The sequence below is a fragment of the Gossypium raimondii genome, chromosome 8, assembly GCF_025698545.1.
Source record: "Gossypium raimondii isolate GPD5lz chromosome 8, ASM2569854v1, whole genome shotgun sequence".
Lineage (NCBI taxonomy): Eukaryota > Viridiplantae > Streptophyta > Magnoliopsida > Malvales > Malvaceae > Gossypium > Gossypium raimondii.
In genome coordinates, this window is record NC_068572.1 from 40,877,862 (window position 1) to 40,949,950 (window position 72,089).

General features: G+C 33.3%; 4 protein-coding genes and 1 pseudogene across 5 annotated transcripts in view; 2 read left to right on the forward strand and 3 right to left on the reverse strand.

Annotated features, from left to right (window-relative positions):
- Positions 1-7,810: 7,810 nt before the first annotated feature.
- Positions 7,811-9,000, reverse strand: LOC105791460 (universal stress protein A-like protein). Of its 2 annotated transcripts, none has more exons than XM_052634356.1 (4): positions 8,667-9,000; positions 8,486-8,595; positions 8,285-8,403; positions 7,811-8,132 (listed from the first exon to the last, which is right to left on the reverse strand). In XM_052634356.1, exons 1-4 carry the CDS (start codon positions 8,848-8,850, stop codon positions 8,120-8,122), a joined length of 426 nt encoding a protein of 141 aa, XP_052490316.1. In that variant the 5' UTR covers positions 8,851-9,000; the 3' UTR covers positions 7,811-8,119. The 2 variants fall into 2 exon arrangements, with proteins under 2 accessions (XP_052490316.1, XP_012474983.1); XM_012619529.2 differs by having other exon boundaries at positions 7,811-8,143; positions 8,667-8,996.
- A 5,440-nt stretch (positions 9,001-14,440) lies between these two features.
- Positions 14,441-20,824, reverse strand: LOC105793319 (DNA replication licensing factor MCM7-like; annotated as a pseudogene).
- A 19,225-nt stretch (positions 20,825-40,049) lies between these two features.
- LOC105791461 (cytochrome c oxidase subunit 5C) lies at positions 40,050-42,997 on the reverse strand. Its single transcript, XM_012619532.2, has 2 exons — positions 42,837-42,997; positions 40,050-40,520 (listed from the first exon to the last, which is right to left on the reverse strand). Exon 2 carries the CDS (start codon positions 40,499-40,501, stop codon positions 40,310-40,312), a length of 192 nt encoding a protein of 63 aa, XP_012474986.1. The 5' UTR covers positions 40,502-40,520; positions 42,837-42,997; the 3' UTR covers positions 40,050-40,309.
- A 4,550-nt stretch (positions 42,998-47,547) lies between these two features.
- On the forward strand, positions 47,548-50,381 carry LOC105791462 (uncharacterized). The gene is made up of 2 exons (XM_012619533.2): positions 47,548-48,210; positions 49,678-50,381. Exons 1-2 carry the CDS (start codon positions 47,766-47,768, stop codon positions 50,217-50,219), a joined length of 987 nt encoding a protein of 328 aa, XP_012474987.1. The 5' UTR covers positions 47,548-47,765; the 3' UTR covers positions 50,220-50,381.
- Positions 50,382-69,998: 19,617 nt separating this feature from the next.
- LOC105791463 (pentatricopeptide repeat-containing protein At1g02370, mitochondrial) overlaps positions 69,999-72,089 on the forward strand; it is a 2,158-nt gene continuing 67 nt past the window's right edge. The window contains exons 1-2 of the mRNA XM_012619534.2: positions 69,999-70,342; positions 70,489-72,089. The exon at positions 70,489-72,089 is cut by the window's right edge and continues 67 nt beyond it. Coding sequence (XP_012474988.1) covers positions 70,067-70,342; positions 70,489-71,721 — 1,509 coding nt within the window. The 5' untranslated portion in view covers positions 69,999-70,066 and the 3' untranslated portion in view covers positions 71,722-72,089. The remainder of the gene's footprint in view (positions 70,343-70,488) is intronic.

The window sequence follows — 72,089 nt, forward strand, 5'->3', positions numbered from 1 at the left end:
AACGAAAAATTTATTCGGTAAAATCTGGTAATGCCTCATACCCTATTTCGACGACGAATACGGGTAGGGGGTATTACATAGTCTTTAGAGTAGGATATTTAATTTTCTTACAAACTCATCTTTTTCATGAATTGTCATACTATAAAATCGTATTAGAAGCCGCTTAGACTCTATTATGTATGTTAGTTATTGCTCACTCGTCTCTTTCTTTGGGTTCAACCCCTTGGAATACTTCGTGTTCCATTGGAACTATAAATATTACAACTAACACTGTACGCTTGTAGTAAAACCGAGCTTTCAAAATTGTTATATAAATTCATTATTTTAACGCATATGCGTACATCCAGTCAAGCTATTAGCACCGTTGCAGGGGAAAATGGAGTAAGATTGAGTAATTTTTAGTGTACACTTTTAAGTAAAGATGAGTAGCCACAATAGGATTTATAGATACGACCTTATTTTCTATTTGTTTTTATTTTGTATTCAAGGTTAATTAATTTTCTTCAATCTCTTGTGGTTGTAGGAATGTTCTATGAGTCGAATCATTAACGGTGTCTTATCATTTGAGTTATTAAACACAACTACAACATGTGGTAATTAAGTTACAACAATATCTAAATTGAAACCCTATTCTATAACACCCTTAACCTTAATACATCTCAATACAATAATTAAACATTACTTAAGTAAATCACATTAAAATATAATAAAAAATAAGCATTTTGTCCCTAAATCAAGCCTTTGAGGTCCTAAAAATAGTTTAGAAGCATCTTGGGACTGATTTGAAACAAAAACAGAAGACTTGGGAAAAAATTGGAAAAAAATTGGAAAACAGGGGTCACGCAGCTGTGTGACTAGGCAGTGTGACATAGCCCAGGCCGTGTAACGTTCGAACAAAAAGACACACGGCCGTGCCCCAGCCCAAGTCCTCGCTCATGTAACTCACTGAGCAGGGTCACACGGTCGTGTGTCAGGCCGTGTATCTCACTGACTTGAAACACTAATAAAATTTCAAATGACACACGGTTGTGTCGCCAGGCCGTGTGACAGCCCGTGTCTCAGGCCGTGTGATACATAATTTAACCCTAAATTCAAGCCATTTCAAGTCAAATTCATACCTAACCATTCATACCATTTGGGCATACATTCAAGGGATCTAAACATCATTCAAACACATCTAAACATGCCATTTCAAACATCCTAATTCATCTAACCAATATGTCATTCAAAGTCATCACAATTGTATCAAACATTATTGTAAAAAAACCACACATTTACAACCTATTTTTATCAACTAACCTAAACACCAACAAAATCAAAATCCCAACTATTTCAAATATTATATATATGCATCACTTATCATATTTACAAGCATAAACACCAAAATATCAAACCTATCCTACAAACATCAAAGTGACCATTTATAACATATAATTCCATCACAAAATATTATAGTACTACAAGACTCTTCTTATTACATGCCAGTTTTAACCAACATAAAAACAAGTACAAATTGACTACCAAGGTATAGATGATAGTGTGTAAGCTTCCAAGTTGATCCAATCGATGCTACGATTCCAAGAGTCTTACAAAATCAAATTTAAACGAGTAGGCACAAAAAAGCTTAGTAAGTTCGATAAGTCAACTCATTTATTATCAATTAGCAAATTTCAAAAGGACGTTAACATTTACTACATCAGCTCAAAGCCTGCTAAGCACTAAGTCTGATTAACACCGGCATCAAGCTTGCTAGGCACTAAGCCTGAATAACACCGGAACTAATCCTGCTAGGCACTAAGCCTGAATAACACTAACACTAAGCCTGCTAGGCACTTAGCCGGAATAGCACCAGCACTAAGCCTGAATAATACCCCATTTGAATATCCAGTACGATTCAACATTTAAGTAACAATACAAAATATAACTAAAAAATTAAACCATTAACAAGGAATTAAATATAACCATGCATATATATAAAACGAACTTACAGAACTAGTATGAAGTAATCACAAAAGCACAGGAACTACTCCGAAATATTTTCTTTTCTATGACTGCCAACACGCTCGTGATCTAAAAAAATAGTTTCATTCAATTAAATACTTCTAGAATTCAATTTAATCTATAATTCAAATCTATACAAAATTACAAAATTGCACCTAAAATTTTAATTTTTCATAATTTAGTTCTTAAGCTCATAACTTGAAATTTAACCATTTTAACTAAAATCTGATTTAACCAACGTTACAAGGGACCTTGAAGTAGCCCATTATTACCAACATTTCACAACAAAACCCATGGATCTATATTTTTAACAATTTAATCATTATTTCAAAATTCATCAAAAATCATTTAACAAAACATGTTTATTTAACAACCAAGATTACTAATCTATCAAATAACTTCAAAACACATTAAAAAATATCCATGGAAAGTCCCTCAATCTTTAAAATTTTTGCAAATTAACCCCCGGGCTAGCTAGATTAAGCTAAAACGAACTAAAAAATATAAAAATAATTAAAAACGGGTTGAAACACACATACCATGCACTAAAATAAGCTTAGTAGAACCAAACACTCATCAATGGGGTTCTCCTCCTCTTTTCAATCGGTTAAAAACCAAAATTAAAAGATGAAACATGTTTATTTTGTTTTGTTTTAATTTACTTGCTAAAGTACCATTTTAACCATGGTTATTAAGTTAAAAATTAACTAAATCTTACCCATATATATCCAATAACATTAAGAATGGCATATTTACTGCCTTAGTCCATTAGTTTAAGGTTTCATAGTCATTTGACACCTTTAACTAATAGAACTCAACTTTACACCTTCTACAATTTAGTCCTTTTACTTAATTAACCATTTAAACATCAAAATTTCTTAACAAAACTTTAATACGATCTTAATATAATCATGTAGACATTAAATAAATATTAAAATAATAAATCACTCATTGAAATTGTGATCTTGAAACTTCTGTTTCTGACACCATTAAAAACGGGTTATTACATATTTCATTATAAATACCCCAAGGTAGGGACTTTTGTCTGACCATTCATACCTTGAACACGCCTCCAAACTCACTTTGTATGCATAATAACCCAATATGCGACTTCCTGGTTTAATCCTGGCATTGTCCTTCCCAGTGCAAACCCACATCAATTTACCTGTAACATAACACACAGATAAATTCGTAAGAACTTTGTGAGGAAAACGTCATTTACCTGAGTCATATTTGCAGATGGAAGCAGTAATTTATATAGACAATCTCATCATTCTTGACCTTTAACTTTATCTCTAACGAATACTTCTTCAAGTTCTATTCCGTTATACTTGTCCAATACTATACCTTACTTTTCAACCATTTCCTTTTCTTAACAAATGTCTTCAATGTGTCACTTAAATCCTTCAATCCCTGAGTCATCACCTCATCACGATTCCAGAAGATACACATACGTAGATCACAGCTACTTCCTTTGATCATACAAATTCATGCCCCTAGTCAAAATACATTTTCAATGCTAACACATTACATCTATATTTCTCATAGATTCATTATTTTCGACCGAGTCTTAGTCTTATATAATACTTTACCATGTAGTCCATAGATACACATTTTCCTTACTAAATCCAATGATTACGTTTAAGAGCCATATAAAACGCGCCACTAGGAAAATTAATTAGAATACACCATGAAGGCCTTATTGTGACACGCTACAAAGAACATCCCTCAGCTCTTCATTAAGAGTCCTATTAAGACACACCACAGGTAGTCCATCTGGAGTATTCCATAAAGGCTATCCTTGCAGGGTTTGCCATAGAAGCTATCCCTTCATAATTTACCATATAGGCTATCCCTTCATAATTCGCCATAAAGTCTTTTCTTTCATGATTCGCCACAAAGGTTTTTCTTTCATATCTTGCCACAAAGACTTTTGTTTCATATTTTGCCATAAATTTTTTCTTTCATGATTCGCCACAAAGGTTTTCCTTTCGTATTTCGCCATAAAATTTTTCCTTTTGTATTTCGCCACAAAGGCTTTTCTTTCATGATTCGCCACAAAGGCTTTTCTTTCATGATTCACCACAAAGGCTTTTCTTTCTTGACGTATTTGCAATATAGATTTGCCTAAAATCACATTATGTGAGGTTTACCCATCGTCGTATTGGAACACGCAGAGAACCCCATTAGGTAATCACTATCCTTTGGTTCTTTCAAAATGTGTCATAGCCATAGAATTTTCCTTTCAAATTTCATGTTTAAAGTCCCGACGAACCCCTTTAGACAATATCGTAGAGACAGACATTGACTCTTAATAGAACATACTACATAGCATACATCTGAGACACACATACACGATCATACTTCCCATCACATTACTTGAACTCATCAGATCCATACCAAATGTATCTATCATCCTTAACAAATAAACACACAATTATAGATATCCTTAAATAATCTCTTATATAGTCACATACATATCATACTATAGCTTTCAATATATCGACATCACTATTTTAACTAGTTTTCTACAGATCTTCTGGTAAAGATAGTACACAAACAAGAGTCATCACAAAGACTCACTTGACAACCACAGATAACAGCTTAAACTCTAAATCCAACAAGGAACTATAACAACCACTGCTTATAAAATAGAAGAACACCATTAAAACTCATTTGTAACATTTACCATCCTCACCAATCTAGATAACTCTTATATAAAGTCTTACTTCTTCATATTACTATTCATGTACTTTTTCAGACTTAATCTTTTATAACTTTAACATATGGAGCCACAATACTTACCTTAACATGGAGTAGTCACTAACAAAGATCTCAATTTGCAACTCCAATATAGAGAGAAGGTAATACTTTAGGTTTTTCTTAATATTTAGATAGTAGTGCTTCTTGAAGAAGAAAGAAGAAAACTCCCCCTTTCTTTAACCTAATTATCCATTAATATAATCTAAGTCCTTATTAGAACTTGATAAGTGTCACATTCCTATTGAATTATATTTTTCAAAGATTTACCACTTTCTGAGAAACCTAATTGAGTACCCCTTATTCTAACCATCTAGATGTATATTCAGTTGGTTTTTAACCTTACCTTGCAACTCAACTTGCACAGTGCTACAAAAAAAAGAGCACATATCCTCTTCTCGGGCATGAACTTAAACCATAAAACCTTTTTATTTATCTGACACCCTACTCCAGTCAACATAGGAATTCTGATATTAGACTACCATTAACTTACACACGTAAGGGATACACCCACTCTATAAGCCAAAAAATGTTCATGGACGGATACCACTCCATCAATTAAACTATTTCAAGCTGCACACCAAACCATGTACTCACTAGAATCGGTGTGTTATATGTTTTGCCTCTGGTAGGACAGGTATATTGCTAACCAAACAGGCAGATCACTGTGAAAATAGAGATTTATTGTGTAGTCTCCGGTAGGGCAGGCATATTGCTAACCGGACTAACAGATCACAAAATAAATTTGTGAAAAGTTCATGGCCATGACATCATATGATAATACGCCAAGATGGCGTGAAGGCATAAGACTATGTGGGAGAAGCCCCATGGCATCCACAAAGATGGTCCGTCGAGACAATAAACACGAATTTCTAAAAAGTCTTTGTGGCGAATTATCTAAAACGGCTTTGTTGCGAATTATCTGAAAAGACTTTATGGCGAATTCTCTGAAAAACCTTTGTGGTAAATTCTCTAGAACATCTTTGTGGTAAATCCTCTAGAAAGCCTTTATGGTGAATTCTCAGGAAAGCCTTTGCGGCTAATTCTCTAGAAAATTCATATAGTGAATTATGTAATGACTAAGTGGTGAGGTGTTAGTCCGCCTTGAGTGAGATCTGAGTATGCCTGTGAGACATTTTCTAATAGTATTCTCGACAAAGTAGCCAATTGATGAATCTGTCTTAGTGATCTTGTAACACCCAGATTGACGGGTCTTGAGTTTGATGGGCAAACCGAAAAGAACTCTTATTGGTGCAGTCCTATTCGCTCAATGGATACTCTTGATAAGTACATCGGGTTCATAGTCAATATTAGAGTATTAGATAAGGATTTTTATATGGATGAATGGTGATGCAAAGAAGAAGAGAACTGGTAAGAGTATTGAGGGCTTTTGGATGACGAGTAGCATGTAATTCCTTGTAATTAACACCCCTTGTACAATGATCATGATTACCTATTGTTTATTCATTTGCAATTTAGTTGAAAGATTCTTTTAAGCCAAGTTGTAATTGTTGTAAATATTTGCGAGTAAAGTTAGCATAAGTCTATTTTTGCGTTGTAACACCTGAGATCTAGATCGAGCTGAAGGCGTTACAAATCTGCCTTGATAGGGAACTTGGGACATTCGGAATAATGGTAGTGCAAGTGTCCGCCAAACCTAGAAATTTCTTGGGTCCTACATTAATGTTATCTAGAATTCTATTGAATGTATTGAAATGTTGTGTTCTTCTAAGCAAGTATGACTGTTTGGACTGATTTGAAGATACAATGTAACTGGTGCTCTGGCAATCGATGAGTTCTGTAAAGGAATCTGCCAAGAGTAGTATCTGAGAAGTGTACCTAATTACAAATAGCAAAGAAATCATGTAATGAGATTCGAAATATTGTGTAATGTCTGATATCCGTCGGTTGGGTGTAAGGAGTATAAGACAGTTAAGTGTAGAGATTGATGTATGGTTATTCGCCAACCAAGAATCAGAAATGTATCTGCCAATGTCTGAAAGGGAACTCAAACCCTTGAGTCGATAAAATCTACATCTTCGTGAAAAGGTAAATATGAGTAAGGCTCACTAAGTTTCTTGGAAACTTATATGCGTGTTTTGGTTTGCAGGTCCATGAGTTGAACCTGTATGTCAAGAAGGACCAAGCCAGGAATGCGCTATGACAGTAGGCCGAGGCAATATTATGCATACAGAGGGATATTATGGAAACATGTTTTTCAAATGATAAATAGTAATACCCATTACAGAAACGTTTGTCTATTTAAGCAATTTGTTGTAAGGTTTTATTTTACCTTTAAAAATTTTGCAATAAACGATAAATGTATTATCCAAACCTATTGTCTTAGAAATGATTTCAAATAAATAAGAGGTACATTCAGTATGACTTTCGTTGATTGAAAACTTTAGCTAAGTATTGTGACGTCTTAAACTTGAATCCGATAAAACGGGTCGGGTATAGGGTGTTACAAAATTAAATTGTTTTCATGTGATCCCTAGGCAGGTTTATGTTGCAGATTGAAATTAGTATTATGATATAATTTAATTTAGGAAATAAGTACCTCCAACTTTATAAAAAAAAATTTATTTTAGCTTTTTATTTAACTTTTCGTCTCTTGTAACCCTTAAATTTTCATTATGTCAATTCACCTTAAAATAGATAAAAAAGTTAAGGCTTGTTAACTTTGCTGACGTGACATCCACGTACATATCACCATCAATAATTAATTAACTTTTTAAAAATTTTAAAAAATTCAAAAAAAATTAAATATTTTTAAATATTTTTAAAATTAATTAATGGCTAACGTGGCATATACATGGACTGCCACGTGGATGCCACAACAAAGTTAATAAACGTCTTTTCATCCATCTTAGGATGATTTGACATACAATGTACTAAAAGAGACGAAAAATTAAATAAAGAGCTACAATAACTTTTTTTTTTTAATTGGAAGGCCAAAATAGATCATTATGCCTTTTGATATATCACCCAATGTCTTATTGTATTGTTGGGGGGCAATTGGGTATTCTCGGTGAGCTGCAAGCTGCCATTTAATCTTTAAACCACGTTGCTTCAGTCCTCTTTTATGGGCTATTTTTAATTATTTCAGAAAGTCTACTTTTTGGTGAACATATATACATGAACTGATAAACCCCATCTCTTCCTTTGAGGAACACATACTTTTAGATAAGAAAAATCATAGGATCCTCATTAACCATCAGGAACTTCGAATTAACAAAGCACTATACTGGTGTACATGGTAGTAGAAGCCATATCTCCGACAATGAAGAATAAGCTTTATATCTTCTCTGGATGTTTCACGATCACCACTGGACATTTAACATGTTTGGCACAATGATCACTCACGCTTCCTAATATCGCCCTAAAATACATCAGTTATTATTATTATTATTATTATTAAAAAAAGGGGGGAAAATCCATCTTCTTTCATGTTACCTTTGCCTGCAAATAAATTTCATAAGCCAAGTTCGGAAATTGTTACAAATTAAAGATACTTTCATACCTTTTGAAGAAACCGTAACCATGGCTTCCCATCACCAACGTATCTGCTTTGATTTTATCCACTATATTACATATAACGTCCCTTGCATCTCCACTTCCAACAATTCGGTCCACTTTTATCTACTCAGACATAAAACGAGCCTTCAAAATCTTTATCATATTCGTTTATTTAACTTTATAATTAAACAAACAAAAATCTTACATTGCTGCTAAATTTGCCACATATATCTTCAGCTCGACCCATCACTGAATTCACCAGGTCATTGCCATAGGCCTCCAAGGCTCGGATCATATCGCCGGAAAATATATACCCTGAAACCATACATACTGATATATGAATACCAATTGTGTTTTTGAAAATAAAGAAAATAACCATAGCTAACCTGCAACATCCAAGGAAGAGTAGACAGGAGGCGGAGGCTTGACATAAAGAAGAACAAGGGTGTTGATTGTGGCTTGAGAAATCAAATTAGAAAGGCACCATGAAAGTGCATACATGCTCTCTGCACTCTCATCTACTGCCACGACAATTTTGCACTGCTTTTTCTTGAGGTTCACTGCTTCCATTGCTATGGATTGTGTTTTGTTTGATTTTTAACACTGTAATATAAGGAGGGTCTGAGATATTATAGGCCTTAGAGTGTAGATAAGAAAGCGAAGTGGGAAGCTCAAAACATTCAAGGGTGGTAGTTGCCGTGGTTTTTGTAGTAACCTAACGTGTTTTTTTGAGTTCGATGGTGTTGTGTTATATTTTTATTACTTTGGTCCTGCTTTTTTAAGCGAAAGCCGTCGTATTGTGGGGGAATGTATGGATATTTTGTGTTTTGGTCTGGATAATTTATTTTTCTTTTTATTATGTCAGACTGGATAATTAAGATCAAAAATAAAATATTAAAAAATGACGTATGTAATTGTTACTTAACAGTCAAGTGGGGATGAAGATCTGTAATTTTGACTGAATATAGAATCTACTAGCTATTGCCAAATAAATACTAGCATCCGCATTAACTGGTTTTTTTTTTCCATCATTACTATATGAGTTTATATTTGAATAATGAATTTACATCTGACTATATAATAAAACCTTAAGAAAAGAACATAACATTGAACCCATTTGCCAAAAGTGTTCATCTCAACTCGAAATAAATGTAAGGTCGATTCAAACAAAAAAGAACACGATACAAGTTAATACTTTTCATGACCTCGTTAATGATGTGATATACAAAGAATCTTTAAATTCCAATTCAGTCTAAGGTCGTGATTGGCTGGAAGAAAGATAGGTGTCCCTTTTTATACTTTATAGTCAAAAACAAAATCAGTTACTTTTAGGTGTGCAAGTTGAGAAAAAAGGTAGCCAACTTTGTCTACAAAAAGTCAAGAAAAGACAGACTTTAAAAAAGAACAAATTAATATTAAATATCTGTGTATGAGATTCAAAAACTACAGATTTTTCTTCTTTTAGACGTGGTCTAAACATAGTCGCGAATATATGTTGTGCTACTTCGTTTTTTGTGTGAGACCATAGAAACTAGAAAGGGAAGTGATTTCCTAGCACAAACCGGCTAAACACACCGACACTTTTATGAAAAGGTACAATTGAGCGGTTTAATATTGTGTTGTGAATCACCAAAGTAGGCCTGGGACAAGTTGAAAGAGGAGTTTCAAGGGACAGAGAGGACAAGGCAGCAACAATTGTTGAACTTGAGGAGAGACTTTGAGAATTTGAAGATGAAGGAAGAAGAAACTATCAAGCAGTACTTTGACAGGATTATGGCAGTGGTGAACAACATAAGGCTCCTTGGTGAGCAGTTCAGTGAAGCAAGGATAGTGGAGAAGGTGATTTCAACCTTACCAGAGAGGTATGAGGCAAAAATCTCATCTCTCGAAGACTCAAGGGATTTGACCAGCATTCCCTTGACAGAGCTCATTAATGCTCTCTATGCACAGGGGCAGAGAAGAGCTAGCAGATTGGAGGAGCACCAAGAAGGTGCCTCTCAGGCAAAGACCAATACTGCCTACAAAGGCAAGAAGACCTGGAAAAATAGGCCTAAGTCTGAAGCTGCAAGGAGCAATGATCAACCTTGCAGGCATTGCAAGAGGCCTGGACATCCAGAAGAAAAATGTTGGTTTAGACCAGATTGCTGTGTGTCAACACTGCAAGAAGAAGGGTCATATTGAGAGAGTCTGCAAAAGCAAGGGCAAACCAAGGCAGAATCAGTTTCAACAGATGAAAGCTGAGGCTCGAGTAGCCAAGGAGGACAGTGACCAAGAGGAGCAAGTCTTTGCTGTGTCATGCTCACCTGCACAGGAAAGGCTCTCATTTGGTTGGCTCCTAGACAGTGGATGCACCAATCACATGACACCTGATGCTGCAATCTTCAAGTCTTTAGACAGAAGCTGCAGAACCAAAGTCAAAATAGGTAATGGCCACTTTATAAAAGCTGAAGGTAAGGGTGATGTGCTAATATGCACTCCCACAGGTGCCAAAGTCATTTCAAATGTGCTCTTGGTGCCTGAAATTGACAGGAACCTATTCAGCATAGCTCAATTGCTAGAGAAGGGGTATTCTGTGGTGTTCAAGGACAATCAATGCCAGATCAGTGATCCAAGTGGATCCAAGCTAATGGCAGTCCCTATGGCTGATAAAAGCTTTGTGATTGACTGGACAAAGGAGTCAGATATTGCCTACATGGCTACAACAAATGAATCCAAGCTTTGGCATCAAAGACTTGGTCATGCCAACTACAAATCGATGGAGCATATGTGCAGGAGTGGCTTGGCTGAAAATTTCATAAGCTCAGTTTTAAACCAGGAAGTATGTGAAGTATGTCAGCTAGGCAAGCAGGCCAGACTTCCATTTCCCTCGAATCAAGCCTGGAGAGCCTCTGAAAGACTACAACTGGTGCACACTGATGTATGTGGCCCCATGAAGACTGAGTCACTAAGTGGAAACAGGTATTTCATATTGTTCATTGATGATTTCTCAAGATATTGTTGGCTTTACTTCTTAAAACAAAAATCAGAAGTAACCTCTGTATTATGGAAGTTCAAGACTGCTGTTGAGACTGAAACAGGCTGTAACCTGAAGACCATAAGGTCTGATAATAGGACTGAGTACACCTCAGCTCAGTTCCAAGACTTCTGTGATAAGGCAAGCATCAAACATCAGCTTACCAACACTTATACACCTCAGCAAAATGGTGTAAGTGAAAGAAAGAACAGGAGCTTGATGGATATGGCTAGGTGTCTGATGATTCAGAAGAATCTGCCTAAAGCTCTATGGGCAGAAGCAGTTAACACTGCAACCTACATTCATAACAGGCTTCCAACCAAGGCTTTGGACCAGAAGACTCTATTTGAGGCCTGGTTTGGATTCAAGCCATCACTGGCTCATCTGAAAGTCTTTGGATGGATTTGTTATGCATATGTACCTACTGTAAAAAGGGACAAGTTGTCTGAAAGGGCTCGACCTGGTGTTCTGGTGGGCTACAGCACTGTCAAGAAGGGGTATAGGATCTTGGATCCTTCAACAAACAAAGTATCAGTCAGCAGGGATGTTGTGTTTGATGAGAAGGTATGCTAGAACTGGGAAAGGAATCAACCTGAGGCAGTTTCTGAAGAACTTGCAACTGATCAAGTTGAAATAGAGAAAAATGGTCCTGAAATGGACATTGATGATGAACCAATCAGGGGCACTAGACCATTGGCTGAGATTTATGAAAGGGCTCATGTAGCCACAACAGAACCAAGTAGTTTTGAAGAGGCTGAAGCTCAATAAGGGTGGAAGCAGGCAATGGTTGAGGAGATCAGCATGATTGAAAAAAACCAGACTTGGGAATTGGTTGAAAGGCCAGTCAAAAGGAAGGTTATTGGAGTGAAATGGGTGTACAAAGCCAAGCAAAATGCTGATGGAAGCTTGAACAAGTTGAAAGAAAGGTTGGTTTTCAAAGGGTTCAGTCAGAAATATGGTCTGGACTATCTGGAGACCTTTGCACCAGTGGCCAGGCATGACACCATAAGGCTGTTGATTACCTTAGCTGCACAAATGCAGTGGAAAATTCACCAGCTTGATGTAAAGTCAGCCTTTCTCAATGGAATTCTTGAGGAAGACATCTATGTTGAGCAACCTCAGGGGTTTGAAATAGCTGGGAAGGAGCAGATAGTGTACAAGCAGAAGAAAGCCTTGTATGGCTTGAAACAGGCTCCAAGGGCCTGCTATAGCATAATCGATGGCTATTTGATTGGTTTGGGATTCGATCGAAGCAAAAGTAAGCCAACACTGTATGTTAAGAAGGAAGGGGCACAAACATAGCTTATTGTGTCCCTGTATGTTGATGACCTGCTGGTGACAGGAGGAGATCGAGCAATGCTGGTCAATTTCAAGACCAAAATGTAGGAGATGTTTGAAATGTCTGATTTAGGAAGGATGTCCTATTTTCTTGGAATGGATGTGTCTCAAACACAGAATGAGATATTTCTGAGTCAGAAGAGCTTTACTTTGAAGATTTTAACTAAGTTCTCTATGCAAGACAGTAAAGCAACAAGGACTCATGTTGCTGTTAGAGAGAAACTATCGAGCCAAGGTGATTTTGAAAGGGTCAGTGAAACAACCTATAGAAGTCTGGTTGGTTGCTTGTTATATTTAACAGCCACTAGGCCTGACATTATGTATGCTATAAGTTTGCTCTCAAGGTTCTTGCATTGTTGCAATGAGAAGCATTTTCAAGCTGCTAAGAGAGTGCTCAGGCATGTCAAAGGTACATTGAGCTATGGCTTGATGTATAGGAAAGAAGAAAGCCTAAAGCTAATTGGCTATACTGACAGTGATTGGGTTGGTTCATTAGATGACATGAAAAGCACCTCAGGATATGCTTTTAGTCTTGGTTCAGGCATGTTTTTTTGGAGCTCAAAGAAGCAAACCTTGGTGGCTCAATCAACTGCTGAAGCAGAGTATGTTGCAGCAGCAAGTGCTGTCAACCAAGCCATTTGGTTAAGGAAAATCATGAATGATTTGAATGTGAGTCAAAAGGAAGCAACAGAGATTTTTTGTGACAATCAATCTGTTGTCACTATTGCCAAGAATCCAGTGTTCCATGTGAGAACAAAGCATTTCAGCATCAAACTCCATGTTGTTCGAGAAATGGAGGAAGCATTAGAAGTCAAGCTAATTCATTGCAAGACAGATGATCAAATTACTGATATTTTGACCAAGGCTCTTAGTGCAACTAAGTTTGAATACTTAAGGAAGAAGCTAGGAGTTAGCAGCATGCTAACCAAGGAGGAGTGATGAAGTTGGCTAGCATGCTTCATGATGAAGTGAGCCAGCATGCTGCACCACCAGCCAACATGCAAATCATGAAGATAGAGGAAAGCAGAAGCTATTTCAGCAAGCTCAATCAATCGAATTCTTGTTCATTTTGTAATCTCTAGTTAATGAAATATAATTTAGTTCATTTAGAACTATGTTAGGCAGATGACTGATGTAATTTGCAGACTTATGAGCTGTTAAGGCAGCTTTGCTTGTATGCACAAGTTAAATACTTCAAGTTTCAATGTTTAGTGGTGTTAGGTAACAATTAGGTGAATGCTTACTGTTTTTTGACAAGCTTAGTACTTGGTTTATGTATTGGAATTATGCCATTATTCATTTAAAAAAAATGAAATCAGATTGTTCATCAATTTTCTCTCAAGTTTCATTGATTTTCTTCCTCAAATTTATCTCAAATTTGGTTGTTTGCTCAGCAAGCATCGAGACTTGCTGCACAAGAGTGAAGTCAGACTTGTTTTATTTCTATTCTAACACCAACAATTGCAAACCAAAAACAAAATCTAGAAAAATAATATCTACAAAAATAAAGGCCCCTATGAAGTTTCTGACATAGTTGTGGAATTTTTAAAGAAAATCAACAAATTTAATATATCAATAGATGTAATGCTGTTAACTAACAAAATTGATCGGCTTTTCAAATTCAGAGAGAAATACGCAGACAATTTTCACTGCTTTTATTGGCTCACATGACTTTGCAGCCCAATTTTATCAAGTTCTTAATGAAAACTTATGTCAGTAAAATGACCTGCTCACGTGAAGTTTTACTTTATCAGGTGGGAAGAGAGTTAACAATCCAGACAAGTTTGCCATGTAAAAGCAATAATGTGCTTACTGAAGAACAGATGGTTCAAGTGGAGTGAACCCTAGAGCCAGAGATTCTCTATTCTGGTGCACATAAACAACATGCCTTGCCATTTCAAGATCAGTATCCATATCTGCTCGATCTAGGGTCAACCAGAGAAGATAAAATCTTGACAGCAGGGCTGGAGGGAGATTAATGTTTTCTGCCGGGGTTCTGCGTAGGTCATATCTTCCCCTTCAAAACAAGTCATATAACTCAAGTTAATAAGTCTGATTTTGCATATAGAACAAATACTCCCAGAAAGAAGGAATTTACTTCCTTTTCTTCCCCCACTCATAACTCTTTCAAATTCATGAAAGGAAGTTGCCAAAAAAAATCAAGATTCGTAACATGGAAACAATTTTTTGAGTGACCTGGAACATTCTTACCAGGCTGGACTAGCAGTAGCAAGAATTGCAGTTCTTGCATTCAGAGATGTGGTGATCCCTACCTTCGCAATACTGAGAGTCTGTTGCTCCATAACTTCATGTATTGCTGTACGATCAGATTCATCCATTTTGTCAAACTTATCAATAGTACATATGCCCATATCTGCTAACACCTGGATAGGTCATGTTGCCTATTAAACCATAAAACCTTGGAAATAACAACCAGGATCATATATGAGATAGGTACTAAATAAATCATTATCCACTCAAACTTAAAACTGTTAACAAAACAAGCATAATTTACTATATGAGTGATACAGAAGGAAGGTTGGCATGATGTATATGATTCTCACTGTAAACATTTTAGTTACTATGTTCTACGCAATCTCATATTCATAAAACATGTTGACTTAAATATAGAAGGAAGGTTGGCATGATGTATATAGTACAAAGGAAAAATAGATCTCACCAAGGCTCCCTCTTCCAGGACCATCTAATTTGTGACAGGATCTTTCTGCACAGCTGCAGTTAAACCAACTCCATTGCTTCCTCTATCAGTGGTATAGACTCCCCTGGGTTCTACATTTATAATGTGTTTGAGAAGCTGACTCTTGGCAACACCAGGATCACCCATCAAAAAAATATGTAAATCCCCTCTGATCTGCAATGAAATCGTAGTTCATTAAAATGCTATTGCTCTGTTGAATAAAAAAATATATAACGGAAGTAAACAAAAGGTAAATTAAATGTGGTAAACAAAGAACAAAGGAGATTCTTTAGGCGGGGATAGTAATGGGAATAATGTCACATTGCTCATAAGCATGGCTCATTCTATAATTAGAAAGATTTGCCTAATCTTGTAGAGAACCTTACTAGTATGGAAAAGTGATAAACAGGAAAATGGCTGCCAACAAATAAACTACAAGAAAGCATAAAAGGACATATTACCTTCATCCCACCCTTTAGCTTCCGATAAGGAGCTCCCACCAGAAGAAGAAGCAATGATTTTTTAACATCTTCATGTCCATAAATTTCAGGAGCTAATGATTGTGCCAACTTGTTATATATATTGCCATTCTCAGCTAATTTTGCAATTTGCTCTTCCTCATCTTCCCTAAGTTCATACCTGGAGTAGAGCTCACAATTGATTATAAATACAGGCACACTCGTATTGTCTAGCTCATGATTTGTTTCAGTCAATTGAAATTCAAGAACCAATATTTGATGCCTTCTTTGCTAGTTCACAAACTAGCATTAGAAAGTATAAAGAGGATGCTTAACCACAAGTGCCTTTTGCTGATGAAGTTAGGAAAGTAGCTTACTCTTCATATTTTTTCTTGAAATGAGTGACAAACATGACTTCAAAGTATGTATCTGCAACTAATCCAGCACACATTGCCCTAAATCCAGTATAAGGAATAGGAAGAAAGATCATTGATAATTCAACAACATCACCTGGAGCCACCTGAATGTAAACGAGGTAGAATGTAAATACATTATTAGCAAAAAAGAGTTAAAATTTCATTATAAACAGAACGTGACCATTCAACTTCTTGTTGCAAGGGAGGAAAGGATAAAAGGAAATGGGTGCAATGTCTCTACAAAGAAATTTCATGCAATCTTTTTAAATATTTTGGCTACAATAAAATTAACATGAACGCCAACCTTTATAGTCAATTCCCCCCTAAAATGCTCTGACATTGACCGCGGACTGTGGCCTTTTGGTAGATGCTCTACCAACTCTTGGATCTTGGCCTGAAAAGAATTTTCTTATACATTATAGAAAATGCAGAGTGACTTCTTACTATTATCTTAATATATCATGTTAAACTAAAACCTCTTGGAACTTCAAGAACTTGGATGCCCTAAGTTGAAGGATAAGGTTCCCCTTCTTCCTGTTCACAAAACAAAGCTTTGATGGGCACTCAAACAAGGGCATGAATACTCGAGCAGTTACATCTTGTTTGACTCATAATGGGAAGAAAAATATATAAAATTAGTATAAAGAAAAGCGGCCAAACTGGCATTTTAAGATTCCTTAAAAATCATTAGAAAGATGACTATGGTAAGTATATCTGGAATACTTGATTTGTCCTTTTTAAAGACTACTCAACTATCAAATTGAGGGGAAAAAAGGTTGTCTCAAACCAAAGAGAAATATTCAACACTTAGACTCCAAATCTGACAAGAATTAGTTACCTGGAAAATTTCATAGCCACACTCTTCACATGTGTACACTGCTACCTGCATCAGAGGCTTAACATCTGAACAACGGGTCACAATTCCAGATATTCTTACAAGCTGGCCAATATATGAAGCCTTAACCTCCCTAATGGTAAATGGCCTCCACTTTGAAGGTGCTCTGATATGAACTTCGCTGAATTAAACAGAAGTGAGCATCAGCCTATGCTTATGTATCACAATCAGGTAGATTTTGCTGCAGATTTAACCAGAGCAATAGCATAACTGAGTTTCCAAACAGTATTCCTCATGTGAATGTCTTAGGATCAAATTATACCAGCACCATAATAAACCTCTTGTAACAAATTTATCCACCAAAAATTTACAAATTGTAAACCTGACTACAGAACAATAAACTGTATTCAGATGGCGTATAAAGCTAGCAGTATTATGACTTCAGATTGTACATTAATCCATGGAGCTCAATTTCTAGAGAGATTAGTCATATAATCTCCTTCTACTACCTCAATTCTATTTTCATTTCACAATTCTAACTAAAAACCTCCACAAACACTAAAATATAACATAAACAGTAATTAACAAACAATTCTCAAGGGAGAACTTGAGCAGGTTAAGTGCATCAAGAGTGAAAAGGGATTTTTTCTTGAAGCTTACTAATAACGTTTAATCTCAAGAGGCATATTCTGACATGGATCAAACCCATCTGCATTATCGTTTCCATCATCAACTTTCTGCGTCATCAATATATCATGATCATCATCATGAAAGGCCTCGGTGGGCTCCAGCAAAAGATCATCGATTGCACTAGCGATAATCCCAATGTATCTTCGAGTGTTCTCAATAACCCGCCTCAAGAATTCCTCGTCCGAGTCTTTATACTGCCAAAAAAACAAATCAACTAAATTTAAGTGTCATAAAGTAAAATAAATAAATAATATAAGTTGTTGGGGATCGACCAATTAAGTAACAAGTAAAAAATAGCGGAAGAAATTGATAAATTTAACATATAAATTTAACATGGAAAAACTCCCAAAGTGGATAATTTTGTTATAATGGCAAAAGAACGAAGAGTACAAAAGATAGAGATAAAAAATAAACCCTAAAAACCCGAACCCTCAAAACGTAAATTCAAAATTGTCTAAATGTGTTATGAGTTCTAATCTCTAATGGGTATATTATTGTAAAAGAGTCTATTTATAGGCTAAATTTATAGGTCAAATAATAATAAAATAATCTAGAGTAATCAGAATTTGATTGAAACAAATAAACAGAGTTTAACTAAAAGATTATTTCTCAAATTTGACTGAAATAGGAGTCATACTTAACAAATCTCAACCTTGACTCATATTTCCACGACATCATATTTGCCAAAGCCTGCCACGAGCCTATCTTGAACTATGCAGGAAATTAACTTAGTCAAATATGTGCTTAGAAATTGGACGACTTCTAGTCTTTGACTTGTACACTGTCAAATCAAAACTAACTCGGGTCTGATTTTCACGAACACATTGCCTTAAATTTTCAAAACTTGCACCCAAAAGGGAACATCTCTTCAACGAAACGGTCATACATTTTTCCCTCTTATGACCAAGTTTCCTCCGCTCTAAACAAGTTGACTTCAACTCTGTATCGAATGAGGGATGTTCGATTTCACTGGTCATTATAGAACCTTCTAGAATATAAAGACTGTCAGTCCTTTTACCTTTTAACAAAACGAGAGCTCCACGAGATACCTTAATGTCGCTCGACTCGATGTTGATTCTGCATCCTTTCAAGTCTAAAATACTCAATGAGATGAGATTCTTTCGTAAATCAGGTACATACCTGACTTTTAAGAGTGTCCTAACCATCCCATCATGCATCCTAATTTTAACAGTACTAATATCAATTACCTTACTAGATGAATCATTTCCCATGCGCACAATTCCACCTTCAATCGAACTATATATGGAGAATCATTCTCTATTGGGACACATATGGAAAGAATATCCTGAATCTAGGATCCACTCGGATGTAAGCTTAGAGCTTTCGCTCGTTGACATTAATAAGAAATCATCACTACTTTCGTTGGCCAAATTAGCACCAACTACATCTTCCTCGTTACTCTCAGCAATCATTTTATTTCACAGTTTATAACAATCTGCTTTGACGTGACCTAACTTCTTACAATAGCGACACCTTTTGTTTCACTTCTTTGATGCTACAAAAACAGCAGTTTGCTTATTTGTCTTACTATCCAAACCAAACTCATTGTCGAGTTTGTCTCTACTCAACAAATGACCCTTCACATCTTCGAACGAGAGTTTGTCTCTGTCATAAATTAGGGTCTCCTTGAAAGACTTGTATGAAAGGGGTAAAGAGCACAATAATAGCATAACCTGATCTTAATCATCAATCTGAATCTCAACGTTCTTTAAATCATTTAAAAGAGTAATGAATTAACTGATGTGATCTCTAAGAAGTTCACATTCATTCATGCGAAACGTAAATAGACATTTCAACACTAAACAGTTAGCCAGAGACTTAGTCGCATAAAGAGTTTCTAACCATTTCCACAAGGAGAATGAGGTATTCTCCATAAATACCTCTTGCAATACCGTATTCGTGAGGCACAACTGGATTACAGACAAGTCATCAAGTTCTTTCCATTCTGTTTGATTTAGATTCTCAAGCTTTTTCCCGGTAACAAGCTTTTTGAGGACGGTTTGAACTAGAATTGCCATCATCCAAACTTGCCACAGATTAAAATTCGTGACACTAATAAACTTCTCAATTTCAAATCTTGTTGTTGCCATCTCTGAACGGAATGATCTATGAAAAACAAAACTAGCTCTGATACCACTTGTTAGGGGTCAACCCGATTAAGCAACATGTAAAAAATAGCAAAAGAAATTGAGAAATTGAACACACAAATTTAACGTGGAAAAACCCCTCCAAAGAGGATAAAAAACCACGGGCAAAGATAATTTTACTATAATGGAAAAAGAACAAAAAGTACAAAATATGGAGGTAAAAACTAAACCTCGAAAACCCGAAAATAAAGAATCCTCAAAACGTAAATACAAAATTCTCTAAATGTGTTATGAGTTCTAATCTCTAATGGGTGTATTTTCTAAGATTATAAAAGATCCTATTTATAGGCTAAATTCATAGGTCAAATAATAATAAAATAACCTAGACTAATCAGAGTTTGATTGAAACAAATAAACAGAGTTTAACTAAAAGATTATTTCTCAAATTTAACTGAAATAGGAGTCATACTTAACAGAAGTATTAAGAACATTGTCACCTATAACAAATTAAGAGGAAATTAGGAACTATCTTACATTAAATATATCTTCGAGATCTATCTGCACTACTTTAATTTTATGATTTGAACCTTCTTGCTGAAATAGAGAAAATGTAACGTGTTAAAGGCAAGAAGATGATGATGATGATGATGATGATGATGATGATGATGGTGATGATGATGATGATGAAATAACAATTTTCTGGTGTTTTTTTCAAGTAAAAAGATAAAGAGATCTAGGGCTTTCAATTGGTGAGAATGAGGGAAGGGGAAAGAGAGAAAGGAGACCGACAAGGATGTTCATGTATTTGGCGTCGCCATTTGCGTCGGCGAATTTTGAGAGGAACTCTTTGGCAAGAACTGTTGAGAAAATTTGAAGAAAAAGAAAAAGAAACAGAATTCAGGGAAAGGATAAAGACGAAGCAGATACAGGATTAGGGGGATAGGAAGAAGAAAGTACCTATGTCTGCATTAAAGTTTAGGTCCTTCATGGTTCAGCTTCACTGAATATGAAAAAGGGAGGGAACGAATGAGTGAGAGAGATGAAATGTGGAGGCCGCGAAAATTGGAATCCGGTATGGAGGAGGAGAACAGTGAGATTTGGCAGCAAAATATGAGGAGGGGATAAGGGTTTTGGCGGTAAAATGGTGAATTATTGGTTAATGTCACTGTACTATTTATAAATTTAAAATTTAATTATACACCTGACAAAAAATTCAACCCACTTTAAATTTTTTTTACCGTTACAATATCAAATAATTATCCAAATTAAAAACTATTGATCGTTATAATACCAAATAATTATCCAAATTAAAAACTATTGACCGTTATAATACCAAATAATTACCCTAATTAAAAACTACTAATAATTTTTAATTCTTAATAGAAACTTTAGTTTTGTTGACAAAGTTGGGATTTTAGAGATAAAATCCTACCATTGTTTTTTATTTAAAAAGTGTTATATAACTAAAAGTAAGAATGTGATTTTTATATTATAATTTTGATTTCTTTCTATTTTTTAATTAAATTAATGTGCCATTATTTTATAATACCAATCAAAATAATAAAAATTAATACAGTATAAGTGATCTTTATATTTGGTTGCTTATTTTCCATCTTTTGTTTGAAGTTTTTTCTCATTTTTCTTAATTCCTAATATCTTCTCGAGACCGAAGGAGAAAGTAGATAAGAGGCTTATTAATATGAGAAATTATACTTTTAGCCCTTAAAAGTTTATAAAATTGTAAGTTAATAAATGACAAAATTATAATTTCACCCTTAAAATGATGAATTTTTAATTTAGTCGTTCTAAAAGGGATAAATCTCAAAATTACATATGAACTTTGGTTTAGTATGCAATTGTATACATGAACTTTAATTTGATGCAATTATACACGGGAACTTGATTGTGTTTCAAATGTATACATCAAACTTTAATTTTGATTCAATCATACACATTTAAAGAAATAAATAGATTAATTTATTTTTATATTAGATAAATATAATTATTTTTGTATGCAATACATTGATGTTATATCAATAATTATGTTAATAATTTGTGAGATTTGGATCATGTTGGGAATTAACCTGTGTATGCAACGAACAAGTAAATATAATAAGATTAAGAAGATCGAACATGCAAATTTTACGTGGAAAAACTCGTCAGAAGAGGATAAAAAACTACGAGAAAAAAGAGATTTCACTATAATAAAATAGAGTACAAAATATGGAGAGAATTAAAGGAAAACCCGAAGCCCCAAAAATAAAACCTTTCAAAATAAAGAACAGAATTCTCTCAATCTGAATATTTTTGTCATGTATAACCTAGAGTAACTAAGGCTTATTTATAGGCTGGAATTTGTAGCATATATGACTACAACAACCCTAGGTTGATCAGAGTGTAACCCGTTTTTCAGTGGTCAGTGGTGTCGAAAATAGTGCTTTCGAGGACACCAAATCTGACGAGTAAGTTCGTAAATATTATTATTTAATATTTACGAGTCAAATGTGATTTTTAAAAAAGGTTTTTGATTTGATAATTTATGTTATATAAGTGATTTATTAAGTTTAAGTAGTTTTAGAAAATGAGATATCGGGACCTTATTTTTATAAACCGAGCCTTAAATATTTTTATAAATATATACGGAGTGCCATTAAGGTGGTATTAAAGTTTCGTTAAGAAATTTTAACATTTCAATAGTTAATTAATTAAAAAGGACCAAATTAGAAAAAAGTCCATTCTCGGGACTCCGTTCCTATAAATCGGACTCATAAATATTTAAAAATATTTACGAAGATAGTTGTGGAGTTAATTAGGTTTCGGTTAAGTGAATTTGCTTGAATTAAAAGTAATTAGGTATAATGACTAAACTGCATATAGGGTGAAAGTTGAATTATAGATTAAAGAAAAACTAAAATGGACTAAATAAGAAATTATGTCATTGTTCTTTAGGTGAGGCGGCATAAGTTAAATATATGTGAATTTAATATATTTTATATTAAAATAAGTTTACTTAATATATAAGTATAAATATTATATATTATAATAATAATAATAATAATAATAATAATAATAACAAAATAAAGAAAGAAAGAAAAAGAAATAGAAAGGTAGAAACGAAACAGAGAAGCAAAACGAAAAAAAAAAGGAGAAAGAAACAGACGAAGGGCTTTCGAAAGTTTCAAATTCAATTGGTTAGTCAATTTAATCCCTTTTCTTGTAATTTTTATGTTTTTGGAATCCCGGTGTTAAATACTACCCGACCCATGTCAAAATTTTAATACTTATTGAGTTTTTAAATGTTGTTAATGTTGAATAATTTTAGTATTAGGGATTAAATTAATAGATTTTTAAGCTAGAAATGAAAAAGGATTAAATTTTAGAACAAATTGTAAATTTTGAGTAATAGGGACTAAATTGTGAAAATTTTGAAACTTAGATATTTAAATGAAATTAGAGAGTTAAATCTAGTTTAAAGTGGAAATTTAATGAAAATATAGAATTGATTGTGAAGAAATAAAATTAGTCTCAGTTTAGAGACTAAATTGGAATTTAGACAAATGTTGAGTAAAAATTGAAATTAGCAAATATGAAATTGAATTGTATTGTATTGATGAATTTTAATTGTTTTAATTTCGTAGCTAACGTCGTACTGGAATCCTTGACTGAAAAGGGGAAAGATAAAGTCGACGAGGAATAGCTCAAAATTTCTAGTTTGTATTTCTATAATCCGAATTTAGTTGTTAATTGTTATAATTCAATTTAATGTATATGGTAAGTGTTGAGGTGAGAATTATTGTGTTTTGCAATTGAAATGGATTGATTTAGTATGTGATGAATTTATTGAATTTATATTGATTGAATTGGTATATATATTGAATATATTGATTATTTGAATAGAAATGAATATTGGTTGCATTTGAAAAGTGAATTGAAACTCTATTAACTGTATCGGGCTGAGTCGGATATAGATGGCATGCCATAATATTGGAAGAGTTCAAGGATTTCTTCGACTTCGAGTCGATGAGACACTAGGTGTCAATTTACTACTTTGGATTAATTCGATGAGGCACTGGGTGCCAATTTACTTCAGTTTAACCGATGAGACACTGGGTGTCAAATTATTACTTCGAATTATCCGATGAGGCACTGGGTGCCAAACTGGTGTGTTTTGGTTGGATCTGTGTATCCGTCCGAGTCCGAGTCGTGTCAATAGGCATAATTAAATGAAATGATACTATGATCGATGTTGGATGATATTATATGTGAAATGAAAATGGGACTGTGGATTGAAATATGGATTGAGACACATGAATTGTGTATTCATGAATTGGATATGGAATGAACATTATTGTTGTTTAAGTGAAATGTGTATTATATTGTGAGAAGCTATTTTATGGCAAATAATGAGAATTGAGTATGGTATAAAATGATGTATTTATGATTTGAGTATTGAATGGTTAATGCTATTGTATAAATAAATGTGAATTTTAAATATTCAATTGTGCTTAATATTTAATTGTGCCTATTATATTATTTTATCTTTAAATATTCGGATTATAGAAATACCACTGAGTTTTACTCAGCGTACGGTTTTGTTTCCTGTGTGCAGGTTAGGTACTTAAATTTTGATTGTTGATTCAGCATCCAACAACGATCCCGAACTCAAATGTAGTGATGTTTATCCTTTGTGTCAGCATGTACCTAAGGTGTCTAAATAATAGTTATTTTGTGGTTTGATTGTAAATGAGGTTATAAGTTTAATTTTGTTTGGTTTTATACATATAAATATGTGATTGTTTTTGAAGTCATATTATGGCATGATAAATTGAACTAAATCTAGATAGGTGCATGTGAATTTAATTCTATGCTTAAGTGCTCATGAACTAGGCAAAATTGATTTGGATTTGATATGTTTATAATTTGGATTAAAATGATGCTTTGATGACTTGTTTTGATGATATGAAATGTTTGAAATTTCTGTCCGTTTGATCTGTAAACTCCGGTAATGCTCCGTAACCCGGTTCCAGCGAGGGATACGGGTTGGGGTGTTACACGGAGTTTAAGTACGAAACTAAAAACAGAGTTTAACTGGGAAAAGAAAACCGAAAAACTTAAGGTGTATGTTTCCACGTCATGATGTGGCATCGCGTCGTCGAGACTAAGGGACATCACATCGTCGGGACGAAGGCTCTTTTCTCGTCGTGACATCGATTGTTTGCGGGGATGAAGAACACTTCCTCGTTGCAACATCACACACTTTTTGTTTCGAAAATGCATAACTCCACAAATCTCCACCTTGACTCGTATTTGACTTTAACTCCCTTGCCAAGTCCTATTACTAGATCTTCGTTAGATACTTACCAAGTTCGAGCATTGCTCAAACTTTAAAACTAAAAGTCTCTTTATCAACATGTCAACTGGATTGTGTTTTGTGCCAATTTTAAGAATTTGAACATCCCCTTGAATGATCACCTCTCAAACAAAGTGGTAACGAATATCTATGTGCTATATTCTCTCGTGATGCATTTGATCTTTGTGAGATGTATGACACTTTAACTATCATAATATATGACAATTGCCCCTTTTTCACTTACCAGTTCACTAAACAGGCCCCTTAGCCAAATTACTTCTTTTACTGCTTCAGTAATTGCCATGTATTCCACTTAAGTAGTCGACAAAGCCACTGTAGCTTAAAGTGTAGCTTTCCAACTAATGACACAATTTCCAAAATCAAATTTGAATTAACATATCCAACTAAGCCCTTTAAGCTTCTTCCGAACTCTAAACACATGATAGAAGTACCTCGTAAATATCTAAATATCCACATAATTGCATGCCAATGTAACTTACTTGGTTTGGTCATGTATCTACTAACAACACAAACAACATGTAAAATATCAGGACGAGTGCATACCATTGCATACATTAAACTTCCGACTGCGTTTGAGTAAGGTACTTTTGACATGTACCTATCTTCTTCTTCGTTTTTAGGAAAATTTAAAATTGACAATTTAAAATCTACAACTAAGAGAGTACTTATCAATTTTGAGTCTTGCATATCAAATCGCTCAAGGATCTTCTTGATGTACCTCTATTGCGATAATAACAATTTTTCGGAACGTCTATCCCTTGAAATTTCCATCCCCAAAATTTTATTTGCTGCACCTAAATCATTCCTCTTAAACTTATAATTAAGTATGGTTTTAAGTCTTTCAATTTCAGATGGATCCTTAGCCACAATCAACATATAATTAACATAAAGCAGCAAATATATGAATGAACCATCACCAGGACATCGTAAATATACACAACTATCATACTTACTTTATGAAAAACCAATACTTAACATGAAGGAGTCGAACTTTTTGTACCACTGCTAAGCAGATTGCTTCAAATTGTACAATGATTTTCTAATAAGGCAAACATGATCTTCCTTACCTTCATTTCTGAAGCTTTTCGGTTGGTGCATGTATATGTCCTTTTCAAGATCACTATGAAGAAAAGTAGTTTTTACATCTAACTACTCTAACTCGAGATTGTTTAATGCAATAAGAGCCAAAAGCGCCCGAATGAAAGTATGTTTCACAGCAGGAGAGAAAACATCATGAAAATCAACTCCCTCTACTTAATTGTAGCTCTTTGCAACCAATCTTGCTTTGTACCTAGTTTCGTATGGATCTGAACCTTCATTCTTTTTTAAACACCCGTTTGCAACCAACTATTTTCTTATCGATGAGTACTTTTACTAGCTGTAAAGTTTTGTTCTTTTGAAATGATTCAATTTATTCTTCCATGGCAACAAGCCATTTTTTAAAATTGGAGGCCTCAACTACCTCAAAATAACATGAAGGGTCAGTTGAATCAATGCTCTCTACAAAACTTAGAGCATATGCCACTAGGTTTCCTTCTCAGCATTTTTGTGTTGGTCGAATTTCTCGCCTTTTCCTGTCACGAGCCAACTTATAATTAGGTAACTGAGATGGTGAAGGTACCTAAGCGTCGAATGAAGTCCCAAACTGATTCAAAACAACTTCAATTTCACAAGAATGGGGATTTCGTCGTGTCGTCACAATGTCACTTGCTTCCTCGTTGGGATGATGATCCTATTCGTTGTGATGTTACGACATGTCTTTTCATGTCGTCATGATGTCACTCCCTGTTTCGAATTTTGATTCCACCTTGCTCAAAACACTTTAATTTGTTGTGTCTTTAAAAGTAAATAACTCATTTTCTAATTGAAACATGGCAAATTCATTGAACGTAACATCTCTGTTAACAATAGTTTTGTTGGTTTCTAGACACCATAGTTTGAAACCTTTTGTACCGGCAGAGTATCCCATTTAGATGCACTTTACGACCTTTGGATCAAACTTTCCCTGGCTAACTTTAGCATAAGCAGAAACTAAAAATTCTATATTTGAAAGAGGTTGACATCCTTGCTTCTCTCATGATACAATCCTTTTTCCCGCTGAGCCCCCTTTCTCTTCAATCCACAAAGACAAAATGTAATGTAGGACTAGGACTGATGCCAACAATTAATCACAAAAGAAAAGACTCACTGAGTTGGGATCACTAACTAATACTAATCTCATACTAATAAAATAGAAAAAAAATAGATTACCTGACCATATCTCCTCGGGAACTTTACCGTTCAATGCTTGATGTGGAGATCATTTTATCAAATAACTTGCCAAATTTACGACTTCAACCCAAAGCTCCTCTAGTATTGCATTTGAAAGTGTGCATCGGACCTTTTCTAGCAAGGTTCTATTTATTCTTTCTGCAACTCCATTCTGTTGCAGAATACTAAAAATGGTGCGATGTCTTTCTATTCCTTCTCATATGTAGAAATCGTTAAACTTTGACGAGCATAACTCAAGGTAATTATCTGTTCTCAACCACTTCACGTGTTTTCCGGTTTGTTTTTCTAATAATGTCTTCTACTATTTGAAGATTCCGAAGACTTTATTTTTCTGTTACAAGAAATAAACTCAAACTTTTCTCGAGTGATCATCAATAAAAGATAGGAAATATTTATTATCTCCTTTTGAGATGTCAGAAGGCAGACCCCGTAAATCAAAATGAATGTAATCAATAGCCCCTTTTGTTCTGTGCACAACTATATCGAAGTTGAACCGAGTTTGCTTCTTAAAAATGCAATGCTCAAAGAAACTTAACTTGCCAACTCTAGTGTCTTTGAGAAGACCCCTTTTGCACAATACTACCATACCTTTCTCACTCATGACCTTGTAACAACCCGTTTTCAGTAAAATCGGAACAGTGGTTCCGAGACCACAAATTCGAGGTCGAAAGAAAATTTATTTTATTATTATTATATTTTCTACATTATGATAGAAATATCGTATAAAAATTCTATTAAGAAATTTTACTGATTTCATGAATAATATGATAAAAATGACTAAATTGCATAAAGTGCAAAAGTTCAATTCTAGTAGCTAAAGGATTCAAATAGCTATGGAATTCAAAATTGGAGGTCTTTATATGAAAAATAGACCATTTAGTGGAGTTAGTAGATAAGAATGATTATTCATCATTGAAAATTACTAAAATACTAAGGTTAATTTTGGAAAGTTAATAAAAAGATGATAAATGAATTAAATAATCTATTTTCATAATATTTTCATCAAAAATACATGGAAACCCTAGTTATGAAGCTTAAAGATAGACAAGCTTATTTTGCTTAATTAGGTGAGTATTCTTGTTTCATTTTTAATGATTTTTATATTTCCAAGTAGGGGTGAGCAAAACTCGATTCAACTCGAAAAAATCAAAAAAATTCGAATTTCGAGTTAAACGAATCGAGTTATTCGAGTTAATCCAGTTATTCGAATCAACTCGAATTTTTTTTCAAATTTCGAGTTCAAATCGAGTTGAGTTTTCGAATTCGAATAACTCGAATAATTCGAATATCAAACTATAATATTTCACATTTTTACCCCAAACTCCCAAACCTTTTTACTTTTCCCTCAAAACTTTTACTCATTCCCAGTTTCCCCCCAAAACTTTTACTCCCCTCCCCTTCCAACCCCCCAATCTACCCAAAATCCATTTCCCACCAAAATTTTACTCTCCTATTTACTTTTTCTCAAAATTTTACTCCCCAAAACCCTCAAAACCTTTTATTTTCCTCCAAAATTTTTACTCCCTCCCACTTTTCCCCTAAACCTTTTCTTCACTTCCCATCCCACCTCTCATCTACCCCAAACCCTCCCCCCTCCAATTTTTTTTTAATATTTTCCCTCCAAAATTTTACTCCCCCTATTTACTTTCCCTCAAACTTTTATTCCCAAAATTTTTATTTTCCCCCTAAACTTTTACTTCTCACCCTGTACTCTCAAATAAAAGATCAAAATTATCCAAAAAAAATCACTAAACATAAATAGTAATAATTTTATTTATATCTACTATTTATATTATTAAATTAAATTTCACATTTTATATTATTTATATTATTGAATTGTTTAGTCATATTGAATATTTATATTAAAATTGAATTATTAATTATGTCATAAAATATTCGTGTTAAAATTTTATATTGGTATCAATTTCACATTTTATTTTTAAAATAAATTTTATTAAAAAATATATTTTTACATTTAATATATTTTTAATTCCAAAATACATAGTGACAAGAATCAAGATAATTGAAACAACTAAGCAAGCAAAGAAGCTAACCAAGATATAAAAATTAACAAATAAATTATGAGGTGATGAAAGTTAATAAAAAATTTGATTAAGGTGGACAAATTTTATTACGATGGGTGACAGTGGTTACAAGGACCCAAAATTATTTTTTAAAATTTAACTCGAACAAATATATTCGATTCGATTCGATTCGAATTCCATCTCACTCGACTCGATTCGAGAAAACTTCAAATAATGTTAGAATGATAAAATGAGATTCGAAAACTTGATTAACTCGAAAATTTCGATTCAATTCAATTCGATTCGATTGAATGCTCACCCCTATTTCCAAATCGTAATAGCTTAATCTAGCTATCTCAGGGATTAATTTGCAAAACTATTAAAGTACTAGGGTTTTACCATGGATGAGTATATTTGAATTATGAATTTTTATGGTAGAAAATGAAAGGTTTTTTATAGATAAACAACTTTTGTAAAGAGAATTTTGATGAAATTATGATTTAGGGGCTAAATTGAAAAGATGGAAAATACATGGAAAAAATTTGAATTTTATGAAATACATGGTCTGCTATTGTTATACATGAAAACCAGCTAGGCTTGGAATAAGGATTAAATTGTATGAATTTCATTTTCCGTGCCTAGGGACAAAATCATAATTAATTAAAAGTATAGGGGAAAATAATAATTTTGCCAAAGATGAGTATTGGACTGAATTGAATATGAATTATATTAAATTGAGTTAAATTCATTCATATAGATCCGGATAGACCTAATACGGGTTAGATCGAGGAAAAAAAGTATCGGATTAATAGCCTACAAATCTATGAACACTTGTCGAGGTAAGTTCGTGTAACTAAATTGTATATTTATATGTTTTAAATCAAATATGTTAATGTGTTTGATTTGTGTAATATGCCATTTGAAGTATTGATCGCATATCCGACAAGTATTAAGTCTCATTTGAACCTTGGAAATTCGATGGATACAAATGACATTGTCATTAAGGGTTCTCGATTGGTTATGGTCCTGCATGTGTTGCGGACACACCACAGCTCGCAAGAGTGTCCCGTTTTTTAGCTCTTATGAGCATCTCGTTACATGGCTCTCACGAGCTTCCCAATTAATGGCTCTTTGGAGCTTCCTGATATTGGCTCGCATAAGCTTCCTGATTACAGCTCTTATGAGCTTCCCGTTATTTGGCTCACATAAGCTTCTCGATTAGTGGCTCTCTTAAGCTTCCCGTTTATATGCTTATATGAGCATACCTATACATAAATTGACGGATTACAGTTTTGTACACTTTGTGTGTACTACCTGTGTATCCAACGATATTTTAAATGGTTCAACGAGCAAAGTTCTGATATGAGACAATATGAATTCGAGACGAATTATTACGGTTATATACTTGAGATACATGGATATGATTTGTACATGTTATATGGACACATGATGTGAAAAGTATATATACATGGAAATTTGATTATTGTTGAGCTCATACATATATCTTGATATTTATATGAAATATATGAATAACATGGTTGATGAGGATATGGTTTTAGGCTATTGGCAAATATTCCTTTGGATATATATATCTTGTATGTTTACCTTATATCTGAAATAATGGTAAGTTAAATTACATGTTATACGAACTTACTAAGCATTAAATGTTTAGTTTGCTTTATTTTCCCTATTTTATAGTAATTCAGAAGCTCATTTTGGTTGGAAGCTGGTCGGAGCAACTTCACACTATCCATCGGCCCTTTTCGGTATAAATAGTAAATTAATTTTGGTTATAATGGCATGTATAGGCTAAATTTGGCCAATGATGGCATGTAAATGTTTGGTTGAAAATAGCCATTAGTATGGCTTGTGATTGGTATATTTTGATATGTATATATATAGCCTTAACATGTTTGATGTGTGTTTGAAATAGTTGAATGATGGAAATCATATAGGTATATTGATGATTGGTTGGAGATAGTATGTTTTGTAAAATATGCATATATATGTATTTGGTTAATTTGGTAAGTTTGGATACTTGATTTATGGCTTGAATTGAAAGTCTTGTTGTGGGTTATGAATGTGCAAATTGTTGTGTTTAAGTTGGTACGAAATTGGGGTGAGAAATGTGGCTTAAAAATGGTCTATTTTCATCTACACGGGCGTGTGTCTCAGTCGTGTGTGACACACGACCAGGTGACACGGCCGTGTGTCCCCTACATCTTTTAATTTGCAAAAATAGAATGCTCACATAGGCGTGTGGCTTGGTCGTGTAACCCAAGTCAGTATGCTCAAATTATTCACACGGGTGTGTGGCTTAGTCGTGTGACCTAAGTCAGAGAGCTCCCAAATTTGGACACGGGTTGGGACACGACCGTGTGTCCCTATTTCGAATGCCCACAAAGCTTGAGACACGGACGAGTCTCTTGACCGTGTGAGCCACACGGCCTGACCACATGGGCGAGTGTCCCCTGCACCTTTGAAAAATTTTAATGTTTTCTGAAAAATTTTCTAAGTTCCCAGTTTAATCCCGACTTGTTTCTAGTGTATCTTTTAGGACTCGAAGGCTCACATAAGGGACAATATAATGAAATTGGATTAGTTTCTAATATGAGTGTTAGATGAAATGAAATGTTTGTTATTTGATTTGTAAATTTCGGTAATACTTCGTAACCCTGTTCCGACGACGAATACGGGTTAGGGGTGTTACAGACCTAGTTGCATGTACCAAAGTTTGCTTCAATCGAAATCAATAGAGAAAGAATCACGCCGCTTTGTCGCGATGTCAGGTTGGTTCTCGTTGTGACATGGCGATGATTTCGTCTTTTCTTCAATAATTGCAGTCACACCTGTAACCGTTGACCCTTGTAAAACGTATAGGTTTCCCTTTTCTATCCTCTCATTACAACAAGAGCTCCACGAATGACTTTTTAGCCATTTGTTTCAATGACTATCTTGTAATTGTTAGAATCTAAAATTCCTAATGAGATGAGATTTTTCTTTAAGTCGACTGCATACTTGACATCTAAAAGTGTTCGAATAATTCTATCATGCATCTTGATTTGTACGGTTCTTATGTTGGTTATCTTACGCGGAGAATTATTTCCTATTAGCACAACTCCGCCTTCAATTGAATTGTATGTGGAGAACCAGTCCTTGTTGAGACACATGTGCTATGAGTGCCTTGAATCTAAGATCCATTCGGAAGTAAGTTTGGAACTTTTTCTTGTTGACACTAATAAGAAATCATCATCTCTACAGGGGCAAAGCTAGAAAAAAAAATTTAAAGAGGCCAAAATTAAATTATAATTTTTACGATAGTAAAAATACAATTTCACCATTTTAGTAGCCTATATCTTTATAATTTTTAAAGGATTAAATCAATTTTTTTTCATTTTTAGGGGAGCCAAAGTACAATTTTACCTTTACTAATTTAATATTTTAAAACTTTTAAAGGGCCTAAATAGAAAATTTTCTATTTTAGAAGGGTCGGGGCCCCTGACAGCCCCCTAGCTACGTCCCTGCACCTTTATCTTTGGCTACACCAGCATCAACAACTTCAGCTTTTTGCTTATCTCTCTTGTCGATTTCGACATCCCTCTTAATTTTATTTTAAAGTTTCCAGTATTTTGCCTTAACGTAACCCATCTTTTTTGCAATAACCACGGTATTTGTCACGATTCCTGGATTTATCCTTGCTTAGTAGATTTCCCTTTACATCCTCGAACAAGAGGTTATCTCTCTCATATATCAGAGTTTCCCTAAAATTTTTATAAAAAGAGGGCAAAGAGCATAACAACAACATAGCTTGATCCTCATCACTATTCTCTGTTTCCAAATTCTTTAAGTCATTAAGAAGGGTAACAAACTCACTAATATGAGCTCTAATTTGCTCATCTTTGGCCATTCTAAACATGTAGAGACATTGTTTTAATACTAACCTATTGGCTAAGGATTTCGTTATGTACAAGGCTTTCAGTTTCTTCCATAATGAAAACGTTATTTTCTCCTTCAAAACCTCTTGTAACAAATTATTCATTAAATATAATTGAATTGTGGATAGAGCTTTTTTATATAACTTATCCCATTTTGATTGCTCAATGTCTACAAATTTCTTCTTAGCAATGATCCTCTCAAGATCACCATGGATCAGTAACACTAACATGCTAACCTGTCACAGACTGAAATTTGTGATGCCGTTAAACTTGTCAAAATCAAACATTGATGCTGTCATCTTTGAATGGGTTTAATACAAAAATAAAACTAGCTCTGATACTAGTTTGTTGGGAATTAACCCGTGTATACAATGAACAAGTAAATATAATAAAATCGAGAAGATCGAACACGTAAATTTTACGTGGAAAAACTCCTCAAAAGAGGATAAAAAACCACAGGTAAAAAGAAATTTCACTATAATAAAGAAGAGTATAAAATATGTAGAGAATTAAAGAAAAAACCAAAGCCCCAAAAATAAGACCCTTCAAAACAAAGAACAGAATTCTCTCAATCTGAATATCTATGTTGTATATAACCTAGAGTAACTAAAGCCTATTTATAGGCTGGAATTCGTAGCATATATGACTCCAACAGTTCTAGGTTTATCAGAGTTTAAGTGTGAAACTAAAAACAGAGTTTAACTGGGAGAAGAAAATAAAAAAACTTAAAGTGCACGTCGCCACGTCGTGACGTGGCATTGCGTTGTCGAGACGAAGGGACATCACGTCGTCAAGTTGAAGGCTCTCTTCTCATCATGACGTCGAGACGAAGAGCACTTCCTCTTTACGATGTTACACACTATTTAGTCTGAAAATGCGAGGTATAACTCCACAAATCAACCCAAAAATTTGTGTATATAATTACATAAAATCAAAGTTCATGTATACAATTGCACATTAAACCAAAGTTCATGTATAATTTTGACATTTACCTCTTCTAAAAACTATAAAATTAAATGCTAAAATAATGGTGAAATTGCATTTTAACTCTTATAAAAATATATAACTTGATATCGGCCCTGTAACATCCCACCTGATGAAGTTCTAGTGTTCAAATATTGTTTATCGAACTATGATGTTTAGAGCAAGTTTTGTGCATGTAAGGTATTAATTGTGACTAAGTATGTAAGTTCGTGAGTGCGCCTTTGGGCGAAGTCTGTGTTGGGTGAGCTTGATAGTTTGGCAGAATCCTCTATAGAGTATACGCCACCCCAGCTATTAGACGAATATGTTAAATCATTAGTTTAAAAGAATAGTTTACTACATCATTATATTATTATTCTGGTTGAACAATTTAGTTAGATAAATGATAATGGTTAGAAAAAAAACTAATTTATTATAGTCGATAATACTCACATTTATGATGAGAGAGAAAGCGTTTAGTCACAAGAACCGAGAAAGTTTAGTGGGATAATCAAACTTATCCACTAAACCCAGCTTCCGTGTATAGTTGTTTAAGGTTAGTATTGGCTTCTTGAGCAAGTTTTATATTTTCTCTTACACCTATATTTTCTTCTCGAATTTTTCTCTACACATTTCTCTCGAAAAACCTAATACTAGAGTGCAAAGGAGGAAACTTCCTAAATCTAGGTTTTTGTAATAACATTTCTTGTAAGTTTGTTTAGTTTTCTGGTGCAATAATCTGATGAGTTTAACTATTTATATTATAACTCAAGACACCCTTGAAGGTTCTCGTGATAAGGGCAAAGGTCCGACAACTTAATCTTGTTGTGTTTTCTAGTGAGTTCCTTCGTACTACATATGTGTGTAATGCCTTGCTTATGTTTGGTTTAAGGTAAGTATGCATATTCTGTGAAGATGAAATATTTTTGCAAGAGTGGTGAATGCATGTTGTAATTAGTTTGATTTGGTTTGTCTGTGTTAAAGATGTAAAAACCTTCCTTCATGTTTAAGCCACTATCCCTTGCTTCTGAAATGAACGATATGATCTGAAACATGGAATTGGATTCATGACATTGCCTTCAATGAAATGAGCATTGAACTGGCAGATTACGATACATGAAAATGGTCGTGTAGCCTCAGGTAGAGAAAGTATTATTGCAAACCAGATTGGCAAATCATGACAAAGGAAAATGAATGAACAAATTATATAACTCTGAATATGGACCGAGGTGTGTGGCTAACATGCAGAATGTGGTATGTATAATTGCATGGACGTAGTGTACACGCCAAAGGAATAGTGTTCGACGTATAGCCTATCTGTGTTTGGTATTCGCCAATTGGCGAACTGTGTGACTGTGTTGAGTTGGAAAGGTTTACTTGAATTATATGTGACTATTACAATGTTTTCCTTCTGGAACTCACTAAGTTCTTTGAACTTACTTAGGTACCTTTCCTTCTCAAGCCTGTTGACAAAGTAAAAATGTAACACCCCTAACCCATATCTGTTACTGGAACAGGGTTACAGAGTATTACCGGAGTTTACAGATTTAAAAATAGTTTACACATATCATTTACTATTCATAACCGAAATCAAACATATTCAATCATAATATCCCTTTAATGGGCCCTCGAGACCCAATTTATGCTTTAGAAATAAGTCGAGACTAAATCGGGAACTCAGAGAATTTTTCACAAAATCTCAATTTTTTTCTTAGGTGCAGGGGACACACTCTCGTGTGGCTAGGCCGTGTATCTCACACGCCCGCGTGCTACGTCGTATGGACAATTTAATTTTTGAAAATTAGGTGCAGAGGTCACACGACCAAGTCACACGCCCATGTGCTAAGCCGTGTGACACACGCCCATGTCTCTGCCCGTGTAAGTAATTCGAAGCATTCTGTTTCTCAAATTTTAAGATGCAGGGGATACACAGCCAAACCACACGTCCGTGCGCATCGCCGTGTATCACACACGGCTAAAACACACGCCCGTGTCTCTACTCGTGTAGACAAAATAAGGTCATTTCCGAGCTTTATTTCTTACCCAAATTTCCTTCCACCTACAAAGACACTTAAACATGTTCACCAACCAATTCAAATCATTCAAATCAAGCCAAATTCATGTATTGAGTATGACATAATTTCACCTATATGCATATTGGACCTAATGTGCTAACTCAATTTAACCATCAATATAACGATATGTTTTGAATCACTTAACCATTTCAAACACATACCAAGCCTGATAAAGCTACACATAAATATATATACTTTTACTTCAAAATATAACTATTACAAGTCATTCCAATGGCTAGTTCCAACCAAAATATTTCTTTTTTATGCTTAGCTTATACATGCCATTATACCAAAAGTTAGTTTGCTTTATATACCGAGAAGTCCAAGGGATAGTGTGATGTGTCTCCGACCAAGTTCCAACCTTCACGAGCTTTCGAGTACTGTAAAATAAAGGAAGTAAAATAGAGTAAGCATATTATGCCTAGTAAGTTCATATAACAGAAAATTAACTTACCAATCATTTACATTTAAGATAAGCATACAAAATTCATCCAAAGAAATTTGGCAATTTGCCTAAACACATATAATCTCAAGAAACTTGTTAGTCATGTATTACATGTAAATATCAAGAATCAATGATGAGCTCATCATGTAATAATACATATGTTTTTCATATCATATTTCCATTTAACATCTGCATTTCCATGACAAATCATCTTAAGCTCAGTTTAACCATGTCAGAACTTTGCCCGTTGAATTTATTTGAAATATCGATGGATACACATGTAGTACACTCAAAGTGTACAAAACTGTAATTTGTCAACTCATATTCATGGGTACCCATTATGGCACATAATCAAGAAGCACTCTTTCGAGCCATATAACAGGAAGCTCATATGAGCCATGTAATAGGAAGCTTATCTGGGTTGTATAATAGGAAACTCATAAGATTTTGAAACAGAAAGCTCATGTGAGCTTAACAAGTAACTCCGAAGAGCTATTATCAGGAAGCTCCGGATAGTCATATATCAGGAAGTCCAAGTGAGCCATATCAGGAAGCTCATAAAGAGCCTATATTGGGACGCTCATAAAGAGCTCCAGTATGTCCACATTATATGCAGGATCCATATCGATCATATAACAAAACGCTCACAAAGAGCTGCAGTATGACTGCAACACATGCAGGATCAATACCGATCGGGATGCTCGCAGGAACCATGTAACGGGAAGCTCGAGAAGACTTATAACAGGATGTTCATAAGAGCTGTGGTGTGTCCGCAACATATGCAAGACCACAACCAATACAGGAAATCCTGTATCCATCGAATTTCATTTATTCAAACGGGACTTAACGTTTATCGGGTATTACCGGATATGTGACTGATTTTCATACATAAGACATTTATACAATTCACACATATACAAAATTCAATTCAAACATATTAATATACATAATTTAGTTACACGAACTTACCTCGATAATTGTTCGTGTTCGTAGGCTACTAATCCGATACTTTTTGTTTTCCTCAATCCAATTCTAAACTAGGTCTATCCAGATCCAATTAAGCCAATTTAGCTTGCTTGAACTCTTTTCTCTTAGCTAGGGTTTCCATAAAAATAATTTGGGGAAAGATGATATTTTGTTATTTAATTTAATTATCACCTTTTATTTTTTCACTTTTCAATTTAGTCCTTTTCTTTTCTTAAAATTCCATGGATGAATCATCATAAATATCTACTAACTTCTCTTAATGGTCTATTTGCCTTATAAGGACCTCAAATTTTGAATTCCATAGCTATTTAATCCTTCTAGCTACTAGAATTCAACTTTTGCATTTTATGCAATTTGGTCCTTTCTGTAATTAAACATGAAATCGGTAAAAAATTTTTATCAAAATTTTCATAGGTCTTTCCTATCATAATGCAGACCATGCAATAATATTAAAATAAATTTTCTTTCTGACTCGGATTTGTGGTCCCGAAACCACTGTTCCGATTGCACTGAAAACGGGCTATTACAAAAAAAATCTTTGGAAACTACGTCGAAGGACTATCGTCGCTGTGAGAATTTTTATATTTTGTATTATGCATAACATGGGGGTGGTGTCAAGACATTTACATTTCGAAGAATGTATTTTGTATATTAACTTATGATCATGAATCTATGGTTCCAATTAAACTTCAGTACAATATTTGTGGTTTTCAAAGTGTATTATCTTATTTATCCTTGGGTGACAAGTAGTTTCTATTTCATAGTAACTTAAATTGTGGTGTAAATAGATTTACGCCAGATACAATTTTAAAAGATAATGATTTTAAGGAAGTGACACGCCATCCTTGGATCCTCCTTAAGGATCGGGTTTAGAGTGTTACGGGTCTCAAAATAAATTTTGACTTTACCCTTGCCTCTCCCCTTTCTTTCTCACAGCTCTCCCCCCATTATGTTTAAACAACGCTTGGTTCCCTTGCAATGTGATCAACTAGCCGGCATTTGCACATGTGGCCATGCACCTATGTCGCTCCAGTGGTCTGTCATTTTTCACTTATATATATTGTCTTGACCATAGTGGGTATGTCGCTCGTCATCAATATTCTCCTCAAAGAAGGCTTTCGAACATAACTTTCTAGTACTCCCTCATCGAATCTTGTCTTTAACTTCTATTTGTCGCAACTTGCCAATCCTTTTTTCCCATTTGATGGTTTTAAAGATTTGTTTTGTCAAAGGGGGACTTGTTTCACACTAATGTTGATAGTCTCCCTGATAAGCATTGATCCATCACATTCTGTTGTATCAGAGGTTATATATTATTAACAATGTTTCGCTCTTTGGTAGATTTTCTTTCAATTTAGCATGGTTATTTCCGTAAGGATGTTTATGTCACATGTTTCCATTGCTAAACTGTGTTCGTTAGCCGAATAAGACATCATTATCCGTCACAATCCTTGTGATCTTTCTCTTTCTTCTAAGGATCTTTTAAGGTTAGTATACTATTTGGTACATGAGTTTTTCTGTAATGTTCAATATGGTACTTAAGTTCTTTTTGTCCCAACTTGGCATGAGTTTGACTTCAATTTTTAGTTTGTTACATGATTTTTTTTTTAAAAAAAATTTTGATAAATGAGTTTTTTTTTTCTTTCATTTAAGCACACGAGGTCATCTTCAATGTTCAATTTAGAACATGAACTTTTTTTGTTTGTCCCAATTTAGTATATATTTTTTCCTACTAGAGCACATATGTAAAAATTGCATTGGGCCGTATGATATCATTTAATTTGAGTAAAAATCAAATATTGAAACCAAACTTAAGTACTGAATTTTAAAAAACACTCAAATACATTGAAGCTAAACTCAAGCACCAAATAAAATCTTAACCCTTTCTTACTAAAAAAAAAAAGAACCTTTCCAATTAAAAACATTATTCAATCTTTATTGATATAAATTACAAGAGATATATAAAAATAAATATATAAGTTCAAATTTGATCTTCCAATTTAGCATAAGTATTATTGTTACGAGTTGCATTTATTATATTTTTATGCCAAAAACAATAATTAAAGAATCTAGAAAATATCTTTCATGTTCAGCCGATTTCCATTATTAAGCCTAAAACGGCGTAACTGTGACAAATAACAATTGAGAAGAAATATAAAGAGCTTTCAAACATCTCCAAATCAAACAACAATGTCAAATAGAAACCCACAAAGGCACACTAGATTGAAAAATGGCTTGGATTTGCTATGCAAATATGAAATCAAGGTCCCAATATGATGACATTATTCTTAGAAGCTCCAAATTGAGTTTTGCTCATCTTCTATCTAAGAGCCAAATGAAGAGAATGCTAATAACGAAACACAGCTGAAGCTGTCCACAGTTTCACAAGACTAAAAGAACATTTATTCTTCTGCAATGACACTGATTTCACCTTTCTCGAGCATGTCGTAGAATGCTCTCACTTTCCTCTGCTCATTCCAGTGATGCATCTTCCAAAGCCCACCGGCACAAAGGCCAAGTGTTATTCCGATAACTATCTCCTTAACAACACTTGGTCCTTTCAAGGTAGCATGAGCAACCCTGGAACCAGCCATTTCGCTTCTATAGTTGAATCTAGTAAAATCCAGAAGCAAGAATCTAACATTTTATTTTCAATTCTACTTATGGAGAGGAATACAGGAACACCACGGTTATATATAATTTAACAAGCAAATCAATTGATAAACCAGGCATGAAAGCAGCAAAGGCAATGAATGTTCATAAACCTAATAATAACAATATGAAGCAATTCATGAAAATTTATGTACTATAACTAGCAATTTAGCCCATTCCAATCGGCACAGAGAGGAAAGATGTAGGACAAATGCAGAATTGTTCTCAAATATTGCTTCCTTTCAGTTTTCACTCAAAATGGCTATATACATCTTGTTCTGGGATCAATAAAGCTTGCATTTGCATGTTACGTTAAAAACAATTTCATGCTGAATTCCATAAGGGAGATGTAACTACTTCCAGTAAAACTTTAGCACTTGTGTTATGCTCTTGGGATTATATCAACTCATCCATTGTTAATGGTTTCCATGTCAAATATCAATGAAGCCTAACCTTAATACCTTTACTATTTGCCAATGTAACAAATCAACACCTTCATTTAATTCATTTTCTTGGTTCAATTCAATAGCAATTCTACTTTACAGAATTCATGCTCTCTTATGTCTAAGCATTCGAACAAAAGACATGGTAACTCACGGTTTCTGCTATCTTAGCTTGTCAAGAAACAAATTTATAATACGTTCCAATCAATCAAGCAACCCAGCCAACCCATTCAACTCATTCATCATTTAAGGCTTTACACATCAAATTCGTCAATGGAGCCTCACCTGAACACTTTTCCTATACCACACCTTCAGTTATTCATTTCCTTGGATAAATTCAAAAGCAATTTTACGTTGCACTCTTCATGCCATCTCTTATTTCTAAGAATTCAAATTATAGAGACAGATTTCCAGTCTCCTAGCTTGTTGAGAAACAAATTTACAATACTTGGTCCTTTAAAGGTAGCATGAGCAACCCTAGAACCAGCATTTCGCTTCTACAGTTGCATCTAGTAAAACCCAAAAGCAAGAACTAAACATTTCATTTTCCAACTCTACTTATGGAGGAATATTGGAAAACCATGATTATATATAAATTTAAAAAGCAGATCATTTTACAAACCAGATATGCAAGCAGCAGAGGCAACAAACGTTCATAAACCTAATAGTAACAATATAAAGCAATTCATGAAAATTATGTACTATAACTAGCAATTTAGCCCATTTCAGGAAAGATGTACTGCAAATCAATAATCGTTCTCAAATATTGCCTCCTTTCACTCAAAAAGGCTATATAATCTACACTGCTTATATATCTTTTTGTTCTGGACACAATAAAGGTTGCATTTGCATCTTATGTATGTTAATAACAATTTCATGCGAGTTCCATATGAGAGCCTTAACTATTTCCAGTAAAACTTTAGCACTTGAGTTATGCTTTTGGGATGATATCAACTCATTCATTCTTAATGGTTTACATGTCAAACACCAAAGGAACCTAACCTTATTACCTTTCCTATTCACCAATGTGAGAAATCAACACCTTCATTTGATTCATTTTCTTGGCTCCATTAGCAGTTATACATTCATAATTGAATAGCAATTTTACATTGCAGAATTCATTCTATCTCTTATGTCTAAGCACTCAAATAAAAGACATGGTAACTCAAGGTTTCCGCTGTCTTAGCTTGTCAGGAAACAAAATTATAATACTTTTCAATCAATCAAGTAACCAAGCCTAACCCCTTCAACTCATTCATTGTTCAAAGCTTTACGGGTCAAATTTCGACAAAGCCTCGCCTTAATACCTTTCCTATATCACACCTTCAATTATTCATTTTTCTTGGTTCAATTCAAAAGCAGTTTTACGTTGCCTAATTCATGCTATCTCTTATGTCTAAGCAATCAAATTATGCACACAGATTTCCAGTCTCATAGCGTGTCAGTAAACAAATTTACAACATTTGTCAATCAATGAAGCAAAACAGCCCCTACAAAATTAGAAAACAAAAGCTGCCGTGATTTATGAAAGAATTAAATCGAAAATTACGTTTTCATCTATCACTACAAGTAAAAAAGAATATATTTTCCAACAGTTGTTTCGATTCTCGAATCTAAGTTAAGCGTATGAAAATCTCACATGGAAATCAAAAACAATAACGAAAACGTGAAAAGAAAAATCGATCTTAAACCACTCAAATCAAACTCAAAGATCTTTCGAGAATAATGACAAACAAACAAATAATCATTTCCATGAATAAGATGTTGAAAATCGCCACTAAACCCGTCAGAAAAAAAAAGGAAGGAAAAATCGAAGGAAGAAATTAGGGTTTACCTGAACGAGGCTGCGTCGATGAACTAACGATGGATTTTGATTGTGAGATTCAGCCTTTCCACAGGCTGAGCTATATTATTATTTCCTTCGACGACCTTTAATGGAAAGGCACAAATTGTCTATTTTACCCTTTTCGAAATAACTAGGTTAGAATTACGAATAAACCCAATTTCTTAATGGGTCGATAGATATATCCAACATTTTCCCTTTTATTTTTGATAAAGAATTTTAAAAAACAAAATACTTTCATTCACTCTTAAACTATTTTTATTTAAATACTTAAGGTTTTTTTATCAAAATTGATAACTAAACTATCGATTATATCTCATATTATCCTAAAATACAGTATCAACCAATAAAAACATAGTATATAACATAGACGTCATACAATTTTTCTACAAAATGAAACCTAATTTGTAGTCTTTATCTTTGCTAGAAATGAATTAAATGGTTTAAGAACCACTTTTTATCAATAAAATTTAGGTACCTAAATGAGAAAGATTGAATAGTTTAAGGTCAATTTTGTAAATGAAACCAAATAAAAAATAATGAGACCACAAATATAATTTTGGGTGGGGGAGGAATATCCACAGTTACAGACTAAAACACGTCAAATCTCTTTGGGGGGTTTACATGAGGATCTAGCCTTATTGTACCACTTTAGCAATTATAGAACAGGCGCGATATATTTTATTTGCAGAAAAAGATTACTCCTCCTAAATTGACTGTAGAAAGGGAAAAAAGTTTACATTGCGTGTTTCAACACTGCTTCCATCCTGTGTAGTAGACCTGTCCATGGGCCGGGCGGCCCGGCCCGGCCCGATGGCCCGCCTAAAATATGGGTGGGTTTAGATAAAAATATAGGCCCAAAATATGGGATTGGGCAAAATTTTAGGTCCGTTTAAAAAATAGGCCGGGCCTCGGGCAAGATTTTTTAGCCCGGGCCCGGCCCGAAAAATATTAAATATATATTTTTTTATTTTTAAAATATAATAGTTTTTTATTTTAAGTTTATTTACTTTCATTTCCTTGACTAGTGTTACAAAATAATAATAATAAAACATCAAGTTTGTTTTACTAATCAAATGTTAGATTTTGTTACAACAATTAATACAATTAATACAATTAATAATTTGATAAATTTACTAATCAAATGTTAGATTTTATTACAACAATTAGTACAATTAATACAATTAATAATTTGATAAATTTACTAATCAAATGTTAGATTTTATTACAACAATTAATACAATTAACAATTAATAATTTGATAATTTTACTAACAATTAATTTTAATAACAATTAGTTTTAATTTTATTAAAAAAACAATTTTAATTTTAATTTTAATTAAAAACGGGCCGGGCCGGGCCGGGCTCGGGCCCCATATTTTTCTTCGGGCCGGGCCTGGGCAAAATCTCAGGCCCATATTTTAGGCCGGGCCGGGCCCGGGCCTAGTAAACGGGCTGAATTTTTTGTGGGTCTGGCCCGGCCCATGGACAGGTCTACTGTGTAGGCGTGTAAAACATGTGGAATGGGAACCTGTCATCTCATATAGGCATTCCAGTTGTTACTAAGAGAAGTGTTAATATTGAATTAATCAATTTAATTCGGTTAATTAGTCGGTTAATTGATTTAGTTTAGTTGAAAATCGATTTAAAAAATTTAGAATTTTAATTAACGGTTAATTCGATTCGAAATCAGGTAATTAATTGAATTAACCAAACTTAATAAATATTATTATATATTAATATATTAGGCTATTACTAATTCGGTTAATTCGATTAAATGAATATTATCTGTAATACCCAATTTTAGCCCGGGCTCACATATGGAAACATAATTTTCGAGGATATACAATCTTAGATATGATATACGCAATCTTAGAAGATATGATTTTGTAATCTTAGAGATTTAATTTGTAGATACCCTTTAATCTTAGCCGTTGAGATAATTGATCTATACCGTTAGATTTGGGGAGGCTCAGCTATAAATAGAGGCCTCTCCCTTCATTGAGAAAAAGGGGGGAGGAGGAATAAAAAAGAGAACGATTGACAGTTTTTTAAAGGTGGCTTACTATTTTTTTTCTTTCGATTATTTTTTACTTATTTACGATTTTAAAAAAGGGAGAAGGTGATACCACTGCGAATTTTATTTATTTATTTAGCCCCTCTGCCATTTAATGTTTTTGTAATTAAGTTTTTTTATTTTTAAATTTACCCCTTTATTTATTTTCGATTTCAATTCGATCCTGATTGGACGAAGCCGTTTAGGGAAATAGGGAAAATTTTCCTTCCGGTCCCTCCATGTAATATGCGCGTTCAATTTGGTCCTTCAGTTTCCATTTATGTATAGATTTGCCTTAGAGTTTTTATTTACAGTTCAAATTAGTCTTTTTTTTTTCATTTTCTTTATTTTTTTTATTAATTAGTTTTTTTATTCTTTTTTATATTTAATTATTTTTAAAAATATATATGTATATATATTTTTCATATACGCATATTTATTTTTTTGTAGTATAATATAATTATTATTTTTATTTATTTATATGTAATTATTATTTTTATCTATATGTATATATTTATTTTAGTATACATATGTATGTACACATATTAATATTTTTAACTAATTTTTATATATATGAACATATTTTTTTAAATGCAAATATATATTTTATATACTTTATAATTTTTTTCCTTTATTTTCATAAATGCATCATGTATGTATAAGTTTCATAGCCCAAGATTTCATATGTAAATTATGTGTATGACTTTTAATTTCAATGCATATATACTAGGTGCCTTTTATTCTTTATATTTTGTTTATTTTCTTCATTCGATTATTAATTCATGTTTTCGTTTATATGTTAAAATTCATTTTTTTTATCATTCATTTGATATTTTGTATGTGATTATTTTTATTATGCATATTGATTCTATTTATTCATTTATTTATATTATTTCTACGATGTCAGTAATATTTATTATTGCATAGTATATTTAATGTAGCATCACATCATTTTTTTTACTCGATTTTAAACTTTTCAAAATTGAGATAATGCTCGTATTTAGGATTTTCAAGGAAATTGAGTCCTAACGTATTGGGTTCCGATTTTCTTCGTTAAATCTAACAATCGAGCATTTCTCTTTAATAAAAAAAATAAAGAACTTATTATTGGGAATTCAACACGTTGTGTCCTAACGTATTGGATGTGACGCATTGATTTCTCGAAATGAATATTTTAAAAAAAATAATAAAGGAAATATTCCGAGTTTGGGATTCTAAAGGAATTGTGCCCTAACGTATTAGGCCGCGATTTCTTAAATCTTGAATAAAGGATATTCTTTTAAATTTTTATTACACTAGTATTTTGGCCTAATTTCTTTTTGGGGAGGGAATTCAACACGTTGTGCCCTAACGTATTGGATGTGACGCATTGATTTCTCGAAATGAATATTTTTAAAAAAAATAATAAAGGAAATATTCCGAGTTTGGGATTCTAAAGGAATTGTGCCCTAACGTATTGGGCCGCGATTTCTTAAATCTTGAATAAATGGATATTCTTTTAAATTTTTATTACATTAGTATTTTGGCCTAATTCCTTTTTGGGGAAAATTAAAGTGTCGTGCCCTAACGTATTGGGTGTGGCATTTTCTTTCTCTGAAATGATAAAGGTTTTAATACGTAACATTTTTTAAGTTTTTTCTAATGATTATATTTTTTCAAATTTTCGACATTAAGACATTAATTAATTAACTAGGTACCAATTTTGGGCGTACGAGGGTGCAAATCCTTCCTCGTACGTAACCGACTCCCGGATTCGTTTTTTCTAAAACTCGTAGACCAAAGCCGTTTTTTAGGTGATCCAATCGCACCTCAATAAAAGATTGGTGGCGACTCCCAATTTTAATTTTTTTTAAAAAAAGTCGACAACCTAAAATTTTTGTTTTTTTCAAAAAAATGGTTTCGACATTATCAATTTATTTATTTTTGATATGTTTTATACTTGTTTTAACAAAAACAAAATATATAAAATTCGGTTAGTTTGGTTAATCGACCGAATTAATTGAAATATTTCAGTTCGGTTAATTTTTTTTGAAAAAAATTCAGTTCAGTTAACAGTTAAATGATTAAAAAGTGTTGTTAATTCGGTTAATACTAGTTCAGTTCGATTAACTGTTTGAACACCCCTAATTACTAGTGATGAAAATCGCCTAAGCTTAATTTAGCATTGTTTCTCAAAAATATTTTTAGGCTAAAAAGTATTTTTGAGCAAAAAAAAAAAAAGTTAAAATTTCTAACTTTTGCAAATGTCAAAAAAACATATTGTTTAGCAATAAAACACTTTTAAAATATCCAAAAAGTATATTGTTTAGCAATAAAAATAATTTTTATGTCAAAAGCGCCTCTTAGAAATAATGGTAGGTTAAACTAATTTAGCCAAGGAGTGGAGATAGATGGACATCAACATTTGAGGGAGAAACCAAGTAGTAAGCAGACCCTCTTGGTTAAATAGGATATTATCAATTTTATTTCTTTTCAGACTAACTTGCCATCATCGGCCTAAACCACTTGAAGCTTGTGGAAGGATATTGAATCGATTATAGACTTGTGGCCTACACCATAAACTTGGGTCGAACATGTAATGGATACTAAACGCCTAGTAAAAGAATTTCCTTTTAAAACAAAAGAGTGTATAAAAGAAAATGATAATAGACAGCACTCAGCATCTTTCTTCCCAAACTTCCTTTCTTGCCAAACTTTCTCCAATAAAAAGTTATTTGTTAGACAAACCTAATATTTGATGAGCAAATCCCACCAACAACACCACTCTTTCTCATTACACTGTAAACAGTTTAAACCTAATTTAAACCTTCTTCTTTCCTCATCTCTTCCCACAACTCCCATACCATTTTCTTTCTTCATTTAAGGATGCCGATAAGGTTTTGCTCTCCTCGATTCCTTGTTTTCGTCTTCCTCATATCGGCAATCCCCATCGCTTACATCATCTCCGAGGAACGTGCCGTGCCTACCACCCACGTTTTCCACTACCATAGCGCCGGCTTTTTCCGGGAGTGCGCCAAGTGGGACGACCAAGGCCGGCGCTTCCTCGTCAGTTTCTTGGAAGGCGGCGTCGGTGAAATCCGGGTTCCCGACGATTACGCACCGGGACCGGGGGCTGTCGTGTTGAAAGAGGTCACCCTGGTCAAAGATTTTGACTTGGCCGGAAATTCTTCCCTCGGAATCGCCGTCGACAGGCTCAGAAACCGGCTGCTTGTGGTTGTCGCCGACTTGCTCGGCAACCGATACAGCGGTCTCGCGGCTTATGATTTGTCATCGTGGAAGCGGCTATTTCTAACCCGGCTCAGTGGCCCTAGTAAGTATCAATATATAATAATTTAATTCCTTTTTTTGAATCTTAAATTTTTAAATGAATTATTAGAGTACGAAAAAATTAAATGAATTAATCCAAAGTTTAAACCTTTCAACTTTAATAAAGCAAAATTTTGTTAAAAAAGACTAGTTTTTTAAAATGGTTTAATTATGAAATCCACCCATTTATTTTATGAAAATTGACAAGTTAACCCTCTATTTAAATTTATCAAAATTTAGTCATTGGATTATACAAAATTGAAGAAATAATCTAATTATTGACTTTTCTAAAAGGCGCGTAAAAATCAGCAGCATCCTGCAATCTTTTATTAAGGTCTATAAAAACATATTAGAGCAATTAACATTAGACATGAAGCTAATAATAGTCGTCACATTTCTAAGTTGCTAATGTTAAGTCTCCTAACTAACTCAAGTTCATCTTTTGAGGCTCATAATTTGGCTTCCATACTAGTGGCGCCTATACGACCCCGTTCTTCCCAATGATTGCTGGATTAATTTCTTAATTTTCATACAAAATAAAAAAAATGGAATTCACACATATTTAAATAAATAATAATTAAAAATACTTTTTTTATTTAATTAGTGGGATTTTAGGGTTTTGATACGAGGGTAGGAAGTGAATAAATGTAGTCGGTGGTGGGTAAGTCTAGATTGTGGAGTGAAGAGCAGAAGGTTAGGATTGGGGTTTTCTAACCCATACCCACCCCATAACTCTCATATTAGTCTGCCATACCCACATTTTCATAGCCACTTTTTGCCACTTCCATCCTATACTTGTATGGATGTTAGAAAACATCTGATTATATTCGTATATTCTTTTAATATTTTAATAATTAGATTCTTGATTTAATCGATTCAATTGTCACTCTAATAATAATTAATTAAAATTTTTAAAATATGTATAAAATTAGTTCAACTATGTTTTATATTTTTTTATTAATTTGAGCGTTTTACTCAAAAGTTAGTATGATTCTTATGTTCGGATCAAGATACCAATAATCATCGATTCAATCTATCGGTTTGGTCCAATTCAGGTAATACTTCTTCTAAATTTTTTAATTTGTTTTATATTTATGTAGATAAAAATTATGTAAAAATATATTTATAAAAAGAATTAAAACATGAATTAAATTTAGTTGAAATGAAAAGGTTGAGGATACGAAAGTTTCTTGTTTTAGATTAAGTCTCGAAATGTATGTTGTTTGAAGATTTATTATGCATTTCTTTATTTTAATATATACTTCATATTTTAAAATATAGAATTATAAAATGTTATAATAAATAAAATAATAATTAAAAAAAAAAGGCAGATCACTTGAAGCTTTTATTTTTCTTTATTATTTGGGTACATAACACAATGCTAAACCATGATCACAGTCACTTTATGCGTTTAATAAACTGTAAACTTCTTTTTTTTTCTGACCTTAGTTTCTTGAATCTTGATGCTTAGGCGATGAAAAATCCTTCGCCGATGACGTCGCAATAGATGCCGGTGGTAATGCGTATGTCACCGATGCTAAAGCCAGCAAAATCTGGAAAGTCGGTGCCGATGGCGAGTTCTTGTCTATCATAAGAAACCCACTCTTCACTCCAAAACAGTGGTACAAAACCTTGGTCGCATTGAACGGAATCGTTTACCACCCCGACGGTTATTTGATCGTGATCCACACTTTCAGTGGTAATTTGTTTAAGATCGATCTGGCCAAGGGATATGAAGTGAAGTTGATCGAGGTTGTTGGAGGCTCATTAGTCTTCGGTGATGGTCTAGATCTACTATCTCCGACAAAGCTCGTCGTCGCCGGGAACCCTTCGGGGAGATTGGTGGAGAGCTCTGACGGATGGGAGACGGCTTCCGTGGTGGCGAAGTTTAAGGGGCCCATCCATCGGTTGTCAACGGCGGCGACGGTGAAGGATGGGAAGGTTTATCTCAACCATTTGGTTGGGATGGGGTACCCCAAGAAAACACATGCCCTTGTTGAGGCAGTTTTCTGAAAGTTGAAAAAAAAGGGGAATAATGGGATTCGTAAATGAAGTTGCAGTTAAGAGTATGTGGACCTACTGAATGTAAAACTCCGAAACCCTAAGTTCGAAATGCCATGCCTTTGTTTCTCCAAAAAAAAATTCTTGGAATTTCAGAATGGGTTAATTTTTAAACATCCTCCAACTAAAACTAAAATTCTAGATTGAAATCTATTTTAAATAAAACATTAAATCTATTTTGTGAAGATAATCTAAATTCTTGCTGTCATGAGTCAATTAGGCACTGACTTAATTGAAGAAATTATGAAAATGTCTCTCATTAATTAAATAAGTTGAATTATTCGATGGTACCACAATAAAAATATACATATTACGGGATTTGAACTTACGCTAATTAGGTTGGTAAAACTTTAAATTTATCACTCAATCAAAACTTCATCTTAATTTATTTTACTCATTTTATTTTAATATGCACAATGTTTTATCTCCATCACTTGTATAGATTAATAATGTTGTTAATTGAGTTGGTGTCATGTGTCAACTCAACACTAACTCACAATCGATAATAACACCATGATAAATAATTGTAGTATATTTAGTATTGTTAATCTAACGTATTTGTGTTTAAATTTCATTTTCTCACAATTTGATATGTTTTTTAATTTTAATGTTGTGCATATTTCATGTGTTATTATGATTAATTAGTTTCAAGCCATATGTTTCGTTGTTTATTATATATTATTTTTAAACATACATCTATGTTCTAAATTTGTGATTTCCACACATATATGCGTTTGAATGTAATAAGATATCTAGAAATCATTAAATCAGAAAAAGAACAACCTATTTTAAATAAAACATTAATAACTCTAAACCTTTAATCCAATTAATTGAAGTATACATTAAACATTATAGAAATAGGTGATAAAAAAATAAACTAAAAGTTATTTAAAATTCGGCTAATTTAGATGTAAATGTCGTTTTTTTTATTTAGAAAAATAAGTCATTTTTAGGAGAGAGAAAGGAAAGCGCGCTCAATTGCACACACTTTCCCTTTCTCTCTCTTAAGGTTAGAGTTTTTAATTTTAAGGGATAAGGTTTTTAATATTTTAGAGGTAAGGTTAGGGTTCTAAATATTTTAAGATTTTGGGTTTTTTAATTGGTTTAGGTTTTTCGACTGAAACCTCGAAAGTTATAGGTAGATTTAAGGGTTGAGGATATGATAACACACCTCAGAACACATCCATTTTATATGTCATAGCGAGATAGGACCATCACCTGAGAAACCCATCCTGGGGAAATCAGGTTTCGGGGTGATAATGTTTGATACAATCAAGGGTCAAAACCTAGGTGGAGGTTTCAATCGATGGTCGTGATACGGTCACAGGTTCGAGTATAATCGGGGGCCAAGTGACGGTCATTACGTGGTTAGGAGTACAAGCTTTTTGGATACCCGTAAATGATGCCTTATATACTATACATAAGATTGAGGTAATAATTATGCGAAAAAACTCTAGGCATTTCCAATGTAATCAACATAATTTTTTCTCTATTTCCAAGCAGTCGATATCTTTTACCTTTCATTCTTATCCAAGGGCTGACACCGAGGTGCACACAAGAGGGTTCTTAGGTGGAGAGCAGATGTTCCGGCACAGTAAAGGTCAAACTCGAGTCGGAGCGATAGTGATTGTAGTTATTAATGGGTTGTTTAATACTGACAACTGTCGTCACCTCGAAAGGAGCATCACCTTTACTGAATCCCAATAGTCGCTCCCCGCCTGAGAGTCCTCTTGCGTCCACAACAGTGCTAACTTTCAAATAAGAAGAAAGGTTGAAGGTATCGACTGCCTAGAAATGGAGAGTCAATTATAGCAGAAAGCCCCAGAATTTTTTCGTATGATTATGCCTTCAAACTTCTATATGGTATTCATAGGGCAACATTTTCGGGTATCCAAAAAGTTTAAGCTCGTGGCTACGTAACGACTGTCAACTGCTCATTCGTTATACCATGTTCCATGACTGTATAATGACCGTCGATTGAAACCTTGACGTAGACTTCCACCCTTGACCTATAAAGCAAAATCATCCCGGAACCTGAGTTCCCCCAGGATTGGTTTCAAAGATAATGGTCTCCACTCAACATGATATATGAAATTTGTGCAGCTCAGAGCAATATCGCATCACTGACGACTCAAGAATACCTCGAACATTAAGGAAATATTTTTAGCGACCAGAATTGTTAACACTAAAAAATGTTTTATATAGGAGGGATAAAGGGTGGGGGAGAAGATGCTTAAGGGACTATGAAGCTTGGTGTGTGAAACCCCTTTTATAGGCGTAAGGAAGGGTTGGATTACAAAGCGTTAGATACTTAAAGTGGCTGAAAAATACTAGATGAATGTATTCAAAACATGCTTACTGAAAAATACAAAGCATTAAATACTTTTAACTTTGGGTAGAAGAAAATTGTTAGAGAAAGCTCCCCCGGCTGGGTGTGCTTTCTCTAACATTTTCCTTTCCTACTAAAAGTTAAAGTAACTTTGCAAATTACCTGGGGAGCACATTATGAGGTGCAGAATACCTGGGGAATACGGGTGAGATGAAATTATATGACTTCTGAATGCGTTGTGGATGATAATACTTTGCACTTGCATCATACCAATTCAACAAATGCGTGTACTCATAAACGGATTTCGAAACACGTATTCTCTTTCTCCCTATATTATTTCCTATAAAAGGGACGTAATTTTCATAACTTAGACATAAAACAAATTAATATCAAACTACCAAAAAGTTGTGTTTTGAAATCCGTTCTATGTACTACTTTAGACAATCCTGTACCTTTTTTTTTTGCGTTTGTTCATCCAATTTGTGGCCAATATTGAAATGAGTGGATGAGTGAAATCTGTTATTTATTATGATGATCAAATCTGTAATACAGAGGTCGATGTGGTGTTTAGGAGCGGAGTCCATGGAATTGATGTTCAACCCTACCATTCAATTGCGTGAACTACAAAACAAAATCAGAAGGAAAGTCTGGGGATCGACTCGGGGAAGAATTTCGAAGTTACAATGTAGATATCTTACTTCCGTTGACCCCTATAGGTATAAGCTATTTGATGTGACTAGTGAGGTCCATCTCGAGGCGGTCATATCATCGCACTGCTTAAACGGAAATGCTATAATAGAGTTATACGTCGAGTTTGCGGAGGCTGACGGGTCTGACCCATCTATAACCACCGTTGCGACGAATACGAGAACCGAAACTGAAGTAGAAAGTCCTACTACACGATTATACGATGGATTCAATAGCTTGATACTTAAATAATTATTAATTCTAAAATATATAAATAAAATATGAAAAATTTTAAAATAATCTGAAAAAACCTAATAAAAAGTACAGTGAAAAAATATATGGGGACATAATTGTTTAGGTTCAATTAAATTTGTACAAATTCATTTTAAATGAAAAATTATTAAAATTATATAAAAAGTAAAATGTGAAAAAAATCAAAACTATTTAATGATTTTAAAAATTATTTGAATTTTTATAATTATAAATTGTCTTGCATCTAATGTGAATTTTTAATGCTTTAGTCTAAAGCTTTTAGTTATGATATTAAAATTTTAGTTTATTTATATAATATTCCACACTCGTTTTGGTTGTTGGATTTAAATATAATATATCATAACGAGTTGTTGAAGCAATTTGAATATCGTTCACCAGTAAACAAATCAAGAAATAATTTTCGAATATATTTATTTTATAGAAAATAATATAAAATCATTTGTAGATCATTAAAATTGATTTAAAACACTTTAGGTTTGGTTACTGGGTGGTTGGAGGTATTCGAGACCTAATACGGGTCCTTAATGGTTGAAACAACACAAAACAGAGGAAAGATCCTATTCTACAGCACTTATATCGATATATGTCTCCTAATGTAGACTTGGCATCCAATTATACTTGCTCGGATACAAGTAGCCTCTTGTACCGAATTAAATTTGTCTGGACCCAAAAATCACCTTAAAACTCACTTATAAATAAGGTGTTAATACATTTATTATTAACATTTATAATTTGATTTAAAAATCTTCAAAAAATTTTAATCTGTAATTAAAAATTTTAATAGTAAAGGACTTTAGAAAATGATTTAAATGTCATAAAGATAGAGCCATGGTAATGTGAGAGAACTGAGCAAGATTTAGAGATTAAAATAAAAATTTTAATGTAAAATTCCTTATTTGTATTTATTAAGAGATTAAGTAAGGGTGTTACAAAAATATATAATAATTGATTATGTAAAATTAAATTAAAAGTAATTATATACACACTAACAATAAAGAATCATTTTTTAATTTTTTTCCAGTTTTGCACTCATTTAAAATGAATCTAGACAAATGCTTGTCCAGATATAAATGAATTTGAACAATCTTTGCTCAGATTCATTCTATATGCACATTTTAATTAATTTTTTTAAAAATATTTTATTTGTTGTAAAAGATAATTTTTTTTTTGCTGATGTACTATCACATGGTAGGTTTTGATGGTTTCCATCAGCCACATCAATGCAGTAGTGGTTAAATAAATCGGCTAATAATTTCCGTTAATGAAAGGGGCTAATTGAATTTTTTTTGATGTTATCAAAAACTCAATTGAGTGTACTTTTTTTTCATAAAAGTTGAATTGATTTTATAATATTTTACTAAGGACTTTTTAATATTTTAATATTTTAATTAATTGTATATGAAATTATTCAATGAATTCATTAAAAGTAAATATATATATGTGTAAAAATTATTAAAATTTAAATAATAAACAATTATTTTGTCACACGTTAAAGACATTTTATTTCTTTTGTTAAAATTATACTTAGTTAAGTGAGCCCCACCAATGAGTATAATCAAATTATGTATAACATATATTTATAAAATATATATTTTTTATTGAAATAAAAAATTAAGGTTGCCCCATATTGAAATTTGATATTTTGGTTTAAAATATTTATATTGCAGATTTTATATAAATAATAGAAAGATAAAAAAATTATAAAAATCTGCAACTCGAGCGGAGCTTAAAGAGAGAGTATACCATGTTATAAAAATCTAAATAAAATAAGAAAAAATCATATAATTAAAAAATATAAAAAAATTATGAAATCGAAAAAGGGTCTGGAGTTTTATCGGTTTAAATTTTGGTTTATTATACTATTTAGTATTTAAGTTTGACAAATTTTTGTAATGTGATATATGTAATATTTCTTGGTTCAATGTGTATGTGACAAAACTTATAATTTGGGCACTCAAAAGTAATAATATTGATTTTTTAGTATTTAAATTTGTGTTTTGAGGTTGATTTGATGAAAGTTGATTGTTAATATCATTATGTTTGAATAGAATACATTTAATGTTAATTGTGAATTTATGTAATATTGTATTTAATTTGTTAAATACAATCTAATGACTATAATTTCTTCAACTTTTAAGGTTGATTTGATGAAAATTAATTACTAAGTTAAAACTACTAATGTATAACTTTTGTCAAATACGAGTACCACTTTAGACAAAAAATACATGTACTAAAATTAGAAAAGAAAAGTATCAAACTCATGTACTAAATGATATATTAAGCCTCAAATTTAAAATTAATCTTCCAACTTTAAAACTTTTGATCTAGTCATGTTAATTAAGTCCATGCATATTTAAATTTTGAATTTAATACATTAAAAACATCCTCTTAAACTTAATGGCACTGTTTCTTATTTTAACATATTCATATTGTAAACACACATGTTTATTTTAGAAATACTCCCGCCTAAATTCACATTTCATGCTTAAATTTACAGCTAAATGGATGGAATTAACTTATTAACACAATATTTAATATTTAGTGCGCTCAATTAAAATATTTTAAAGTTTGGGAGCCAACTTGAAATATGGACCATTATTTGAAAAATAAATTTGTAGCTTTTTTATGAAAAGATAAAATTACCGTTAAAATAATATTTATTAATTTATAAAATAAGGGTTTTTTGGTAACTTTACAATTGAGTTGAGACTCGATTCATGGGTAACACCAATTTGATCAAAATCTCGAGTACTATGCTAGATTTTATCACACCCAATATGTGAGTGAATGAGAATATTTTATAGGCATAATACCTTATTTGACCCTCCAACTTTATAAAAAAAATCATTTTAACCCTCTATTTGTTTTTTACATTTTTTTACATCAAATTTACATTCTTTTATCAAATCAACTAAAAAATAGATGAAAAAGTTAACCCTTTCTTTTACCTTGTTGATGTGGCATATACACGCTGGTTGCCACATGAATGACACGTCAGCATTTAATTAATTTTTTAATTTTAAAATATTATAATTTGAAAAATTAAAAAGTATAAAAGATATTTTTAAAAATATTTTAAATGTAAAAATCAATTAAATGCTTATATGTATTAAGATGACAATCCACATGTATGTCACATCAATAAAGTTAACAAAAATAATTTTTTCATCTATTTTGGGGTAATTTGACAAAAATACAAGTTCAATGACTAAAAGAGAGGAAAATTTAAATAGAGGGTTAATGACTTTTTTAAATAAAGTTGAGGGCCAAATAAATCTATATTTAAAATAAGATGAATTAATAAATGATGGAGGAGTTTGGTTTGTTTTGGTTGAATTTCCAAATAAAAATTTTCAGTTATTCTAGTTGAAAAGATATTATTTACTGGGTTAATGTTACATTCGACACTTGTATCTTCCAATCATTAAAACAATATAACATTACTTGCAAAAGTACCAAAAATAAAAATAACGTAAAAACAATTTGTGTGATTAATTTATGTTCTAGGATTGAAGATCTTTGGGTAGAATAAGTGCAGTTTGGTGTTAACTTTAGATATTAATCATGATATTATCTTTTAATCTAATACAAATCATGTAGCTTCAATTACTCGAATTGAATCCATTTATGTCAACCTAAATACCTCTCTTCTCTCGAGTATTTAACCCACCCCCACAGAAATCATCCTTTTTTCCCACCAAATGATTCCGCTTTCACATGTTAATTTCCCAGGCCTTCAAAAATGGACCTGTACAGCAGCGATGGCCAAATTGATGCGAATCGTCTTGTGAATCGACTTAACGATATCCCTCACCGGCGACTGGATGTTAGCCGCTTCCAACTCGTCCTCGCAGGGAGACACAGACGCGGAATCGGCGGAGAGTTCTTCGATGATGTGGTTGGCGTTGTGCTCGGTGATGGCTTCCATGGCTTTCTGATCCGAGTAGATGATGTCCTCGAAGTTCTTGACGCAAGTCCAGAGGATCTCGCCGCATTCGGGGGTGGTGGATGGATCTTTCATGATAATATTAGCTTTGTCCAAGGCTTCTCTCACCTTCTGGTTGGTCGCCTCGATACCCACCCTGAGGATGGAAATGGGATCGACGGCGGTCCTGTCGGTCATCAAGGGAGAAAGCAGCTGGATACAATCGACGGGTTCGTCGGTGGCGGAGCAGACTTTCTGAAGGCCGGAATGAAAGTTGCCTGGCATTATGGAAACCGGTTTTGCCACATGGGTATCCAAGGTGATGAAAGAGGGTTCAGGCCCGGGGGCAGCTGAAACGGAGAAGGAGAAGAGACATGAGAGGGATAGGAGGAGGAAGACGTACTGGTTCATCGTCTCAATTGTCTCTTCTCTCTTCTCTTCTCTTGGTAGGAAATGGGAGGAGAGGATTTGTGGAAATCAATGGCATATTTTGAAGCATTTTATAGGCATCGGATGGTGCATCAAAATACCATCTTGGTGCGTATCATCCGGCGTCAAATCTAATTTTAGTGTAGTTTTTTTTAGTGAATAAATTTTATATCATTAATTTTATTATTTTAGAATAGTATTTTTAAATTTCAAATTGAATTTAAAATGTTTTTTTGATTAATTGTCTACATACTAAAATCAATTAAAATCTTTATGGATGGTTGTTTACATTTAAATGCCTTCATTTCGAGTTATTAGTTAGAATTAAGAAAATATCAAGCCTTGGCACAATTAGAAAAAGCTCAAGTATTAGATATTAAGTATATTTATTTGCATCTCACCATATACAATTGTGTATGTATAAATTTAAATAAGATAATATACTTGTAATTTTATCCACCATTATTTATCTTGATTAGGTTATTTGTTGTCTCTCATCGTTAACATTTTTTAAATTTACAATACTTCTAATAGAGTCAATCATTACAAATACTAAATTGAATAACTACCTTAAATTTAATTAATTAACCGAAATAAATACAACCTAAACAATTAAATAGATGAGGCTCAAATATGTGATCCATAATGTCCAACAACGGAACTAAAATTATACCATGCTCTCCATTAAGAATAAAAATGGTTAGTTTCAGGGGCCACAAAGAGTAAGATTCTTTCTTTGGCCGGCATCTAAGTAGAGTCTTCTAACAAACTCAGAACGTACACGACGAGGGATTGCGTAACACCCCTAACTCGTATCCATCGCCGAAATAGGGTTACAGAGTATTACCGGGGTTTACGGATCAATCAAGCAGAAATTTCAAGCATTTCATTACATATTAATATTCATTATAAAATAAATCAAAATCATATATATTGTCCCTTATACGAGCCCTCAAAGCCCGAAATATGCATTAGAAACAAGTCGAGACTAAATCGAAAACTCAAAGAAATTTTTCTGAAAAGTAAAAAAATCTTAAAGCTGCAGGGGTCACACAGCCGTGTGGCTAGGCCATGTGACTCACACGGTCAGAAGACATGCCTGTGTCTCAGGCCGTGTGGGCATTCGAAATAGGGACACACGACCATGTCTCAGCCCGTGTAACTCTCTGACTTGGGTCACACGGCCAAAGCACACGCCCGTGTGCTAGGCTGTGTGAGCATATTGACTTGCATTCTTAAGAAGATACAGGGGACGGACGGCCACGGCTGAGACACACGCTCGTGTCTCTGTCCGTGTGGACGAAAATAGGTCATTTTCTAAGCCACATTTCTCACCCAAATTGACATCAACCTAGACTCAACAAATTGCACATCATCAAGCTATAACAAGGCATTCAAAACAAGCTAAAATCAAGTCTTAGACATGTATTATCACCACATACAACTAATATGCCTTTAAATACCTCCAATGACAACTTAAAAATATGTCCACCATATATTCAAACTTACCTAATTAACTTACCTAACCAAGTTACCAAAGTTCACTATAATTCAAATACATACATATATCACTTACTAGCATCACAATTATACCTTAATCTCTTACCAATATGTAGGTTGATTATATAAACAAAATACTATTCATAATATTTACATAAGTTAAACTTTGACCAAGACAATACAAAAGCCTATACATGCCATATAAACCGTATTTAATGTTTCAAAAACTACCGAGATAAGCCGGATAGTGTGACTTGAGTGTCGATCCGGTCGCCCAACCTTCCGAAAAATCTACAAAGACATTAAACAATACAAATAAGCTTAGTAAGTTCGACCGGTTAAACAAAAAAAATATTATCAAACTAACTATAATAATTTAGGTATTAAAAATCATCCATGACAATTCCCTGTCATTTACAACTTCAATCGATAAATACATCCGTATTCAAATTAATACAAAATAAATAACATATCTTTCAATTTTTATAAATAAATCACCTTACTGAGATTTCTCCATTCGAATAACGACTTACGAATAAGAGCACATTGTTAATAGAAGCTCATAAGAGCTGGTTCTCCCGAATAAGTCAATAGAAGCTCGAAAGCTGAACAGAAGCTCATAAGAGCTGAACAGAAGCTCGTAAGGGCTGAATAGAAGCTCGTAAGAGCTGAACAGAAACTCATAAGAGCTAATCCATCCAATTACATCAAACAAAAAGTAAAACACGAGAATTGGCAACAAACGTTGAACCCCGATTTATTTTGGAATAATACCGATATCTCTCTTCAATACCATCATACTCCAAATCACAAATGTACTCAAATCTCGCGTTTAATTCAAACCGAATATCCATTTCAATATTATAATTCCAACAATAAATTATTTCTAACAATAAAATATATATATATACATAATACCAATAATTAATTTATAAAAATATTAAATTTTAATCGTACGAACTTACCTGGACTAAATTGAAGTAATTGCAGAAGTTCGGGGACTATTAAGCTATTTTTCCTTTTTCACGAGTATCTACAGGATCTTGATGAATATAAAAATTACTCATTTATTAGTATATATTTCATTTCCAATTCATTTTACAATTAATACCCTTTTATTTTTCAAATTTATGCAATTACCCCAACTTTTACAATTTTTGTAATTTAATCCATTAATTTATTAATCTATCAAATTAAATTATTTTATCAATCAATAATATATACAAATATTTTAGGTCCTCATACAGCCCTAATAAACCCAAAATTTACTATCAAACCCTAATATTTTAACCTTTTCACAATTTAATCCTAAAATCAATATTTAACAAAATCACTTTATAAAATCATCATACAACATAATCAAAGCTCTAAATCCATGTTATTCATCAAAAACATCTAATATTTATTAATAAAACTTCCAAAATTTTTAATAAAATAAAAAACGAAGGTATGGTTTAGTTGGACCTAATTGCAACAATCTCAAAAATATAAAAATTACAAGAAACAGGTAAGAATTGAACTCACATGAAGTAAAATATGAAGAACCAGCTTAAAGAGCTCTCTCCTATGTCGGTTTAAGCTGAAAATTGAAGGTGAATTGCATAGAAACTTTTAGAATTTCAATTTGTATGTTTTAATGTCATCAAAAGTATCATTTTGCCATTCATTTGCTTTATTTTATTATTTTTCCTTAACTTGCCACCCCACCTTTTTAATTTAGGTTTATTTATTACTTAAGTCCTTCCTTATTTATTAATCAAGCCATTTAATCACTTAATTATTATAATTAGCAAGTTTTGCACCTTTTTCAATTTAGTCCTTTTAATTAATTAACTATAGAAACATTAAAATTTTCAACGAAACTTTAATACCACCTTAATAACACTCTGTAAATATTTATAAAAATATTTACAGCTCGGTTTATAAAAATGAGGTCCCGATACCTCATTTTCTAAAACCACTTGACCTAGGGTTTTATCATTCGAACCTAATAAATCATTATAAAATATAAATTACCAATTCAAAGACCTTTTTTTAAAAATCATATTTGACTCGTAAATATTTAATAATAATATTTACGAACTTACTCGCCGGATTTGGTGGCCTCGAAACCATTATTTTTGATACTACTGAAAAATCGAGCTGTTACAGATTGGGCACATCAGTTCTTACCCTATATGTGGTTATGGAGTTGAAGATATTATTCATGTGTTGTGGGACTGCCCGATAGCTAAGGAAGTGTTGCTACATGTGATCCCAATAGAGCAACATCAAAGGTTCTTTTCTGATAATTTACAAAATTGGTTATCTGCTAACTTGTGTTGCCATTTGAGATTGCAGGATCGTGGTGTCACTTGGTCATGCCTTTTTGGATTAATCACCTAGCATATCTGGAAGAATAGAAATCTCTTCATATTCCAAAATGTCACATGGTAAACGGTAGAAGTTGTTAAACTCTCCATTAGTTGGGTGCAACAATTCGAACTTCATCAAAGTGGATACAAGATCAACAAGCAGAACCCAAATCATAATTTTCAAGATAATAGCTTGTGGGTTCACTTACACGGATGGCGCAGTTGCTAGAGATATAGGGAATGCTTCTGCGAGAGGTATGCTGCGAGATCAACATGGAAATTAGATTTTGGGTTTCAATCGGTATTTGGGTAAATGTTCGCCCTTTGAAGCTAAAGTATGGGGTATCCTGGATGGACTCCTTATACTGCTTAATAAAGGTTATAAACGAGCAACAATCCAAACTGATAATCTGGATGTGTGGTTCAGACCTTAAATGATATTGTATTGGAAGATTCAGGTTTTAATTTGCTTAGAAAGCTTCGTCGAATCATGAGAACTGAAAGGTAATGGACAATTAGATTTGTGCCCAGAGAACAGAACACTATTACGGATCAGTTAGCCAAACTTAGCATAATGTGGAAGTCAAGCTTACAAGTATTTGATGTGGCCACGACTGAAGTCCTTGAATTTTTAGAACAAGATGATGTGAGTAGCGATTTTAGATAATTGAATTGATGTTATTTGTAATTTCTTTTTCACCAAAAAAAAGGTCAGTTTCATCAAATATTCTCAATTTATTGTTAGGATTTTAAATTGGTATCTAAATGTCAAAACGTTCCAATTGGATTATCAAAATATAAATACTATATCAATCGGGTCATTTTCATTAATCTAGCGATCAGTTTAAGCATTAAATGCTAGTTCAAGTCTAACGTGAGCATTTTTAAAACATCTTAATTAAATTGTAAATAAGTATGACGTACCATATGGACAACTTGAATGTAACATGTTAGAAAAACATATAATGCCATTAAAATTTAGTAAACATTGATTTTAAACTAAAATTTTAACCTAAGTAAAAATTTTAACATTTGACTTTTGAAAATGATTTTCAATGAAATTACATTTTATCTCCCATTAAATTTTTAATTTTACAATATTATATCTAAAATTGACATTCTATCTTCTCAAAATACTTTTTAATATATAGTAATAGTAAACACTATTCAATATTTCAAAGCAATTATTAAAAGTTCTTTTACATCACTTTTCAATCTAAATAATAAATTAACTATTTGTATAATATTTTGTTTTTATGTTTGGTTCCATTGTTATTGGCATGGGAGTGTTAACAATGGGAAGGGGTTAGAAAGATTTTCTTATTTCCATTTTTCTTTATATTTTCAAAAGTTCATTTTTTTTTCTTTATTGGTGCTTGATGGTGGTTATTATAGTGGCATGGGTAGTTCTATCATTGAGTGAATCTGTGCTTCAAATGATATATGCCAACTTATTTCCCCTTTCTTTTTCTTTTTAATTTTAATTATGGAATACAACTTCTAACTTAAACAAGTTCAATTCAACTATTTGATTATATCTTCAGCGAAGTTCGAGTTTAAAATTAGATTTTGATTTAACTCGAGTAAAGTATCGAACTTAAAATTTCGAGTCGAGCTTAAGTTTAAACCTGACAATATTAAAATTTGGCTCGGCTTAATTTCAATTCTATTAAGAACTCACTTGTAACACGTTAAAGTTTGGGGAAATTTAAAATCTAAACAATAATTTAAAGATGCATGATGCAATTAACCCTAAAAACTGTACATAGAAATTTTGACCAGTAAAATTAAAAGCTTTAACTTCAAATGAGTTCCAATCAATGAAGACCTAGCGTCGTAGGTCTGCTCTTTTTTTTTTTTTTGCTATGTGAAAATGGTGTTCTTCTTATTATTTTTCTTTATTGTTCTTTGATTTCTTTAATATTACGTCTCTAAGTTTGAAGTTTTGTTCTTTCGTTCCTTCTTTAATCATCTTTTCTTAAGAGTTTATTTTTTATCGAGCTTTAGTTTATTTTGGACCTAAGTCACCTTCGATGTAAATTTGTTGTTTTAGATAATGAAAAAAACCATTTCCTTTTTTGCTTGGAGTTTTGTGTATGTGTTTTTTTATGTTGTGTAGTAATGATGTAAAGAGAATATGTAGGAGAGTTCTAATGGTTAAGATTTACAAATATCACAAAATTGAGATAGATCATGCTTTAAACATAGAATTTAGTTTAAGCTCATTTTGTATTGTTATATTGTGTAATAATGATGTAAAGAGAATATGTAGGAGAGTTTTAGTGGTTAAGATTTACAAATGATCACAGACTTTGGTTTAAGCTCATTTTGTATTGTTACCTTTTAGCAAGGGCGTAGATAAGCGGATACTTTTAAAATTTATTTGTTGTATAGGCAATTTAAATTTAATATATTAAAAATAACACTCATAAATTTTATTTGCTTTGTTTGTTTTTTAATACATTGGATCTAAGATGCTTAAGCAATAGGTATGGACACAATTACGATTTAATCGATATGTTTTAAACATGTTTTATGTCAGATCCAAAATGATATTTTGCAACGTTTGGTAGGAGTATTATATATTCACCATGTTTTACTATATAAGTTAGCAATGAACTAAATTCAATTGGTAATTTTTAGCCACTCACATGGCTTGTTTTGGGAAAAGAGGAGGAAGATTTTTCACTTATTTTGAAAATGTCTTATTTTTTTACAAAAGTTTTTACCTATATTTCTAATTTCAAGTTCAAATATAAACTATTCTTTATTTTATGTCTATCTATTATAATACATATGTAATAAATAAGTTTTTTCTCATGTGTGGAGTATGCCTCGCATTTTTGGCCAAAATAAAGTTGACGTCCCGACGAGAAAAAGGCGTCGTCCTGATGAGAAAAGACGTCTTGTCCCAACGATGCGATGAAGGGTGTCCTAACAAGGCAACAACCACGTCACGACGGGGTGACGTGTTATGCAATGTTTTCGGTTTTCTTCTTTCAATCAAATTCTAATTATTTGTCTCAGTCGAACTCTAATTAGTGTAGGTTATTTTAATATTATTTTACCTACAATTTTAGCCTATAAACAGACCCTTTTCCACCCTAGAAAATAACCCATATATAACACATTTAGTATTAGCTTTTACAAGCTTTCAGTGAATTTTATGTTTACGTTTTGAGGGTTCTTATTTTTGGGTTTCGGGGTTTAGTTTTATCTTCATCTTTTGTACTCTTCGTTTTTGCCGTTATAGTGAAATTATCTTTACCTGTGATTTTTTATCCTTTTCGGGGGAGTTTTTCCACGTAAAATATTTATTTTCGATCTTTTCAATTTCGTTGTTATTTTACTTATTTGTTGCTTAATCAGGTTTATCCCTAACAAACTAGTATTAGAGTTAGTTTGATTTTCGTAATCAACCCATTCAGAGATGGCAAATCAAGGTTTGATATCGACAAGTTCGACGGCATCGCAAATTTCAGTTTATGACAAGTTCACATGTTAGCAATTTTGATCCGGAGTGATCTTGAGAGGATCCTTGTAAGGAAACTGAATGACATGGAACAATTAAAATAGGATAGGTTAAATAAGAAAGCTCTATCCTCAATTTAATTATGCTTAACAAATAATGTGTCTCAAGAGATTTTAAAGGAGAAAACAACATATACATTATGGAATAAACTGGGAGCCTTGTACATGACGAAATCCTTAACCAACAGGTTAGTATTAAAACGTCTTTACACGTTCAGAATGGCCGAATGTGAGTTTATTAGAACTCATATTAGTGAGTTTGTTACCCTTCATACTGATTTAAAGAATCTTGAAGCAGATATTGATGATGATTATCAAGCTATATTGTTGTTATGCTCATTGTCCTCTTCTTATAAAATTTTCAAGGAAATTTTGATTTATGGGAGAGATCATCTCTGATTTGAGAACGTGAAGGGGAATCTGCTGAGCAAGAATAAACTCGACAACGCCTTAGGCCCAAACAAAAAGTCAGACGAGCAAACCTTAGTTCTAGTGTTGGAAAATCAGATTTAGAAAAGCAGTGAAAAATAAATTTAGGGAAAAATCGAAGTTTTAAAATTTTTTTTCCAAAATAAGAACTTGGTTGTGATATCTAAAGTAATAAATACTTAATCAGAATTGTACCTTTTCGATTCTTCTAGGATGAATGCTTCAACTGAGTAGCCTTTTCCATTATGCTCAAGCTCACGTCTGCCAAATGTGGGCTCGCTTCAAATAAAAAAAATTCACAAAAATTACCAATGGGATAATTTCATAATTTCTCTAAACTTTTGGGTCAAATTATAAATAAGAAAAATATCTTTATAATTTTTCTGAAATAATTTCTTTAGAGAATTTTCTCTCTACAACTTTTCTCTTGAATTCAAGTGCGTGAAATAATGACACAAGGCTCTCTTTATATAGGGAGAGTTTAGAGAGTTCAACTATAATTAAACCTAATCATTTTAATATTAAATTAATATAATATTTATCTAAAAGATAAACATTAAATTAAATTTAATATTAAGACAATCACTTTAATATTAATTTAATAAAATACTATTAAGATAAATATTAAATTAAAGTTAATATTAGATCTATTAAAATAATATTATTTTTAGAATAGTTAATCTGAAATTAAATTCTTTAGTAGAGTCCCAGTAGGAGTGTCATTCTTCCACTGCTCAACTACTGAAGACCCACTGCTATCGACCATTTGCCGACCACTGGAATATCGCCGTCTTAGTTGCCGACACCCTAAGCTGGTTCAGTTTCTACCGATTCGGTCCGGGCCAATGACGACCTAACTGATTTGATCTAGCCATCATTTGGACTATCGGCCCGATTTCACATACCAGACTCAATTCGACCAACTTTTGGGTCTTGGTCTCAGTTTTGGGCTCTCGAGCTCAATTTATGATTTCAGGTCCAATTTTCTAGTTCAATTACCCATTGGGCCAATTATCTGACTTGAAAATTAATTTCCAAAAATATCATATTAATTTTAATTAATTTGATTAATTTAATTTTACTTGATCAAAATTAAATTTTCTAAAAATCACTTAGATTTTCTAAATTAATTTTTCAAGAAAATTCTTTAATCAAATTCTGTAGTTGAACAATTCTTATGATCGCCAAATTTAATTCCAAATCGAATAAATCGACTGAATTAAATTATTTCCAAAGTCGTAGAATTTCCTTCTAATTCAAAAACAATCCGATCGAGCTTTTACTGAGCTAGTGGAGGGACCAATCGGACATATACAATTAAGCTTTAGTAATTGCAATTATGTCCAGAAGCATCGTTTGGATAATTTACAATTACTTATTCATGGAGTCAGTCCACAAGAAGTACCATGATTGAAAAGTCCTTGTTGTATACTCTTTACAAAGTAATTTATCCAACTGTTTTGTCTAATGACCTCGTCATGTGTGTGTTACCTTCATATGATATCAATGATTCCTTTGAGTTAAATTTGTTCACCCAATATAATCATATTTTATCTTATTGTCACCATTGTATCTTCTTAATGATTAATATGATCACCGTCAACAAATAATTGTGATAAATTGATCCTTCGAGAACGAGCAACTCGTGGTCACATTCCATATTAATCAATCCATACAATGCCAATGAGAGAATATCATTAACTCTTTGATTGAGCTATGAATTCCATTGTAAAGTCATGCCATACACAAGTCATGTACCCAACATACCAACTTTAGCTTGATCATCTTTAGAGCATAAGCCTCCACTTATATCAAAGCACATGAGTTACATACACATGGTTAGTGACTAACTCAAGATTTAATTAAATCACACCATGAACGTCACAAGTGAATTAATTCACAAATGAATTCAGAATTAATTCATCTTGGGCCTAGTCCAATGTATCATTTTTCAATGAATACATCTATGTCTCTACCCGTGGAGTCAACTGCTCCGATAGCCAAGACTAGCCATCTCCTCACTTTGGTTATTTTACGGGATTACGAACTTGTTTAGATTATCAATTGAAGTAAGTTGTCTTTCTCGCAATATAAACGTTCTTACAGTGCCACTTATAATTAATTTGAACTTAGACAATCAATGAGCTAATATTTGCTTATCACAATTTTACTATTTATGCAAAATATGAAAGACAAAAATACAAAAGACATAATAGTGAAATATGAAACTAACTTTATTTATTTATTCATCGTTCAAATAAATAGAAAATAGTTATATATTTACTACAATATGGCCATATTTTCCAACATCTAGTTGCAAGAGGCAGACAACAATCTAGAAAGATAGAACAAAACAGGTCTAAAGCAAGATCCAAATCCAAAAACCGTGACAAATACTGTGGCTATGGCAAAAAGAAAGGCCACGTTAAGACAGAATATTGGAAACTTCAAAATAAAATTAAAAAGGGATGCCGAAAGTGACGAGAGAGTTAAGTAGAAAGTTTAAGTTTTTGATGCTAGTGTAGCAGAAGATAGATGTGATGATTTATTATTGGTATCGACGAGCGAAAGCTCCAATCTTACTTCTGAATGGATTTTAGATTCATGGTGCTCCTACCACATGTGTCCCAACAGAGACTGGTTCTTCACGTACAGTTCAGTTGAAGATGCAGTTGTGCTGATGGGGAATAATTCTCCATGTAAGATAGCTAATGAGGAACCATACAAATTAGGATGTACAACGGAATTATTCAGACGCTATAAGATGTCAGGCATGTTCTTGACTTAAAATAAAAATATCATCTTATTGAGAATTTTGAATTTTAACGGTTGCAGGATAGTTATTGAATCAAATAACTTAAAAGTCTCTCGTGGAGCTCTCGATATGATGAGAGGATAGGAAAATACGTAGCTTATATGTTCTGCAAGGGTCTACGATAATTGGTGCGGCTGCAATTATTGAAGGACAACCAAAATCGTCGCTACATCAAGACGAGGAAGACCTCGACGTCGTGACGATGCGACATCCTAACAAGAACACTCTCCATGTCTCGATGACAAGACGTGGTTTTTCTTCCACCAATTTCGATTCAACCAAACTTTGGTACATGATTTTGGGTCATATGCGTGAGAAATGAATGACAGACTTGTGCAACAGAGGTATTCTTAAAAACACTAGAGTTGGTAAGTTAGGTTTTTGCGAGCATTGTGTTTTCGGGAAGCAAACTAGAGTCAGTTTTGATTTGGCAACGCACAAGTCAAAGACTAGAAGTTTTTCAACTTCTAAGCACAATTTTGACTCATTTAATATCCTGCATAGTTTGAGATAAGCCCGTGGTGGGCTTTGACAAAAAAGACGTTGTGAAAATAAGAGTTAATGTGGACATTTGTAGAGTATGCCTCGCATTTTTGGCCAAAATAGAGTTGACATCTAGACGAGGAAAAGGTGTCGTCCCGACGATGCAACCATCAACGTCTCGATGAGAAGAGATGTCTCGTGCTGACGACACAATGAAGGGCGTCCCGATGAGGCAACAACCACGTCATGACGGGGCAACGTGTTATGCAATTTTTTCAGTTTTCTTCTTTCAATCAAATTTTGATTATTTGTCCCAATCGAACTCTGATTAGTGTAAGTTATTTTAATATTATTTGACCTACGAATTTAGCCTATAAATAAACCCTTTTCCACCCTAGAAAAATAACCCATAACACATTTAGTATTAGCTTTTACAAGCTTTCAGGGAATTTTATGTTTACATTTTAAGGGTTTTTATTTTTGGGTTTTGAGGTTTAGTTTTATCTCTATCTTTTATACTTTTTGTTTTTTCCGTTATAGTGAAATTATCTTTACTCATGAGTTTTTATCCTCTTCAGGGGGTTTTCACGTAAAATATTTACGTTTGATCTTTTCAATTTCTTTGTTACTTTACTTGTTCGTTGCTTAATCAAGTTTATCCTCAACATCATGTTATTATATTAGTAAGCAAATGTGTCATTAGTGTTTAAATTGATGACTAGGCTAATGAAATGTTTAATGTTATACTTTGGTGAGTCAATTAGAACATTTTGAAATTTAGAGACCAATTTAAAATTTGGACAATAGTTTAGAGGTGTTTGATGGAAATGAACCCTTTTGAAAAGATGGTTGCGGTTGAAAACGCTGCGTTTTGATATGGCAGAGGCAAAGGAGTGCAACGTTGTCGTTTAGCGTAATTCTAGAATTTTGGATGGTATATATTTTGTTCATTAATTTTGTGTAGTATTTTAGGAAAGCTTAAACCCCAAACAAAACCCTGGTGGCTGATAGCCTTCAAAATTCGAACTCAAACGAGAGAGAGAAATGAAGTTCAGGAGTCTGATTCCGCCGGGGTCGTGGCTGGTGAGGAAGCTTTGCACCGAGACTGCCGAGAATGCGACGGCTCCAGCGGTGAGGGCGGCGGCGGCTCGAAACAGAAACATTCTGTATTCGAGGCTGTCGGCTTTAGGAGCGACGGGAGGGACGGTGGCGGAGGCGTTAAACGGTTACATAATGGAAGGGAAAAAGATTAGGAAAGATGAGCTGAGCCGCTGTGTCAAAGAGATGCGCAAGTACCGTCGTTACCAGCACTCCCTTGATGTACTTCCCATTTTCCCCCTTTCTGAAACCTAATAAGCATTTCCTTTAATTTTCGTTTGCATATGAAGATGAAGAAAAAAAACCTAGTTATTTAATTCGAATTTATCTAGTATTTGATTTGTTTATTATGGTTTATTATAATGTAGATTATGGATTGGATGGAGAAGAGGAATATGCATTTCTCTTATGTTGATCATGCTGTACGTTTGGATCTTATTGCAAAAACCAAAGGACTTGGGGCTGCTGAGGATTACTTAAGCGCCCTTCCTCCAAATTCCAAGAACAAATTTACTTATGGCTCTCTTTTGAATTGCTATTGCAATAATCTTATGGAGGACAAGGCATTGGCCCTTTTTAAGAAAATGGATGAATTGAAGTTCATTGATAATTGTTTACCTTTCAACAACCTCATGTGCTTGTATATGAGATTGGGGCGACCTCAGAAGGTGCCCCAACTTGTCGATGAAATGAAGCGCTGTGACATTCCCCGGGGTAGCTTCACTTACATTCTTTGGATGCAGAGCTATGCAGAGTTGAATGACATTGAGGGAGCGGAGAATGTTTTGGAGGAGTTGTCGAATGATAGTGAAGATAAGTGTACTTGGAGAACATATAGTAATCTGGCTGCAATGTATGTCAAGGCTGGTCAGTTTGAGAAAGCTGAGGCATGTCTGGAGAAGTTAGAGAAAGATAATATGCCTCGTCAGCGCGAGGCTTACCATTATCTGATTAGCTTGTATGCCGGTACTTCGAATCGAGATGAGGTTTATCGGCTATGGGAAGATCTGAAACAGCGTTATCCTACTGTTAACAATGCAAGTTATCTTATTATGGTTCAGGCACTTGCTAATCTAAAGGATTTCAAGGGTTTGAAGAAATGTTTTGAGGAGTGGGACACTAGTTGCTCTTCGTATGATAGGAGGTTGGTAACTAGTACCATCCGTGGTTTTCTATCGGGTGACATGCTTGAGGAAGCCGAAGTCGTTCTGGATAATGCTATGAAGAGAAGTAAAGGTCCTTATACTAAGGCTCGAGAGTATTTCATGGTTTACTTCTTAAGGAAATGTCGCTTTGACATGGCTTTGAAGCATATGGAAGCAGCGGTTTCTGAGGTCAAGGACTGGAGCCCTGTGAATCCCGAAACCACGACTGCTTTTTTTGATTATTTCATGAATGAGGGTGATGTCAAGGCCGCCGAGGAGTTCTGCAAGCATCTAAAGAATAACAATTGTCTTGATTCCGAGGTGTACCATCAGTTGCTAAGACTTTATGTTGCTGCTGGTAAGGTGGCTCCCGACATGCGCCGAAGGTTGGAGGATGATGCGATTGAAATCAGCAAAGAGCTCGAGGATTTGCTTGTAAAGGTTTGCCCAGAGTAATGTTGTAATCTGAAGCTGTTAACAACCTATATTCATTTAGGATGATCTTGAGTCTATTCCATGATCTCTGGTGGCTAGTTTCGGTCTAGTATTTTTTGCGAACTGGGATATTCCAGTTGGTTCAATGACGTTCCAAAGTACCTCATTTATAGAGATGTAGAAGATGCTACGAAAATGAACATTAGGAAAAAGGGACATCAATGATGTAGCGAATTTAGATCATTCTTAAAAATTACAAGGTCATGTCAGTGATATGTAAGTTGCATCTCATCCATCCACTTTTATATTATGTACTAAATACTATGTTCTTTCTTTAGCCGATCAAACAGATTAATTCTGAGGGCCTTGAGTAATACATTTAAAAATTA

Excerpts from the sequence above, each read along its gene's own strand:
- LOC105791462 (XM_012619533.2), top strand. The coding sequence starts at position 47,766 with ATGCCGATAAGGTTTTGCTCTCCTCGATTCCTTGTTTTCGTCTTCCTC. Across the intron at positions 48,211-49,677 it reads AACCCGGCTCAGTGGCCCTA|GCGATGAAAAATCCTTCGCC; the intron begins GTAAGTATCAAT and ends CTTGATGCTTAG.
- LOC105791461 (XM_012619532.2), bottom strand. The coding sequence starts at position 40,501 with ATGGCTGGTTCCAGGGTTGCTCATGCTACCTTGAAAGGACCAAGTGTT.
- LOC105791460 (XM_012619529.2), bottom strand. The coding sequence starts at position 8,850 with ATGGAAGCAGTGAACCTCAAGAAAAAGCAGTGCAAAATTGTCGTGGCA. Across the intron at positions 8,596-8,666 it reads CTCTTCCTTGGATGTTGCAG|GGTATATATTTTCCGGCGAT; the intron begins GTTAGCTATGGT and ends GTATGGTTTCAG. Across the intron at positions 8,144-8,284 it reads GGTTACGGTTTCTTCAAAAG|GGCGATATTAGGAAGCGTGA; the intron begins GTATGAAAGTAT and ends GATGTATTTTAG.